Source organism: Pinus tabuliformis, chromosome 1_2 (assembly GCF_031772625.1).
Source record: "Pinus tabuliformis cultivar Carrire ecotype Pingquan chromosome 1_2, CPIR1, whole genome shotgun sequence".
NCBI lineage: Eukaryota > Viridiplantae > Streptophyta > Pinopsida > Pinales > Pinaceae > Pinus > Pinus tabuliformis.
This window is the reverse complement of record NC_142298.1, coordinates 119,870,822-119,942,910: the sequence shown is the minus strand read 5'-3', so window position 1 is coordinate 119,942,910 and position 72,089 is coordinate 119,870,822. Positions and strand designations below refer to the sequence as shown.

General features: G+C 38.3%; 2 pseudogenes; one reads left to right on the top strand and one right to left on the bottom strand.

The window, feature by feature from the left end:
- Window positions 1–17,630: 17,630 nt before the first annotated feature.
- Window positions 17,631–23,480, bottom strand: LOC149204802 (putative polyamine transporter At3g13620 pseudogene; annotated as a pseudogene).
- Window positions 23,481–55,035: 31,555 nt separating this feature from the next.
- Window positions 55,036–55,536, top strand: LOC149204801 (putative polyamine transporter At1g31830 pseudogene; annotated as a pseudogene).
- Window positions 55,537–72,089: the final 16,553 nt, after the last annotated feature.

Sequence of the window (72,089 nt, the reverse complement as noted above, 5' to 3'; positions counted from 1 at the left end):
CAGTCAAAACTATGGAATTTTCAGAGGAAGAGTAGGGCAGGCCAGCAAGGGGCCTGCCAGTCAAATCTGTGTTATTCCTTGCAACATTGCACTAAGAGGAAGTAGGGGCCCAACTCACATTAGTACGCATTTTGTACAGAAAATGGAGGGAAGGCAGTTGGGAAACATTTGTGCAGTTTCGGGGAGTAGTGTAGCCCCGAGTCACAATGTAGTTCATGTTCTTTGGTAGACCAAAGGGAGGCTTGATGAGTGATGCTACAGGAAGTGCAAAGTGGATCGGACATTGGGATATCTTTTTCATAGTTTTGGGGGACATTTGGTTGGCTCACTTCCAGGATTGTGCAGTGTAGACTACCCTAGAGGACAACCTCAATCTCTGTCTAGTTCGGGGCAGCAGATAAGGGTAACTGAGAGCTAAGACTATGCAGTGTAGCTCAATCAGGGCCGGTTTGAAGGACGATTCTTCGATCGACAGATTTTCAGGAAAAATGGGTAAGTGTGAGATATACTGAAGCTTTGAATAGATGACATTGTGATCACACACTTAACATGACTCGATGACAGGACACCTCAAACCAACAAGGCAAACATGTCTTCAGTGAGACTCCCTTAAAGGTTAAGAGCGATAAGTGTGAAACTTGAGATAGATCTTTGAATGACCATGACAACACTTGCACGATGGTGCATGCAACTTTGTGTGTGATTATGACCGATATGCACAAAGTGAAAATAGCTCATGCACACAAAGTCAAAACTTTAGAATCACGAGAACAAACTCGCAAGCATGACATAGCAATCAACATGTCAAAAGACGACTAGTGGTTGATTAAGAAAAAATGGTGTAAAAAATTGACAAGAGCTCATGGATAGAGCCCAACTGTTTGCAACCATCAAGGAAAAAGCCAAGGAGGGCTTCAAAATTTGGATGTAGGCCAAAAGTTTGGAGGTTGTTGCAGCCCCTACAACACTTGGAAACACACTTGTTCAATACCAACCTCTTTATTTCGATTCATTTTCAACACAGGGCCTTGGCCTTTCGGGGAGCATTCATTCATTACACGGGTTAATTTGACTTCCCAACTTACCCCATGGATAGACATGTTTCACCTTGTACCAACTCAATCAAACACAACAAACTTTTCATCTAGATCATATTGTTTCAAAATCGGGAAGGGTAGTTTGGATTGCAAGCTTAATATTTTCAGAGTATAAGTTTTCATCCCTGGTGTTGCTCCACTACCAGTAGGCCTGGACAACACCCCGTCAGAGTCACACAGGAACAGAGGCATTTCTCCACTGCCAGTGAGCCTGGTCAGTACCTCGGTGGAATTTCTTGCTTCACCTCTCTGCGTAGGAAGCCATTCTCGTCTTTCGCCTTTGCATTTTTTTTCAAAGAGGACTATGCATATGCACTTATTTATTTTCGGGGTTGAAGAGGGATCTTGAATTATTTAGAGTAGAAGAGGTTGTTCCTTTAAAGAAGCATGTAAAACCTTTGATTTAGGTTTTCTTGTTTAGATTTCTCTTGTTCGTCGTTTCTACTAGTTGGATAAGCTTGAATACACAAAGAAGTAGAATGAGTATAACCGTGGGGTTTCCCAGTTTGGACATAGGTTCATGGTTTGAATAGAGCTTCCCTTACAAGTGAATCATATTTTATGTCCAGACTTCATTGGCCAAAAGTTGCAACCAGTCACAGAGAAGATGGACACATGACTGGCCAAGTGCTGCAATGTCACAAAACTCTTAGACTTCAGGAACATACTTATTCAAAAGCCAGAATACAGCATATGAAAACACTTATTTACAAAACAAAAATGACAAGGCATAAAATCAAAGCAAAGAAAACTAAAAAAAATGAATTAAAAAAACAAAATAAACAATGAAAACACTATGTACATAGTGCGAGGTGCGGCCCTAGATCATTGAAAATAACATTTTAAATATTAGCCATTGACAAGAAGGTTGTAAATCCTCCTATCAAGTGATTGTAGATGATACATGTGTTGGCCAAGTTTTTCGTGAACTGTGAAAGGACCAATTCACAGGGATTGGAACTTTGTGTGTTTTCCTTTGTCTTCGTGGGGTTTATCCCACTTTAAGACTAAGTCACCCATAACGAAGTTGGTATTCCCTACAGACTTTTGGTTGAATCATCTCTTCTTTCTTTTGCTGAAGCAAGAGTGGGTCCCTTTACATTAATAATTTACAAAATTTACAACTAACCACATGTAAAGGTGACCGAAGGGAGAGACCCCCCAAGAGGACGCAAGATTGGGCCCGAGGCAAAAGTCTCTGCCCCAAAAATCTAGCCTTTCAACAACTAAAAGCTATACAAGAAAAAGACAAAAGCTAAACCTTAGTAGCGGACAAAACAAAGATAAAGACCAAAGGGCCCCACCAACCCTCCAAAAAGTGGAGTGAACCGTGCCCAAAAGAAGTCTGCTAACAAAAAAGGCCAAACGCTCTTCCAACCAACAAAACAACTTGTCTCCTTAATCTATATCGTTGATCCGTCGGGCCCTATCCAATGGCCATGGACAATATCGTGGAGAAAAGAAGCATGACTCATAACCAACACTACCTCCAACTGCTCAACCCGTCTCAACCATAAATCTGCTTCAATTGATCTGATGGTCATGGATCATATTGTAGGAATTTACAGGGTAAGTTCCTTAGACAGAACACCAAAGGACACCGCTCACAAACAGATCACAGATCAATACACCAGTATTTTGACGTGGTTAAAAACCTCAAAGAGGGAAACAATCCATAGCCTGAGCCAACGTGGCCACTTCAGGCAATTTATTAATAAAAGAATGAAAATTTACATATGATTCTCTCATAGACAGATTACCCTCCAAATGACCCTCCATGCGCTTTAAATAGAAATCATGGACCAATTGGGTGTCAAGCCACAGATCAAGTGTTGGTAATACCGAGGAGAGAATGAACCGTCAGATCACTACATATCGTGAACGTCGGATTGTAAGTTACAAAATGTACATAGTAAAGAAACACACTTTACCTAACTCTATACTAGACAAAGTTATACTTAACTATTTCCTATGTGTCAGAATATCCTAACATCCCCCCTTAAGAACAACTTGGGATAGGATTGAAGGATTTACAAATATGACACGATAGGAGAAGGAAGGAGGCACTAGAGCCTATCCCCCCTTAGTGACAACTTCCTGAACTCCAACCATAAATCGAAGTTTAGCGAACTTCGCCTCTGTGAGAGCCTTTGTAAAGATGTCTGCAACTTGATCATCTGTTGAACAATATTGCACTTCAAGAACATGGTCGTGAATGAGCTTTTTGATGAAGTGCATGTGTATTTCAATGTGTTTGCTGCGCTGATGTTGGACTGGATCTTTGCATAGCTGAATGGCACTTTGATTATCACACCAAAGTGTAGTCGGATGCTGCTGCTGAAAGCCAAACTCTGACAGGATCTGACAAAGCCACAAGGCTTCCTTACTAGATTCTATGACACCATGATATTCTGCTTCTGCTGAAGAAAGAGAAATGAAACCTTGTTTCTTGCAAGCCCATGTAATAGGTCTTGAACCAAGAGTGAACACATAACCTGCAATAGACTTCCGATCATCAGGGTCACCAGCCCAATCGGAATCAGTGAAACTAACCAATAGAGAAGATGCTTCGGCACTGTAATGAATCCCAAACTGAACTGTACCTCCAACATAACGAAGTATTCTTTTAGCTGCTTTCCAATGAATTTCACATGGGTTTTGCATAAACCGAGCAACAAGGCCAACAACAAAGGAAAGGTCAGGACGAGTATGGGTTAGATACAAAAGTTTTCCTACAAGTTGACGGTATAAGGTAGCATCAACTTCAGGAGAAGTACAAGTGACTGAAAGTTTGACTCCAGACTGAAAGGGAGAAGGGGCTGGCTTACAGTCTTCCATGTGAAAATGGCGTAGAATATCATAGGCATACTTGGACTGAGAAAGGGAAATACCTTCGTTGGATTGCCAGACTTGAAGACCGAGAAAATAATGTAAGTGTCCTAAGTCTGTCATTTCAAACTTCCTTTAAGGCTAGACTTCACATGGTTTATAAGGTTGGGATCACTACCAGTTAGGATAAGATCATCAACATAAAGAACAAGAATGATAAGAGACTTTCCCACTTTCTTGGTGTAGACAGTATTGTCAGAATGACATCTAGAGAAGCGAGATTCTAAAAGAAAGTTATCCATTTTGGCATACCAAGCTTGAGGAGCTTGCTTGAGACCATAAAGGGATTTCTTAAGCCGACATACAAGGTTGGAGTCTGTTTGTATAAAGCCAATAGGTTGTTCCATATAGATTTCTTCATGCAAGTCCCCATGCAAGAAGGCGGATTTAACATCCATCTGATGGACTTCCCATTTGAAACAAGTAGCAAGGAAAGAACAAGGCAGATAGAGTTCATTTTGGCAACAGGGGAGAAGGTTTCAGTATAGTCAATTACTTCAACTTGTGAAAAACCCTTAGCAAAAAGACGAGCTTTATGTTTATCAACTTTCCCATCTGTTCCATACTTGGTTCTGTAAACCCATTTGCATCTAACAAGTTTTCATCCCTTTGGTAGAGGAACAAGATCCCATGTATCATTTACCAATAATGAATGATATTCTTCATCCATAGCTGCTTCCCAATTTGGATGGTCTGAAGCTTCTGCAAAGGTGTCAGGATCATAATTCACTGAAGCTTGAGCCAGTAAAGAAGAGGCTCTCTCGAACTAAGAATGTGTACATCGCTGATCTGTAGGATCACCGACAAGATCACCTGTTGCATCCCGAGTAGCACGGACCCATTTTGGAAGCTGAGGAGCTGAAGGAGGATCCTGAGAAGGTGGGGGAGGATTTTCATCCTCGCTTTCCTCATCTGAAGAAGAAATATTTTCAAAAGTAGAAGAGATAGGGAGAGGTGGCACATCCGCCGAACTAGGCTCGCAGGCCGATATATTTTCATCAAACTTTACATCTCTTCTAATGATAACATTTTTGGACTTAAGTGGAATAACTCTATATCCTTTGAAATCTTTATAATATCCAACAAAAATACATTTTTCACTCTTAGGTTCTAAAGCTTTATGTTTCTCATCTGGAATGTGGGCCCATGCTTCACTTCCAAAAACACGAAAGTGACTTACATCTGGTTTGATTGTGTTCCATGCTTCTTCTGGAGTGATATTCTTTAAAACCTTAGTAGGAGTACGATTTATTATGTAATTTGCACAGTTAATTGCTTCTGCCCAATAATTAAGACTAAGTCCTTTAGATTGAAGCATACAATTAGCCATTTCCTTTAAGGTGCGATTCTTCCTTTCAGCTACACCATTTTGTTGTGGAGTATATGGAACAATATGTTGCATTTGAATTCCATTCTCAGTGCAAAAGTTGATGGATGTGTTTTTAACATATTCTCTGCCATTATCAGATCTTAGCTTAAGAATTTGATGTCCAACTTGTTTTCAACAAAGGCCTTAAAGGCCAAGAACATGTTAAATACTTCACTCTTGAGTTTTAAGAAGTATACCCAGGTGCGTATGGAGAAATCATCAATGAAAGTTAAGAAATACTTGTAGCCAGAGAATGAAGCAACTGGAAGTGGACCACATAAATCACTATGCATGAGCTGTAAAGGGGCTGAGGCGTGCCAAGAGGCACGTTTTTCAAAACTGTCCCGATGATGTTTTCCGAGTACACATCTGGAACAAACACCATCTCTGCAAGATACCATTGGAAGACCTGTCACCATATTTTCTTTACATAGATTTTGAAGAGAGCGATAGTTTAAGTGAAAAAATCGCTCATGCCAAAGTTTGCTCACTTCATCATTATGAGCAACAAATACTGAGGGAAGATTTGATGACCCAAAGTTGTGAAACTTATACAACCTTGTAGAATCATCAGCAATGCCAGTAGCTAAAATCTGTCTAGGATCTCTTAGGTCCTTAATTACAACACCGTGAGGTGAAAATTCAACGATTTTACCTTCACCTGAATGGGTTATCTGATATACAGATAGAAGGTTGCAGGATAAGGTTGGAACACATAACACATCATTAAACTGACCATTGTCTAGATGAACAGTTCCTGTACCTACAACACTAAGAGATCTATTATCACCAACATATATATTTTTGGTGTTACAATCATTTAAAGAAGAAAACATGGCTTTGTTTTTGGCCATGTGATAAGAAGCTCCAGAATCAATGAGCCACTCATGAGAATGGGAGGAATAAGATACATTTAGTGCATAGCCGACCCGAGATGCTTGATAACCACATGCAGAAAGTGCCATTCCTGAAGATGAAGTTGAAGTTGAATATTGCTCCAAATGGATGTTATGCTTCTTCATTGCTGCTTCCAAGGCTTCCATCTTCTTAAAGAATTGGGATTCTAAGTGGCCATCTCGATTACAAAAGTTGCAATGTCTATCAGTATTCTTCCCTTTGTTTTTATTTGTCTTATCATTTTGTTGAAATGATTTTTCATTTTGAGGCTGAAATTGCTTAGGACCCTTGTTTGATTTAGGACCATTCTTTTTAGGATACAAATTATTAGGATTCTTTGGATTTGGTTGCTGCTGGGCGGCTAACACTTTCCTAGAAGAGTTTCCAAGATGAAGAAGACCAAGGTGTAAGAGTTTTTCTTGTTCTCTTATTAAAGAATCACAAAAGGAATCAATGGAAGGGGACTTGTAGGTTTGTCCTTGAGAAATGAAGGCTTCTCTTGTAGAATGGAAGGTGGAAACAAACACAGAATAGGTTGGTCCCAACTTAGTAAGAATGGAGTAGATAAGGCTACTACCTTCTTTCTTAACCTTAACACCTTCCAAGAGAAGTCTAAGGGTCTTGAACTTGGACAAAAAATCTTCAATGCATGAAAAATTATTGGGGTCCAATGTAAGCAATTCATTTTCAAGTTGATGGGCTTTAAGTTCATTTTTAATTCCAAAGACTTTAGTAATTTGTTGCAGTGCTTCATCAGGAGTATCAAGTTCTGCAATATGGAATCTAATATCTGGAGAAATAGACATCCCTATCAACCCACGTGCTTGGTCTTGCATATTTTCACATTTAGCTGCCTTATCTTCATCTTTTGGTTTGGTCTCTTAGCCTGTGGCTATTCTGTAAAGACCTTTACTTCTAAGTAAATCCACAATGTAGGACCACCATTGGAAGTAGTTAGTGCTATCAAGAATGACTTGGCATGGACTTTTACTTTTTAACAGAAAATGAAGCTATAGATGCTGAAACTAAGTGTACCAATGGAAAGATCGCGAAAAATTAGGCTGTTTAAAAAAAAGGTTTTGAAAATGGCTTCCAGATGAAGAAGTTATGGATTTTTGAAAAAAAATTGACGAAGTCGCCGACGAAGTGCGGGAATGTGCGGAAATGAAAAAATATGCCCCCACAAAATTGAGGCTTGAACCCAAGACCTCTACTCTCATAAATTAGCTTTGCACCAAGTGAGCTATACAAAAAGTTTGAGAGAGAGAGGGGGGGGGGGGTTAATGCTTTGGGTTGCGTGCTTGCTTTGAGAAAGCTCTTTTTCCCTACAAAACAAAAAACACAAAACCAACACGGACATACAAAAAAAAACGAACCTTACGGCTCGAAGTTAGCTTTAGCTAGAAAATAAATATTTTCCTCAATGTTTCTGATTTTCCGAGATCACACTAAGCCGCAGCGGAAAAGAGCATACGCATGAGAAAAATCCTTCCTTTATGTTTCTGATTTGCCCAGATCGCACAGAGTCGTAGGGCAAAGAGCATACGCAGAAATGAAAGGTATAGATCTGGTAATAAAAAAGGCTAAATAAACTGAAACCGAAATAAACAGAGAGAAAATAATTGTAAACTGTAAATAAACACTGTATACCTCCAGACCTTAAAAATGACGCAACTAGGGCTACCAGAAACCTTTTCGCGTGAAACGAAAGGGGTTCCTCACTGGAACAGACGCTCCCAACACAACAGAGCATTCCTCTCGGCCTGAAAGCAGTCAGAAACAATAGATCTAGGAAACGACAGTCGGATGCAGTTCTATCGGCTTCATATTTGGATCACCAACGGACGCGGCCCTCAAATAGCTCTGATACCATGTAGGAATTTACAGGGTAAGTTCCTCAGATAGAACACCAAAGGACACTGCTCACAAACAGATCACATATCAATACACCAGTATTTTGACGTGGTTAAAACCCTCAAAGAGGGAAACATTCCATGGCCTGAGCCAACGCGGCCACTTCAGGCAATTTATTAATAAAAGAATGAAAATTTACATATGCTTCTCTCATAGACGGATTACCCTACAAATGACCCTCCATGCGCTTTAAATAGAAATCATGGACCAATCGGGTGTTAAGCCATAGATCAAGTGTCGGTAATACCGAGGAGAGAATGAACCGTCGAATCACTACATATCGTGACAGATTGTAAGTTACAAAATGTACATAGTAAAGAAACACACTTTACCTAACTCTATACTAGACCAAGTTGTACTTAACTATTTCCTATGTGTCGGAATATCCTAACACATATTGCACCCACTGCCATGGGGGCAGTATTCGAACTGGCCCCACCGCCATGTGCACCCCTCTGAATGGAATCGCTGCCAAAACGAAAATACTGCTTTCCGCCTGCGAGGCATGTGATCACCAAAAAGCCACTCCCAAGTCAGTTTGCTGATTCTAGAAGAAAAACTCCTGGTAATGTGGCCGCCGAGAGTGCCTGTCGAGACACCATTCCTTCCCGAGCTAAGGAAAGAGGATCCATTCACCAAAAAGCTAGTCTGATAGGAATCAAAGTCAATTGATAGAGAACCATTTGCAATGGTCGAATCAACTTGATTCCAAGGCCATCGCTCTGCCACAAAACACCAACCTATCATCTTATGCCTGTTCATGTAAAATCGCTTTTAACCTGCTCTGAGGCAACTCATGCCATTTTGACACCACTCTATTCTCTGTATTGATCACACCTTGGTTGGCTAGCTGATCTGCCAATTTGTTCGCCGATCTTTGAACATGCTTAAAGCTAATTGTACGAAGGCTCCGTAGGTGATGTTGAATCCTTTGAAAGCCCTAAATCAGCCTCCAATTCTTTGTGACTTTTTATGCCTTTGTTCCCCTGTTGATTTTCTTGACCGAATTGATAATAAGCTAAGAGTCAGCCTCCACTATCATATTTTGTTGGTTTTCTTGATTCAGGAAATCCAAACATTGCTCCATAGCCATCAATTACACCATGTTATTAGTAGCTTGTCCCAAATGTCAGTGAAAGAGGAAAATGATAATTCCATTCCCATCCCTTAACACAACTCGATAACCAGCGGTGCCTGGGTTGCCTTTTGAAGCTCCATCAATGTTGAATTTCAGAAAACCCTTAGGAGGAGGATGCCATAAATCATTCTCATACTTCAGGAAGATAACAATTATATCTAGACCCTGAGGAGAAAAATCCTGCAAGCCCAGCTCACACAGAATTCTTAGCTCAACATTTGGAGGGTTCTTAGGGAGATTTCGCACTATGGTACCGACCGTTTCCTTCAGTTGTTTTAAGATCAACTCAAAAATGCATTGGGAAGTCCTCTTTTCATCTTTGAAGATTTTTTTGTTCCTTTCTTTCCATAAATTTCATAAAATGGAGCTTGGAAAGATGGTCCATGCAGTAGCAAGAACTTCATTATCTAAAAAATTTCTTCTCTAGTTGGTTAGGGTATTGTAGATATTCCTTTTATCCCTATCCATCTGATGGAAAATGTGGGCAAAGGATTCCCACAGACTAGAGGAGAACATATAATTGTTAAGAAGGTGCTCCATACTTTCCTCTTGAGCTTCACAAAGCTGACATCTAGAGGACCCCAGAATGCCCCTCTTCCTAATATTATCCCAGGGCAGAATTTTCCTATGCTGGACCAGCCACATGAATAGTTTAATTTTCATCCAGCCTTGATGTCTCCAAAGGTTAAGCCAGATCTTATCCGGAGTTTGAGAGTTAAGGTCAAGGAGAATGAGTTTTGCTTCCTTGAGATTAAAAACCCCCTCATTATTGTTGCCCCATCTTAGTTGATCGTGGCCCTCAGATTTCAGAATCTTCCTCTGATCTAACATATCTTTTAGAGTTTCTGCTTTAGCCTTCAGGGTGTTATTATCCCTAAAATCAAAATTTCTCCAGGTTCTCCATTTTCCATTGCTATTGGTTTGATCCCAAAAGTCTTTCACCTTAGAAAGTCCTTTGCTATCTGTTTCTTCCTTGAGATCCCTTAAGTCTTCGTTTATTAAAATAGATTCTTGTTGCCATCTATCCTCCCAAAACAGGCTAAGATTTCCTTCTCTGATTTCCCAGAAGCTATTTCCTTGGACCAAGCTCAGGTTATCCCAGGCCTTATTCGAAATGTGCGAGCCCTTTTTGTTTCCTGACATTCTTATTAGATCATTGTTATGCCAAGAGCTGGCATATTTCTCTCTCCAAATTGTTTCCCACTGCGCCTCTAGCTCTTTAACCCATCGCCACCATAATTTAGCTCCTAAAACCTTGCTAAGTATCTCAGGATCATCCAAACCCAGCCCACCAAAGTTCTTAGGTTTGGAGATTTTTTCCCAAGCTACCAAGGCCCATTTCTTATGATCCTCCCCCTTACCCCAAAGGAAGTCTCTTTGAATTGATCTGAGCTGATGCAGGACACCTTGTGGAGCTGGGAGAGCAGATTGCATAAAGACTTGGATAGATTGAAGGATAGCTTTGGTTAGCACTAACCTACCAGCCAAATTTAGAGATCTAATAGTCCATTTCCTGACTTTGTCTTGCATTTTGTTAGTTAGTGGCTCCCATATGCTCTTGTGTAATGGTTTGGTTGTAAGAGGAACTCCCAAATATTTTACGGGGAGGATCTCCCTTTGAAAGCCCAAAATTCTGGCTATATTTCTCTGAATAGCAATGTGAGTATTGAAGAAAAAAATCTTATATTTTGAGAGATTTACTTCCATAACTGAAGCCATGACAAAGTCTCTCAGGATTTGCTTATAGGCTAGAGCTTCTTTGATCGTGGGGATTCCCTGCTGCATGGTATCATCAACAAATTATTGATTTGTTAAAGCCCAACAATCTTCAGAAAGTTGGAGACCTTTGAATTTACCCACTACTTTAGCATGTATGATCATTCGACCCAGCCCTTCCAGCATTAGTATAAAGAGAAAGGGAGAGAGCGGATCTCCCTGCATTAAGCCTCTTGAAGGAGTAAAAGTCTTCGAGGGTGAGCCATTAACCAGGATTGAAAAATTGGGAGAAGTAACTAGGGCCATAACCCATCTGATCCAGTTATGATCAAACCCAAAAGCAGTGAGAACTTTTCTGATGTATGTCCAATTTAGCTTATCATAGGCTTTGGCTATGTCCAGTTGCATGATCATACTGGCTTTCTTATTGCTTGTCAATGAGTGAACCACCTCATGAGCTTGAATGATGTTGTCAAGGATTTGTCTGCCTTCCACATATCCTAATTGTTCCTCTGGCACCAGGGTAGGAATAAGAGGTTTGAGTCTATTGGCCACAACTTTGGAGATAATTTTAAATACCACATTGCACAAGGCAATGGGTCTAAACCTATCAGGAGTTAGAGCCAAATCCTGTCTAGGGATCAGGGAGATAAAGGTGGTGTTAAGTGCCTTCAAGATGGTTTTATCCCTTCTGGAGTCTTCTACTACATTTAGGATGTCCTGTTTTACTATATTCCAGTAGGCTTTGAAGCAGTCTACATTGAAACCATCCGAACCTAGAGCCTTACCATTTTGCATTTCTTTTAGGACCTTACTAACCTCCTCTTCTGACACTGGTCTGTTGAGGTTGAGATTGTCCTCTCTCAAAACCAGCTTAGGTATATGTCTAGAAATTGCCCTGATAGATTGTTTTCTATCAGAGTAGGTTTCCTGTGCTATGCCATGAAAGTGCTAAACCAGTACCGCTTTGATTTCTTCATGCATGATGAGCATGTTACCTCCCTTCTCCTTGATTGAAGAAATCCTGTTGTGAGCTTTGTTCGCCATAGTGGATCTGTGGAAGAATCTAGTGTTGCGTTCTCCTTCTTTTAGCCATTGCACTCTAGATTTTAGCCTCCAAAAAACCTCCTCTTGTTTACATAAGTTTTCCCAGTATTGATGATATTTAGTTGCTAGTTCATTTTATCTTTATCAAAACTCTCTATAATCAGGGTTTGGTTGAGTTTCTGCATTTTTCCCTCCACATTTTCTTATGCTCCAAAAATATTGTCATATTCCTTCTTTTTCCACTCCTTGAGCCAATGTCTGATATGTTTGAGTCTTTTTTGAAGAAGGAACATTCTTGTGCCCTCAATTTCCAAATATTCTGCCCACCAGATAGCTATGTTATTGTGGAAGTCTGGGTGGGAGAGCCAGATGTTATCAAATCTAAAAGGTCTATTCCTAGGTTTTCCCATGCTCCAAATGTCCAGTTGTACCAGCCAGTGATCCGAGCCCCCAAAGGGTAGAACTCTAGCAACTATGTCCTTGTCCCCGATCATAAGATCTTCAGAAATAATAAATCTATCCAATTTCGAGGCTACTTGAGACTCTCCTCCTCTTTTATTGTTCCAAGTAAAAGTACCATTATTCATAACAATATCCACGAGCTTCATATTGTCTATGAAGCTTTTAAAAGCACAAGAATCTTTGTGTAGGATTATGGTTCCTCCTTTTTTCTCCGACAACGATTTAATCATATCGAAATCACCCCCTAAGATCTAAGGGATTTTTGCATGGCGTTCCCTAAGCTTCTATAGGAAATCAAGAAACATGAGTTTACCATTCATTCTTTGGAGGCAATACACGTTCATGACCAGGTACAATTCCTTATCTCCCACTCGTTGAATGACCATTGAAAGATAATCCCTAGATGCTTCAGCATATATATTGTCAATCTTTTTGGGGGTTTGAAAGCGTGAGAATTCCTCCTGCTGTATTCTCTACTTTGAATTCTAGAAACTCAAATCTATTGAGCCATTTACTGTGAATCTCTTTTAATTTTTGAATGGAACATTTAGTTTCCTTAATGAAGATCACATGGCTACTTGTTTCATTCTGTTACTTAGTAATCTTTGTTTTCTTTTACTACCTAGACCTCTTATATTCCAAGAAGTTAACTTCATTATCAAAGATTCGTAAAGGAGTATCTGGATAGGCCTTTCACCTTACCTGAATCTATCATTAGCTTTCCACATTCCATCAACAATTCGTTCTGTTTATTCCGGTCCCTTTTCTTTCCTAGGATTATTGGTGCTAATCTTGGTGTGGTTTTCATAGCTTTCCCTCCTTCGTTACCTTGTTTTTAATTTTTCTTTTTCTTTTCTTATCCTTTGTTTTGAGTTTTCCAGATGAACAACTGCTGCACTCTGTGGAACTCCTCTTGAGGTAACGAATCCACTGCCTCTTTGGTTCCTTTTTTCAAGAAACCTTCTAGATCTAGATTCTCTTTCTCAATAATTTCTTGTAGTTTGTGATCCTCCATCTCCATATCACTCTGGGTCATTTCCTGGCCATTTCCAGCGCTGTGTCACTCATCATGTCTTCTTTCTATTTATTGTTGTTTCATGTTTGCTCAATGTTATCTTCTTTCTCTTCCTCCACTGGACTGCCTCCCTTAACCTGATCTACTCGCATCGTCACTTCTTCCTCTTCTAGGGCTTGAAACCTATTTTGACTGGCCTGATGCTTGTCTGTATGAGGTAGATTCGGTCCCTGTTTGCTCCATTTTCCTTTCTGGACCACCTTATGAAAGCTTTCAGTATCTTTCATGGTGTTAGTCTTACTTTTGTTTTCTATTTTACTGAGAGGGAAATCTCTGAATATGTGCCCATGCTCATGGAATTTACGACGTATGAAAGGGATGTGTTCGTAATCCACTATTTGCACCCATTCAACATCAAACACTTCCAATATTACCTCATTTGGCAGAGCTCCAGAGAGTTCCATCTGCATGCATATCCTTGCAAAGGATGTGTATTTTCCTTTTCTAGTGGCCTCAGGGGCTTTGACAAAAATCCCTAGCTTATTTCCTATGGCAGATAAGGATTCCAGTTGCCAATAATCCAAAGGCAAAGAGTAGAGTCTTACCAAAACAGGAACCGAGGTGAAAGTTTCACGTTCTGGGACAAAATTCATCACCCATGGTCGCATATACAGGCCTGCAGCTGCGTAAAAATAGGGCCCTCCTTCAAACACTTTGTCCTTGTCTTTAGTATTAGCAAAGACTATAATAAAGAATCCTTTTGACCCTAGATTAAGTTCTATGCTTCCTTTTGGTTTCTAGTTGTATTTAATCCACGTTTGTAAAGATTTTTCAGTGGGCCATAAGCCCATGAATTTACAAATTATTGCATACGTTTGCATGTAGTCCCTATGCACCTGAAGCGCAGGGTCATTCAACACTACTCTAGGCGCGATTGAGGTTTTGGGCTTGCATGGTCCCTTTTGTGCTTTGCCTTTTATATTCTATTCCTTGTCTTCTTCCTCATTGTCTTTAGTGTTGTTGCTTTCCATGGTTTTAAAGCCATTCTACTCCTCTTCTTTATTTCTTTGCCTTACATCATCAGAAGGACCTTTGTCCCCCTCAATTGGTTTTTTACCTCTGCTTGCCACTTCCTACTTATAGGAGGGAGAGGATCTCCCTCCTTTACGACCCTCCATGTAGAAGTAGCTCTGAAAGCCCGTACCCCTAGCTCACAAGTCTGCGCGCGTTCCTTCAGTTAAAAAATGAAACTAGTACCTCGTGGTTGAATCATCTCTTACAGTTGCGATGGAGTGAATAATTTTCTTTTTCTTTCATTCATTCTTCCTATAACTTGTGTAGTGTGCCCATCCAATGTTGAACCAATAGACACAGTCTACCTCAGGATTCTTGGGATAACTGAAGAGCATGCAAGTAGATATTTTGAGGGAGGATGGCTTATTTTTCATGTACAAGTATGGAGATGTGTCCAGAGAGGGCTTGGGTGTAACTCAATCAGCCCAAAGTGCATTCAATAGAGCGAAATTCCAGTTTTTTGTATTTATAGTAAATGGTATTTTTTATGATGCAAATGAGATTCTTGTTTATAGATTTGGCAAGACCATTTCCCTGCGGGTAGTAGTTAGCTGAATGTTTAAGAACAATACCATATTGCAATGCAAAATCATAAAGTTTCAACGTAGAGAAGTAAGATGCATTGTGAAAAACAAGTGATACAAGAATGCCAAAACATGAAATGATGTTCTGCTGAAGGAAGTTGATGACTTCCTGGTCATTCACTTGTTTAAGAGAAACTTCTTCTATCCATTGCATGAAGTAATTTTAGCAGTCAGGATGTAGTAGTGCTACTTTGATGAATGTGGGAATATTTCCCCAATAATGTCTAAGCACCACTATTGGAATGGTTCATCCACTACAATAGGCTGCGGCGGGGTTGCTGATCTTCGAGTTCTATCAGCGCATTGCTAACAGATCAAGCACTTGTGGGCATAATAGTGTGCATATTTAAATAATGTGGGCCAGTAGAAACCAACCCTCGTGACTTTATGTGTAGCTATGTTACCCATGAAGTAATCTCCGTCTGGCCCGCCATGCAAATCACATAACACTGTCTCTCAATCTTGTGCCTCCAGGCACCTAAGAAAAATTCCATTGTTGTGCTTTCTGTAGAGTACTCCATAAACCAAAAGGTAAGGTAATGCTTTGAGTTGAAGTTCCCTCTTCTTCCGCATGGAAAAGTGAAAGACCATGGTGCCATGCTCAAGGTATTGGTGCATTTATACATAATAATAGTTACCGTACGAAGTGGGGGGTGCTCACTCTACATTGTACATGTTGATTTCTTCCTCCCAATCAGCAAGCTCTTCTTCTTCCTCTTTTGCGTGTACTTCTTCAGTTGCTAGTCTACAAAGACCATGACCCTTAACAGTGTGAACTAGCTTGATGTCAAGATCATATTCGTGTAGTCCTGTCATCTGGTTCTCACGTCTTTCACTCAGGTCTTCTTGAACGAGCAACAATCTGACTGTTGGGTGTGGCACAAAGACTATGCAATGATTTTTCACCAGGTAGGGTCTGAAGTGTTTCACCACCTTGTATACTACATATCATTGTTTATTGATGGTGGAATAGTTGAGCTCGGGTCCATGGATGTTCACACTTATGAAGGAGATGGGACATTCATTATTCAGCTCATCCTTCCAAGTGAGCACTACAATGAGTGAATTGTCGGAAGCAAACGTGTAAAGCAAGAAATATTTGTTGAAATATGGGTTATACAATGCAGGTTCTTCTTCTATGGCTTGCTTGATATAGGTGAACACATCCTTTTCCTTCTTTCCCCATCTGTAGAATGCATCCTTCTTGATCATATCTTGAATAGGTTTGACAATCTACGCATAATCTGGGATGAACTTCCAGAGGAAGTTGATCTTCCCCAAGAAGGACTACATAGCTTTCTTACTTATTGGCTAAGGAATTTGCGTGATAGTCCGAACTCGGTCTAGACCAACGTTCATCCCACTCTTGGTGATGATATGCCCAAGGAGGTTCCCCTCAGACGCTGCAAAGATTCTCCTCTTGGGATTCAAGGATATCCTCTACTTTCGACATCATTCAAAGATATTTTTAAGAATTCGCAAGTGGTCTAACCATTTTCTGGAAAATACTATCACGTCGTCAAGGTAGACCACCATTATCTGCCTGATGAGCCCACGAAAGGTGATGTCCATAGTGCACTGAAAATTAGTGCCTACTTTTATGAGACCAAATGGCATTCTTCGATAAGCCAACATACCCCACTTGGTACTAAATGTAGTTTTAAGTCTGTCAGGCTTTGCTAACAACACCTGGTTATATCCGGAAAAACCATCAAGAAGAGAAAACCATTCTGCTCTAGATATTATTTGCAAGATGTGCTCCATAGACGGAACATGGTAATTATCTTTTTCCAATGCACGATTCAGATTTCGGAAATCAATGCACAAGAAGATCTCTCTGGACTTCTTTCTGGTAGGAACTACTTTTGAAACCCATATAGAATTATGAAATTTAAACAACTTAGTAATCTATTTCTGTATAAGGGGTTCAAGTGACAGATGGACTTTTCTGAGCTTCTGCGGAAATGGCTTGACCCCTTCTTTTATCTCAATGATGTGTTGGATTATTCGCATGTCATTTTCGTTTAAGTCAGGATATGTCCACATGAATAGATCACGGTACTATCTGAACATGCTAACAAAGACTCGCCACTCTTCTCGTGTGCAACACATACCAAGATTCACGAACTTCAGATCTTTGTCTGTTCCCAGATTAATTTGTTCATGCATCAGTGTGGAACTATGGGTTCTAGTGTTCATGGGCCATTTGAAATGGTTTTGCAAGTCATATAGCTTGTGCATCATTTCCTCGGCTAACAGTTTCCGATTAATAGAAAAATTTGTGCATCATTCATCAACCATGGCTTATGATGCCACATGATCCACCATGGGCATGATGGATCCTAGAAATTGGGTTGACAGTACCATGGGGTACACAATGCGTTTGGAGGTTATGGCATGGAGTATACATAATAGTATGCTCAAGCTTTTAAATTGTGCGTTGGCGAATGAAATTCAAATTTGAAACCGCATAGGAAATCCCCAGTGTCACGCAGGCGGAGATAAGGATGCCCCAAGTGGCCGTATTGAAGGTCGGCGACCTCGTGGCCATGATGGAGGGGAGGATGCCCATGTCCGCCATGCCCAACATCTAGAATGAAACGTTGCTCAACTGGGCTTCAAAGAGCCGTGAGACGGACAGCGCTGCACCGACCTCGACCCAGTACTTGAGCCATGCAGCGCCAATCAACTCTGTGGCTTCGGCTAGGTAGCCACTGCCCCAGAAGTCCCGGTCTAGCTTCAGCACAACTAATATCGAAAGTAAGGGCACGATGTATCCCAAGACGATCATGACCGCAACCCAGAGCAGTGCCTGGAGTATGTCCGCTGCGACTTCTCCACCTCCCCAGCTAGAGTGCTAGTGTTGTCCCAGAAATTCAAGTTACAGAACAATGTATTGAAATACAAGGACCGGTCCATGTTACCCTGGTTTCCCACGAGCCAACGGGATGGCTTAATTCAAGGAATCTAAATCAGGGCCACTAGGATAAACTGGAACAATGACATCGCTCCTAGAATGACTGCTGTCTAGCCCAGCCCACAATCGAGAGCCCCGGGAAGTACAAGTAGCTTAGGACAATCATGAAAATTATATTCCCCACGTCTTTGACCCGACCATGGCCAAAGGCTGGCAAGTAATTGAAACAGAGAACCGGAATGGCAGCATTGCTGGTAACGCTGATGATCCACCTCCACCAGCCCACTAGGAATCCCCAAAAGGGTCTAAAGGCCATTTCCACCCATAACACGAAGCCGCCGTCGCCCAGGTACGTTGTGGCTAGCTCTGCCGTCACTAGGGCCTCCGGTGTAATGTCCTCGAGTTTGTTGACTCAACAGGGCACCCGTGAGCGCACACGACAGGCGTGTGGGTGGGCGCACAGGTGAACGCACACGACGGGCGCATGAGTGGGCAAGCATGTGAACGCACACGGCGGACGCGCGGGTAGACATGTGGGAGGGCACACACGGCGGGCACACGGACGGGCGCGCGGGTGAGCACACACGACAGGTGCGCAGGCGGGCAGAGCTTCACGTGGATGCGACAAAAGGTCGAGTTAAGTGCGACGAAAGGCAGACTTGGCGAAATGAAGAGCGATGGTTTATACCATGACTTGGAGAGCTGTGTGATGGGTTGGCCGACCTATGGAAGAGGCCAAGGCCGACTTAAACATGGCGTGTGAGAGGGGTGTGTGGGCGGTCGGCTGGACAACCCACCCATGCACAAGGCAGCATATATATTGGAGCGTTGGAGCTCATTTGTATCAACTCATTCGACTTGGACATCTTCGTAAGAGCTCAAGGAGGAAGGACAAGTGCGCAGTTTTGGAGGGATATGCGCATAGCTCATGCGCACTTCATGAAGGCGCTCACTTGGTGACACTTGGAGTTGGTCGATGGTTGGGCAAGGTGTGCTCGGGGTCGTTTTGAAGTGCCAGTTTGTGCCAGGACTTGGCGTGGGTGTCTTGGTGGCTCGGGTGAGCACCCGCCCATCGTGCAAGGTGTGCACAATGTTGTAAAAGGCAGGGTTGCCTCTGATTGTAAAATTGGCTAATTATGAGACTTGGTCTTGCCAAGACATACTTGAATATTGTAAATTGATGTTCTTAATATATTATCGGGCAGACTCATATTACAGGGAGTTGCCCCTTCCTTTATACTGTGCAATTGTTGTTCTCTTTTATAATTGCTGATGATAATGAATGAGTATGGGTGTTCATTAGTATAAAGGATAAACATAATATTACTTGGTTGCGAAACACAAACTAAGTAAGGAAAAGGTGTAATAGGCGTAGTCCACGAACATTAGTATTGGTGAAAAGAAAGAGTTCGGTGGTGTCGCACCTCGCTATAAGCGGTTGGAAGATTACCGCAGGTGTAGGGGTGTGACAGGTGGTATTAGAGTAGCTGATTCAGGGTATTGAAGGTGTAAGCTGCTACACACCTTCACCGAAGTGAAGGTGGTATCAGAGCTTTGGTTTGAAGCCGGTGAGCAGGGTTGCTCATGACAAATACTTGCAGGTGAAGGAAGCTGTTTCACACACAAGTGGAACAAGGGCTGGTTCGCGGCTACAGGGACTTGGTGAACATGGAGAAGGCTGAAAAAGTAGGAACGGTAGATGAACCTACGATAGGTGAGTCTAGCCATAGTGCAGTTGAAGCTTTCCAGTACAAAGTGTTGGAATAGATGAGTCAATGGAGTTTTGACTGGGTTTCGATGAAAGCTAAGAACATGAAGATTCAGGAGAGTTGTTCGGAACTAAGGAGAGAACTTGAAGAATTCAACAGCCAATGCGAAAGTACGACAGATGTTGAACTCAAGGAACTTGATGAGGAGATCCAACAAAGTGGTCTTGATCTTCAAGATCTCTTTGATGAAAGAGCTTGGTTGAGGAAGGAAAGTGCCAGGGTGGAGGCCGAAATCAAGCAAGTTGAAGAAGAGATAAAGAAGAAGCTTCTTGGTAAGAAGGTTGTTGTGATTGAGCAGGAAGAGCTCGACTACATTGACAGGTTGGGAACTCACTACTGAGACAATCCAGAGGACGTTCGGAAGTATAGTTCTATGAACTTAGTCAGTGGACACTTGGTTGGTGCACTTGAGCAGAATGCGATGAAGGGCAATCTTGAAGGGAATCAAGCTAGACCAGGATCGGGTTGCTTAGAGGAGCCAAACAAGGAGGTGAAGTACCTTAGGGGGAATGTCAAGATGGAACATGAGCCAATTGACACTTCTGAGGCCGAATTCTTGAAGAAGGTTGCTGATATAAGGCGCAAGACAAAGTCAATAGAGGGAGGTGATTCCTTGAAGCTAAGTTTTATGCAGGTAACCGTGATGGGCAAGAGATTTGCAGCTTTGGTGGATACGGGAGCTACTCAAAGCCTCTTAAGCAGGAAGGCAGCAAAGTCTTTTGGGAAGAAAGCAAAGATGGAGAGGGAATGAAGTGCTTTCAAAGCAGTCAACTCTACCATTAGAGCTGTTGATGGTGTATTAAAGGACACTCAGGTGAAAGTAGGATCGTGGTTTGGAAAGTTGGACTTGAAGGTTGTGGACATGGATGATCATTCTCTGGTGTTGGGGCTGGACTTTATTGAGCTTGCACAAGCCATACCAATGGTGGACCGGGACATTCTCTTGATCACAACTAAAGGAAGAACCATGATGGTACCGATGAATAGAAGGAGTTGCTTGGTGTATAGACCAAGGATGACTTCTATGGTTTTGTATCCCAAAGATCCGAATGTGAAGTATGAGGATGTGGAGCAAAGAGGACTTGGGAGCGTGACTCAAACAGTGAAGGAAAGGAAGTTGGTTGACTTCGTTGCAAGTGTCAGGAAGAAGAATGAAGGAAGTGAGAAAGCAACCTCACGAACATGGAGACACTTGATGGGAGCATCTTCTACTGATGATCTTCATAATGGAGTTGCAAATGAAGGGACTCCGAGTACTACCTCAGAGGCAGTGGTTGATGAGGATTATGGAGGTAGAGATCCTGCTAAGATAGTGGACTTTTGCAGGTATGCTATGGGCATATATGACTTTCAGTTCACGAAAGACAAGCTAAGTGAGCTTGGATGTACATGTGAGGAGATTGAAGATGTGCATAGATACTTGAGGACACAACATCAATCTAACACATGGGTGGATGAGAGACAGGGAGGAAACTTCCTGGCCCTCCTTTCTCTATAAACAACCTTGGAAGAAGGTTGGTGTGGAGGCCTTGATAAGGAGGAACCACACCAACTTTGCAAGGGGCCTTGAAGGAGGCTTCTTTATGACTGATGATGCAGGGATGGCTTGGCATCAATCATCATGACATGTTGCATATGGGATGGAGTTTCCATGGACCTGAGCATGGATTGATAGATTCTTGATGAGTCTGAGGTGTAGCAAAAGTCAGGAAAAGTCTTGTGGTGGCATTAGGGTGTGCATTCTTACGATTTGGGCGTATGGTTTGACTAATCACCTGACTAGTTCGAGTCATGAGGGGTACCAATGTGCAGAGATATGTTGACATTAGTCGAGACATGATGACACATGATACAAATGTGTTGGCATCTGATGAAAGACTACATGGGAAAGGACACATGATGAGGTCAACACGAAATGCTGCAGTGGAGATTGTGGCAGAGGGGTCGATGATCATGGATCAAGATGATATCTGATGGAGGACATACCGTTGAGGTGTATACCTTGGTATGGAGTACTTGGTGACAGTTGGTCACTAAGGTGAGACATGATGGAGATGGAGCTCTACATATGTTGCAGGGATGTTTGCCTTATGTGGAGGAGTTGACATCATGGATAGTGATGATCTTGGTGGATGGCTACCAGGATGGTATGTTGTTGAGGACGACAACGATTTCAGGTGGAGGAGGATGTAAGGTCCTCGAGTTTGTTGAATCGTCTGGGCGTGGGTGAGCGCACACAACGGGCGCGCGGGTGAACGCACATGGCGAGCCCACAGGTGGGCGAGCGAGCGAATGCACACGGAGGGCGCGCGGGTAGACATGTGGGCGGTTGCACACGGTGGGATTGCGGGCGGGCACGCGGATGAGCGCACACGACAGGCGCGTGGGCGGGAAGAGCTGCAAACGGATAAGACGAAAGGCCGAGTTAAGTGCGACGAAAGGCAGACTTAGAAAAATGAAGAGCGATGGTTTATACCATGACTTGGAGAGCTGTGTGATGGGTTGGCCGACCTATGGAAGAGGCCAATGCCGACTTAAACATGGCGTGTGAGAGGGGTGTGTGGGCGGTTGGCTGGACAGCCCACCCACGGACAAGGCAGCATATATATTGGAGCATTGGAGCTCATTTGTATCAACTCATTCGACTTGGACATCTTCACAAGAGCTGAAGAAGGAAGGACAAGTGTGCAGTTTTGGAGGGATATGTGCATAGCTCGTGCGCACTTCATGAAGGCGCTCACTTGGTGACACTTGGAGTTGATCGAAGGTTGGGCAAGGTGTGCCTGGGGTCGTTTTGAAGTGCGGGTTTGTGCCAGGACTTGGCGTGGGTGTCTTGGCAGCTCGGGTGAGCACCTGCCCATCGTGCAAGGTGTGCACAAGGTTGTAAAAGGCAGGGTTGCCTCTGATTGTAAAATTGGCTAAGTATGAGACTTGGTCTTGCCAAGACATGCTTGTATATTGTAAATTGATGTTCTTAATATATTATCGGGTAGACTCATATTACATGGAGATGCCCCTCTCTTTATACTGTGGAATTGTTGTTCTCTTTTATAATTGCTCATGATAATGAATGAGTATGGGCAGACTCATATTACATGGAGATGCCCCTCTCTTTATACTGTGGAATTGTTGTTCTCTTTTATAATTGCTCATGATAATGAATGAGTATGGGTGTATGTTAGTATAAAGAATAAACATAATATTGTTTGGTTGTGAAACACAAACTAAGTAAGGAAAAAGTGTAATAGGCGTAGTCCACAAACATTAGTATTGGTGAAAAGAAAGTGTTTGGTGGTGCCCCACCTCACTATAATCGGTTGGAAGACTACCGCAGGTGTAGGGGCGTGACATCCGCGATGTTCCATATGACCAGGAAGATGAGGAACCGCGCTATGGCCCATAGGGGACCGGCCGCTTGCACCGGCGGCTCTTCGCCGAACAGCCCCCTTGCGAGTTCAAAATATATCAAAAATATCAGCGGAATGAGCTTCAGCTTCTTCGCTTTTGATGCTGGAGGAGGTTCGATCAGTTGGACACCGGCTTCAATCATATCATTTTCTTGATCTCCACAGCCGTTTGAAGACCCGCCCATTACACTTCTGTTTTTGGAATCCCGAAGCTCAGATTCAGATCCAGAGCCAATCGGGACTTAATGGGAGGCCAATACAAGAAATAAAAGAAGAAGAAAAAAAGTCTTTGTATTGGAGAGATTGCCTTATAAACTTCTGTCCTTATAAGCTTCCGTCCGTATTCGAGCTACCCTAAGAAAAACCAATCAACCATCTGGAAGCACCTACCAGTCAAGAACCTACTTCCTCTGCAAAAATATTGTCTTCAGCATGTATTTTGCGTTATTTTGATGGGCAAAAAATATTGACCTTCCGTTCTGGCGAGAATGCAATACAAGCGCAAAATACTTGGAAGACAATGTTAAAACGCAACTGAAAATAATATTTAAAACAACAGGTTTATATTATATGAAAACTAGTTTACATGTGCTCATATTCTAAATTCAATATGCACAGCCAGGTCCATAGAACTACATCACTTATACATCATTGTGAAAGAACGCCTTCTGGTAAAAATATCCAGAATACGTGAACAATATGTCAAAAAAAGGATCCATGTGAAATAATATACCAAAGACAATTGCACCTATTTAAGGTCTGTAATAAAATAATATCCTCTGCCATGAATTGTCCAGTGTTTTGACAAGCAAAGAACATTGACCTTTCAATATTATGGGAATGCACGACAACTGCAAAATACTTCCAACACAATATATAGACAGTGGGAAAAGATCGGTTAATTTCTTTTTATCATTATCCTTTTTGGGTGGGATGTATATAGCTTAGAATAAGGTATAAAATTATGAATTTGAATTGAATTGGGAAAAGAAGAGTAACAATTATTTTCCTCAAATTTTCATTGTCCTGATAATGATATTGCAATGTAAAGAAATAAAAAATAAAAAATAATTACTAAATATCAAAATAAGTAAATTTTGTATTGGAAAGTAATTGATAAATTTAAAATGTAAAATAATTACTGAGCTATATCAAAATAAAAGTAAAAAGAAAAACTAAGAGTTAATAAAAAAATAAGTTAAATAGTTATAAATATTTAAAATGGTAATATGATATTTTATTTTTTTAATAGAAATATATATTTTTAAATGTTAAAAATATATTATAGAATAATGGATATTTTTGTATTTTAAAATTGTATGGATATATATATATATATATATATATATATATATATATATATATATGTCATTAATTTTAATCTTAAAGAAAATGGTGATATTATTCTTATATTTATAATGATTACCCATAATTCAAGTAATGGGATATTAGAAATTGAAAAGGAGACCAATTGAAACTAAAGGTGTTAGTTTCAGGAGGACAAGAGGTATCTTTTCAGTTTATATATATATATATATATATATATATGTCTATTGCCAATTATCCTATTATAATAAGATAGGGTTCTTCAAACAACACTTTTGAACAAGTCATATTAACTTTTTTGAATTTGTAGTTTGCTTATTTTCATTATCCTTTTTCTCCTTTTTAGTATACAAAAAGCGCCGAACTATTTTATTTAGATTTTGTCATTTTCCCCTTATAATACTAACCAGTGAGAAAGAACAAGAATCATGTAGATGTCACAAAATGTGACAACTCCTACACCAAAACATTGTATTCTCATAAATCTAATATTTGAGTTCATCTCCTCCTTTACCATTTGAGAATTGCTAAGATCCTTATATCAATATTAAGATAAAAACAGGCATATGTGCATCATTCTATTATAGCTCTCTCTAAATGTGTTTTCATGTAAGTGCCCAAAATATTTTGCATATCCTCCATCGTTGTGATATAAAATTGTAAAAAAAGAAATATGAAAGATAAAACTACACTCGGATCTATATCAATAACATTGAATTTGATACCATGAAAATTAAAGAGATAAAAAAAACTTACACTTCTTCAAGAAAACTAATAATCTTCCTTATATATTTATTCATAATCAAAATATCCAAAAATTAAACTAATAAACATTAAATCTATAACAACCATATTAATTTTATAATTTTGATATACTTAAACTAAAAATAACATCAAACTCCACCAGTAACTCATATTCCACTTTATCCGCATATTTACAAGAAACCAGGAAAAATTTCAAAATAATTATATTTATATATATCTGAATAAGTAGTACTTAACAAGTAAAGAAAGCGTAGAATAACGTTCTTCCCACCAAAAAAGAAAGCGTAGAATAACGTTCTTCCCACCAAAAAAGAGGCATGAATGTTAACTTTATGTTTTGTGCAAAAGACACTACAAAAAAAAGTCGCATGAAATCTGCAGCTATAATTGTCACCATCTGCTATGTGGAATTCACAGCCATCTCAAGGCAATTGAGTGAAGAAACGATATTTTATAAACACTGCAAATATATTTTAAATATTATTTCAGTAAAACCAATTTATGTAAAACATCGATGATTCGGACTTTTAATAAATATATATAATTATAAAGAATAAAATAACTATATTTTTATTATGAGACAATGCAGATTATTCGTATAAATAAATAAATACAGAGAGTGATGGCGACTGCGTTCTATCATATGCATATCCGTGTTCAATTGAATGGGAGATAGTTCACCAATTCAAGTGCCCAAAAAATGGTTCGAATTACGTTTGTGGAAACGTAAAAAGACAAGATAGCGATCATTCCGCCACCGTGCAATGCATTGTGAAATTATTATAATTGCATTTCATGTCAATGACAACAATAACGATCTCAAAGTTTGACAGACCTATTTTCATTGGAATTATTTTCAGGCATCTAATGTATACCAATCTTGGTAGGAATGGTGGCTGTAAGTTCCAACCGCAACATTGTTAAAAATGGAATTGCCATGATATTTAAGAAATTATGGTTGTTTGTGTTTATAAAATTAGCATAATATATTAATTTTACTAATTTTACTAAGTGTAGTTGACTATGTGATTGTTAATAATGATATAACAAATACCATATATATAAAAATAATCATACATATAAAAATAATCATTTAATGCTAAGACGAAAATGAAAATTAAGAAGATAAAAACTAATTCTCAAGAGCTTCACACTGAAACGTATTGTTGTTCTATTCCCAAAACATGTTCTATTCCCAAAACACCATAGGACGAAAGAGTATGTTCTATTCCAAAAACACCCTAGGACGAAAGAGTTTGTCACCTTTGTGACGCTAAGATGGTTGAAGATGAAAAACAATTTTTCACATCTGTTCTAATCAATTTTTCACATCTGTTCTAATTTCCAAAATCTTTGCGAGACTATCAACCCTCTTGACTAGTAAGTTAACAAATTTAAGGTAATCTAAGAATGTTCTTCTCTCTTCTTTTCAATCATAGAAATAAAATGTTAAAGAGTTTCAATTAATTTCTTATTTTTTTAAGGTTTGATAAACTATATTGATCTTAATAAATGTGAATCATCTTCCTATACATAATATTATATGTATATATAAAATTATAAACAAAATATATATATATTTTAGAATAGTAATACATATCCAATTTTAGTAGGAATGGTGGTGGTAAGTTAATGTTAGTATACCAATTTTGGTAGGAATGGTGGTAGTAAGTTTATGTTAAAATTGGAAGTCCCATGATATTTAACAAATATGTTTTATTATTATTTACTATAACTGAAATTGTTCAAGGATTTAACTTTTTAAAAATATAAAATAAAAGATCAAATCAACTTTAATATAAAATAACATATATAAAATAATCATTATATAGCATCCTTACCATAGCATTGGAAAATAGCCACTTAAAGAATATTCAATGAATATAATAAAAGCAACGAGATGCTCACTTACATTGAAACACTAACGAAACTATACCCTAGAAACACTCCAACCAAAAATTTCAAATCAAGAGAATTTGTGCTTATGTTTTAAGCATTCACAAAGTCCATGAAGAGCTAGGATAGAATGCGATGAAGGGTTACCCAAAATGTTGCTTGAACTAAATCAGATATGATGGCCATTCCCATGAATCCATGTAAGTTATTTTTGGAGTACTAAAAATGTTTATTTAAGTAAATTTTAGATGAGAGAATTAAGAAGTTGAGATGGAGGAGTCTCTAGACATTGAAGACAATATGCTAACAAGTAATTTCCATGTATGACCTATTTCCACCCAACTTTGTTGGTTGAAATTATTCTCTATAACAATTTGGCCCTTATTGTTAGATACATGTAGGTTGAATCCTTAATCATGATTTCTCCATTACAATTAGGGAAAAAATTGTGTTCTAGTTAATTAAATGAAATCATTAGTTTGATATTTTCCTCCCTGTCATAAGAATTTTCTAAGGGCTTGAGAGATACTATGTGGAACTCCTTTGTAGCGCTAAAAGTGCTAAAAACTAGAACACTAGAATTGTTGATAAAAATGACTTAAGGAGAACAAGTTGTCCTGCAACGTTAAACCAATGCCTGCTCCATCGATTAAATGTTATTTTAGTACTTATTTTGTTGGGAATGTTTTGTAGTGGATGTTACTGTTGTTTCATCCTTGTATACTTTTCTGTTGGATACTAGACAAACCTTTATTTTCTTATCGGTTATAAAAATCGTCACATCCATTGTGGACTATTCTGTTCGATATTAGGCAGATCTTCCCTTGTTCATTTGTTGTAACGAATGTCGCGTCCGTTGTAGAATATTCCATTGGATGTTGAACAACTCCTTTTGGTTAATGTGTGTCTCTTCCCAAGTGGTACTATTACCTCTCACTTAGAGGCTCACCCCACCTTTTTGCAGTAAGAGAACCTAGACACAGTTGCACTGCACACTCACCAGGCACACTCACCTTGATTTTCGAAGATACCATTGCATCACTCTCTTGTGCTCACAGATGGAGCTGAGGAAAATCTGTAAGTATTTGCAAACCAGGCCTTTATACTAGATGGGACTTGTTGGTTGCTAAATTTTCCTACTTTTTACCACCTTTTTACCCCTTTCCTTCACCTATTTCATGACCTTGCAAGAGTAATTTGTATCTCAAGCAATGGAGGTATATCTATTTGTCATGTCTTTGTGAATTATTAATCAATGAAGCGTAGTCCTAGGGGGTGTTACTTATGCAACTTAATAACCCATGTTTCTTTACATATTTGAAAGGATGATGATCAGCAAACTCCAATTCAGCATATGGTTGTGAATGAGTTGGCATCGCTAGCATAGGATGTTGGTTGTAACATTGATTCCACCCAAGAGATTTAATTGGACCAATACATTTGATATCTTCATATTTTTTTGTGTCTCAATGATCGTTGTATACTCTTAGGCAGATAGTTCCCGTAATTTCGTGAAATCATTGATACTATCTTTGTAACATTGAATGTATAAGTAAGGTTACGGGGTTGGAAAATCTAGCAACCACTAAAGAGAGATATGAGAGTTATGAGCATGTAACAACAGACTTTTGTAATTTTATTTCGATTAATAAAATCTTGATCTTCTGAGTATTTATTAGTATTTGATATTTTACCATAGCCTTAATCAGGGAGTTTGGCCCACTCTCATAACGAGGTGTTGTTGGGTTAGTGGTGTGCGTAGATTTATCTTCTGTTATGTCTATTTCTTTATTTTTGTAACGGTTCATTAAGTTGTGTTGTTGTGAATTTTTAACTTGTTGTTACTCTGATTGTTGATATTGTTATTTCTTGTTGTACATATTGTTATGTTGTTGATTGAATGCTCAATGTTGGGTAGGGAAATTGCAGCCTTCATAGAACTTGCATGGTAGCCTTGAAATAACCAATAGAGTCTCGGGTTGACAATTAATGTGGGAAAATGGTGAATTCCATAATTCATATCTTAACACCAAAATCCAGGCGTGTTCATTTTAGGTTAGGTTAGGTCGTGTACGAAACAAACACAATGTGATGTCCCCGGAAATACTGTAAATATTTTATTTCAGTAACAAACAAACTGGATCATTATGATCGTTATTGTTTGAATTAAACAATGTTGTTAATTATTGAAATAGAAAAATGATTTGAATATAGAAAATTGTATAACTTCTCAGGATGGGAAGTTGGAAAAAGGTAGTTGCTTGAAAAACCCTAACTACCTCCCCTAACTGGGTTATGCTCCAAAGAAAAGGAGTGTAGGGGAGGAAAAACTGTGCTGATAGGTCAGGCGGTAAGGGGGAGAACTGCTAAGTCTGGTGATGACCAGATAGCATAAGCACTGTGTGCAAGCAACTTGCAGAAGACTATGGTCTTGTGAGTAAGCTTGGGGGGAGATTTGGTCCCGAAAGACAAATCTCATGGACGGGAGGCTGACAGGCAGTAGAAAACAGAGGTGACCACTTCCATTGGAGTTCTTTCCTTTGAAGCACAACACAGGTAAGTGGTACCACTGGAAATTAATTGTTGCGTAAATTAAATTAAGTGTCTTATTCTGAGATTGGAAAAGATGTTGAAAAGGTACCTAACAAGTTAACAGTAGGTTAATTAATTGCATTTAAATCTATATAGAAGCAGGAAAGGTAGAGTTGGAACTGACCGGTCACCTTAGATACCAACAATGTTTTAAAGTAAAGTTAATATGTTTAGAACTAGAAAAACCCCTATTTTCGGGGTAGCACAAGCTGTGGAATTAAGACCTGTACGAGTCTTTAAATGTTTGGAAAATATTTATGATAGAATTACTGTTGTAGTAAATCTGGTAAGCATTTCTTTGGTTGTCTGTGTAAAGTTTAGTAACGCAAACTAGAAGAATTAACCATGAAACCAAAGAACAGAAAGAAAGATTTGCAAGAAAAGAAAATTAAAAATAATGCTAGAACCCTTAAGTGGAAAGCAATCATTATCGTAGGCTCGGTAATCAGGGTTAGAACCCCGAGAGCCAAAGTATGATACAAATTGGAAGGGTCGATGTAGCAGGGTGTTATAAGGGTATGTACCCTAGAGTCACATTGGACTAGCCCTCTAATGTAACTGTCTAATAAATAAATTTAAACTCGTAAGATCTTTTAAACCCTGCGCAGAGATGAAACCCCTTAGGGTTAGCACCGACAGGGTCAACCTCGAGCAATTTAACTAAGAATATCAGATATTGAAACAAACAGAAGAAAAAAGTAGGCATTCTAATTCCACAAGGCAAGGTTAAAGTTATTTAACACAAAGTCGCAAGACTCCAAGAAACAACATAATAAGTGGAACCCTGAATTCGAGTTTCCATAACAAGATTACCATATCATTACTGTACAGAAACTGTCAAAGAGATTATCATGTAAATGTACAAGAAAACAAATTTGGGGATTTCCTATTTCCAAACGGAAGTTGAATTACGTTTTGTATCAAAAATATCATGTAAAATGTACAGGAAAACAAAATTCAAGAAATTTTCATATTTCAAGAAGAAGTCGTATTGCATTTCGTATCAAGGATAACTTGTATAATGAACAGTAAAACAGTTTAAATATTTCTTACTTCAACCAGGAGCTCGAATTTACATTTCGTATGGAACTGTATCCATTAACCCAAATGACCTCATATACCAAGAAGTCTGTCAAACTAAGTTAACAGGACTTGAGCCCCTTCCCAATAAACTAAATAATGAAAACCTCGCCGGTGCGGCCATGGCCTCAAGACTCGCAGCCGGGTAGGCAACTCCCCAAAGGGGTAATGTCTGTGCATATAATTTAAAACTATTATGGGTTTCGCCTGAAAACTATTACAAACCCTGGAACAATAAGATTCCATCTTTCTTCAAATCTGGAAAGAGTCCAGTTGCACTCTTGAGAGCTGAACCTCTAACTCAGAAACAACTAGCATATTTCTTCTCTGTCAAATAAGTTTTAAGTCGAAGATAACTCTTACCTAGAAACACTTGGGAAATATGTAAGGAAACCACTGGGAAATAGTAGCTTGTGGACAACAAACCCATAGTTGTGACTCCTACAGAAGCAGTGCATCAGGAGCAATGTTAGCATCAAAGCTATTAAAGCAGGAAATTATTAATTGACTATAAACAAAACATCGAATGTAAACAAAAGCATATCAAAATGCAACTGCAAACATATTTACCTGGGATACCCTCTGCGGAGGAAAAGCCATGTCCCTATTTCCGGAAAAACTGCCATCTTGAACGAAGCCCTGATTCGGTAGACAGTGCTAGTGCACAATGCAGAGAAGGGAAAATGGACCAGGCGATGAAGAAAGAAAGTGTAAAATGAGGTGAAGCACCCGAGAGAAGGGTTGTGTAAACCTCGAGGATGAACTCATCCGTAGGATCGCGTAACCAGGATCTCCACCGTTGATGCATCAAGGAACCCGAGATGTGCTGCTGTGGAGTGATAGGTCTGCCTATGCCGCGTACCAGGATGAAGCAGTAAATTTATTTCCATAACAATAAACAACACCACAATTAAGTTCAGCAAGTGGACAACTGATATGAGCTTGACAATTTGAGCGCATAAGCATTGAGACTGACATCAAGCGGGATGGTCGAAATCACCAAGGTACTGGTGATATTAATAAATCCATTAAACGATGGCATTTAATCAAAAGCCGATAAACCAAGATTAAGAACTATAATCACATCAATTAAATTTGACTGTAACCACACCTTTAATATTAATGTATTATAATATGGTATTTGAAAACCTTGAGTTATGTATAAAAAAAATTATGTTTATTTTTACCATATGCACGTATCACCTAGAGATATGACACACAAAGAAACAGTTGAGATAAGTAAGAATTATAATTTGTATTTTTTTTTTACTAAAAAATGTGAATATATATTTTTAATTAAAATATTCATTAAAAACAATTGAACACTTTTATATTAAGATAAAAAAATGTTTACTATGGTTTATTTAATTATCTTTTGGATATATTAAAATGTTTTAAAACATAAATATTTCCAAATCAAAATTGTAATATTTGAAAATATTAATTTTGTTATCATGTTATGTAAAAAACATCTAGTATTAATATTAAAACCTTGAGAAATCAAATGTTTTGAAATACAATGTTTTTTTAACTATGAAAAGAGATTTAATATTTTTCTGTTATTAATAAATCCAAATTCAAAATAAATTTAAACTAATTAATATAACATCAATTTTGAAATAAAAATTATTTACAACATAGATGTCACAAATTTCCAGCGTTTAATCTATATCTTTTTATTATAAAAAAATAATAATTTTTTCTACCATTAATAAATCCAAAATTAAAATAAATCTAAACTAATTAATATAACATCTATTTCAAAATAAAAAATTATTTACAACACACATGTGATGGATTTCCAGTGTCTCGTATTTTTACTTATTTATATATTTTTAGGGAGTCATTTACCGAGGTGGAAGAATTGCCCAGACGCCCAAAAGTTGCTGGAATTCGGGCAAAAAATTTTCAAAAAATCTTGCAGAGGTAGTGTTTGAATCTTCTTTTTGATGGTAGAAATGGATTCAATACCATAAAAAATGTCTTGGACACTTAAAATTTTGATGTTTAACAACTATAACTTGGATTTACAAGAATCCTTGCGAGATTTTCTCTAAATATGCCCAGAATTTCCATAACTTTCCGGGCAATTCCTCTGGCTAGTTAGACTATGTGTATTTTCAACATTACGATTAAAGGAGACCATGCCCTAAGAGTAACCAAATCATACAATGGGGTCAGAGGAGGGCCCACGGTCCGTGGTCGGGGTTTCTGATGATCCCAAGGTATGATTAAGTTAGGCAACGCCTATTTCCACCCCTATTGGTTTATTAATTCACTGTAAGGATAGTTTTGGGAAGGACTTCGAAATCTGTTTTCACAGTCATTCCATGGAATGGATGGTAGTACAAGCACGCTGACACACCTCGAATATTTCTCAACAAGTGCTTTTTGGTTAAAGGTTTTGCAACTTTCATCATGCATCCATCCATCCATGGCATGGCTGATGGCACATGTATACACGATAGTTCCGATATGGTTCATACATTTGGTGATAAGACAGTGGCCAGCTATATACATTCAATGTTTCTCGTTTGAAACTCAGCCACGAATCGAGATTTTGCACACTATTGGATTGGATTCATGTGATGGCGTGCTCCAAATTTGAAATTTGAACTTTGAAATGATGTAGGCTTCCCGCGTGGAAATTTAAATGGGATAAATTTTAAGATCACATTATAATGAACGAGACTCCGAGTGTGTTTAGGATTAGCAGGCAAGCGGTTCACCAGAAAACAAATGGAATCATGGCACGCTAAAGATCATACAAATGGCGTAGATTATTACTGGTTTTTACGAGTAATTATTATGTTACATTGTTTTTATGTTATTCTGAATTATCGTTTTGGACATGTTGATTGGTTCTTAAATTGGTGATGACAACTTTATGCCTTAAAAAGCGTTGCAGAAACTAAGAACAACCGTAAAGCAAATAAGACAGAGTTGATGCGATATGGTTGATCTCGTGTGATACAAAGAAGTTTGTGACAGGAAATATATCGAGTCTAATGGGTGGAGGTTAAAGCTCGTAGAGTTTTGGGATGTGATTATTGAAAATGGAAGAGTCATGAGTTACCAAGTGATATCTAATTCCAAAAGCTATGGATAAATGCTGATACTATATATGGAAGACTTTTATATCCTTTGGATATTGGATATCATTATCACACCGAGGGTAGCATCAAATATCTTCCAGATGAAAAACCCAATCATCAAAAAATTCTTAAGAAATGGATTGAAAAGGCCATGAAAGACCTGGTGTTGCATATGTAGAAGAGGTCGGGAAAGACCTGGATTATCTCAGTATAACATCACATTCTACAGAATTGGGAGTCCTGGGCACATGTTACCGTCTGGGAGCAATGATACTCCTAGCTGAAGTAGTCAGTTTCGAATCGAATTTACCTACAAGCACAGTGGAATCACATGAATCCGTGAAATTTCGATTTTCTTTTCCCCGATGCAACCATGTTAACCGTGCTCTAAAGCTTTCCCTGAGGCTTTTATTTTTGCCTTCCAAATTTGTATAACGGGAATAGTTTTTTGGCTTCCATGTTTATATAGGAAAAATAGGCTACTCCAAATCTATCTATATAAATGGTTATTGTTAATATATATGGGGTTTAAGGTTAGTTATTTTTGATAATAAAGAATAAATTAAATTGTTTTTTTTTTAAGTTAATAAAATGAAAATTTATTTTAAAATTTGTATAGTAATTATTAATAAAGTTATTAGGATAATCACTTACATTTAAATATTTTAACATTTAAACTTAAAATGGGTGAAATATTAAAAATAAAATAAAAAATTATTTTTTAATTTCTAATTTTTTATGATTTTTTAAAGTAAAGATAATAGATATTTCTAAGGGTTGTTAACTGGTCGAATTCTTGCTAGTAAGTACCTTTCCAATTAGGAAGTCACACAGGGTCAATTCTCCTGGATGCTCTTAGAATTAGGCCTTGCTTGGATGCCTTGGGATTAGGCCCTGCTTGTTTGGTCACTCACGTCAATCCAAAAACCCTTAAACAATAGATGTTTTCATTTCATATTGTTTTAGAAATTAAATATTAAATTTCATTTTATTTTAACCATATTAATTTTTATCTATTTCAATTAAAATAAAAATATATTTTTAATTTTAAAATTAAAAAAAAATCATCATAAATACAATGTAATCATATTTAAAAAAACGATCATATAATTCAGTAAATAAAAAAATTATCTATACATACACTTTGAGTTCAGTGACCAAAACTCTTTACAATCATTTTATAATACATCTAGATTATCTATTTACAGTTGATTTTTTTAATAGAATGGGCCTAACTAGCTTTAGTGTGAAAGATCATTTTATCTTTTTACGTTGTCTTTGTTGGTTTTTTTTGTTGGGTAGGGTTTTTTTTATTTATTTGGTTTTCTTAAAATATTTATAATTTATGAAACATTTATAATCTATAAGAATTAATTTTTGTTTTTAATAATTTAGAAAAAGTAAAGTTAATTTTACAAAACTACATGTATTAGATTGATTACCATTTACTTTCAATCTTTTTATTAAAAATTAATTCTCTAAATAATTTTTTATTTCAAATAACTTCCAAAATAACATATTATGTACATTTTTTTTTCTATGTTAAGACTAAACTAAGTACCCACGGGGAATTGAACCGGTGACCTATCGCAAGGAGTGCCTTAACAGCGCACCCATTCACCGTCAATCCAAAGCCCCGTGGGCAACATATTATGTACATTAAGCTTTGCTTCATCACACATTTCTTTATAACTTAAAATATTAACATGTTTTTCCAAAACAATAACTTTAAATTGAAAAACCTCTTTCTTCTCAAATTATATATATATATATATATTCAGTTCTATAAATTAATTTTATTTTTATTAAATATTAAATTTAAATAAATTAAATTGATTTTAAAGATATATTAAAAATAAATTATACGTAACTCTTTACATTAATATTTATATATGAAAATGTAAAACAATTGTGATATGAAAAAGTAAGAGATCTATCAAGAAAGTTCCTTTTTTTTGTAACCTTGATTAAAAAGATGTTTTTATTTACATTAATATTTATATATGAAAATGTAAAATAGTTGTGATATGAAAAAGTAAGAGATCTATCAAGAAAGTTCATGTTTTTTTTGTAACCTTGATTAAAAAGATGTTTTTATATATAATAAATAACTAAGATGTTTTTATATCAAATAAATAAATGAATTTTTAGTATCACGAACTCCAAATTCACTTTAAGTATACTCCTCACATGTAATTAATTTACATATTGTCACTATTGCACCTTCCTATGGGACTGCAACTTGCACTTGATTTACAATGTGCCTTCATTCTTCCATAAACATCTAATCCACAATGTGTTTTTGAGAAATTAACATTCAACTACCCATAAAATTTTAGTTTCAATTTTTACATCCACGTGGGAAAAATATTCTTGTTGTCAAAATTGACATGCTCATCATTCATTTAGGGAATAAGAGCAAATAAAGTCAACATCATCATCAATAGACTTAATTGCTTGATTTATAGGAATAATGAGATTTAGTTTGCTCATTTGTTGTGAATAAGGTTAACTTTGAAATTAACTCATTAATTACATTTGATCATTTTAGCATATATATATATATATATATATATATTGAGTTGTCATTGTTCTTTTCATAATATTCAACTCTACACAATGCTCTTACAACTTCAAACACAATTATTTTTTATAATGTCATTTTATTTTTATGTAGAAATGGACATATAGTACAACAACATTTGTGTATTCTAGTTCTTGATTTGATTTTAAATTATTCGTTATTAAAAAAATTATGATATGTATGCTTTTCTATCAATGATTACACAGCTAATTCCTTAAATCATTTGTGAACTACTTATTTGGGTTAAATTATGCAACATACACATAAGTCCATGCATTCGAATATTTGGTTTGATGTGGGATAAATGAAATTCCATTTACAGAGCAACTTACCTACCCATATCGAGGGGAAATGATATACTTGACTTCTATTTTAAGTAAATGATACTACTATTAGTTGGAGGTAGTTCAAGTGGCCGTGAGAAAAATGTTGTTACCCTCTGCACCCAAGTTCAAATGTGATGAAGGAAAAATCACACGAAGGTAATTTCCCTTTCATTTACAATCTATCTATCCTGGACCTGTGGGTTATGAGCCCACAAATCTATCGAAAGTGTTTAATTAGCGCTTTTGCCTTAAAAACCATGACAACACAAATTATCAGAATACACTAGAAATACATGGAAACCTGACCATGAACGCCTAAGGCCAGATCTCAAATAGAATAAACCTGCCTCCATAAACTTCTCGGGTCCGCTCTTTCCCAAGCCTTTTCATTGTTCTTCAATCTCCACCGTCCATTTCATTCTCTGATCCAATGGTTGACGCTTCATCGCATTCTCGGTTAATCACAATATCACATATTTGGCTCATCGCAATATCGCAATCTCGCTTCATCGCATATCGCAGTGTTTCCACACCCTTCAGCCCTTGACTTCTGCGAAATGCGATTAGCGATCAAATCTTGACCGTCGATCTGGTTCTCGATCCGACGATTGTCGCATCATCGCATGAGAACTTGCACGATGTTACCGCCCATCGGAGCCGATAGGATTCTAGGTTGCGGTTTATAATTTTTCAGGTCCGACTTTCTGGATTTACTTTTGCGCCTATTCCAACCCGATATCCATTGGATGACGAAGGCCTTAGAACATACGGTCTATGTACTTCAACTCGCGCACAGGTTAATGGCAGTCCTAACCCCGCAGTTGACTATAATTCCAAAATTTGACTATGAGATCAATAGTTTTATGGAGTGTTGGACTTCAGCTGGGATTAAGAACATAGTACACCCCTACCCCCGCTGCTCATCTCAGTCATTGATCTTACCTTTCCATCGACAGCTGCGATGGTTCTCCCGTCATTCTTCCTTCGCCATTAATGGAACTATGCTACACATGGGTTTCCAGCCATACTCTGCATCCACACTATCATCAACCCATACGACAATTAACTATGATATCTTTGGATCACCATAACATGAGAATTAAATCTATCTTATAAACAATAAGTAAACATTACTCAGACACATAGAAATCCACATAACACATGTATATTCATTATCGAGAATTAGATTACAATCTAAGGAATTTCAGCCTTGGTCACACTTCCCCTCTCGACTACATTGATTATACAATCTAGTTACACGAATTTCTATATATTACTATATATCCCTCTATATCCTTAGAACGCACAGGTTCATCATTTATAAGAAAACATTGGATTGGATCACTCCAATGATGCGATCAAATTCTCTCCATGATTTCCTTTCACAAATCACTCAAGAACCCGTAAATCTCTCTATATGCATACATATGGCAGATTACATTAAATAAGTCTTCTAGAGACTTTATCCATTCCATCATTTTGCTCGGTTTTAAGAGAATTTGTCCCCTGTTTTGCTCATTTATCCACGTCTCCTCCTTTCTTTACTTTGGATTCCTCCTTTAATGATGAATGATCCGATGCTCCTGCATCATACTCCCGAGGCACAAAATTTATGACCTCCTGGCCATATGCTTCTCCTTAATCCCATAGCAATTCTACCCACTTCCTTAGTGGAACCACTTTCATGATTTTCTATGAGGTGCAATCAATCTTCTGCAGTAACAGTCTTCTCTGCTACATGATACCTCACCAAGATTTCTCCTCTGAGCTTAGTCTTTTGGCATCCTTCTAGTGCTCTCCTCTAGAACCAATTGAACACTCCTTGCTCTAGCTTTGTTGCAAGTCTTCTCACTTTTTGCTGCCACTATCTATATGATAGTAAATACCATAAACTCACCATGCTTTAACACAACTATACCTCCTTCTCTTTTTGCTTGCACTCCTTTTTTTACACGAAATCTCCTTTACGCAGGAAAAAATTTCCCTGCTCTGATAACACTTTGATGAAGGAAAAATCACACGAAGGCAATATCTCTTTCATTTACAATCTATCAATCCTGGACCTGTAGGTTATGGGCCCACAAATCTATCGGAAGCATTTAATTGGCTCTTTTTCCTAAAAACCCAGGAGAATACAAATTATTAGATTACACTGGAAATACTGGAAACCTGACCATGAACGCCTAAGGCCAGATCTCAAATAGAATAAACCCGCCTCCATAAACTTCTCGGGTCCACTCTTTCCCAAGCCTTTTTTCTATTCTTCAATATCCACTATCCATTTCATCCTGCAATCCAACGGTCGACACCTCATCGCATTCTCGGTTAATCACAATATCACATATTTGGCTCATTGTAATATCACAATCTCACTTCATCGCACATACATAAAAAAGGTACATATATGGAAGATATTCACATATAAGAAAGTTACACATGTACAAAAGATATGTGAATATCTTCTGTATATGCACAATTTTTGTATATGGAAGTTGCGCATATACGATAGATGCACATATAAGAAATTTACGCATATACAGAATATATGCGAATAAACGAAAGTTACGCATATACAGTAGATGCATATATATAAAAGATCGACATATACGAAAAATATGCACATATATTGTGTATATGCACAATTTCCATATATGCACAATTTTTGTATATGGAATTTCCGTATATACGGTAGATGCACATACATAAAAAACATGCATATACAGAAGATATGCACATATAAGAATGTTATGTATATACAAAAGATATGCACATATCATTCGTATATGCACAATTTCCATATATGCACAATTTCTGGATATGAAATTTGTGCATATACGAAATTTATATATATACGAAACATATGCTATATCTTCCGTATATGTGCAATTTTTGTATATGGAATTTACGCATATACGATGCAGATACATAAACGATGTGCATAAACGGAAAATATGCACACATAAGAAAATTACGAATATACCGAAGATATGCGCATATCTTTCGTATATGAACAATTTCCATATATGCGCAATTAATGTATATGAAATTTCCGCATATATAATGCAGATACATAAAAAATGTGTATATACGGAAGATATGCGCATATAATAAAGTGACAAATATATAGAAGATATGTGCATATCTTCTATATATGCACAAAAGCGCAGCTTCTATATACGCGCAACCTCTGTAAATATGGAAGTTGTACATGTACAGTAGATGCACATACATAAAAGATGTAGATATACAAAAGATAAGCATATATAAGAAAGTTACGCATGTACGGAAGATATCCACATATCTTCCGTATATGCACAATTTTCGTATATAAGCAATCTTTGTATATGGAAGTTGTGCATATATAGTAGATGCACATATATAAAAGACGTGCATATATGGAAGATATGCACATATAATAAATTTATGCATATATGGAAGATATGCGCATATACAAAAGTTGCACATATACAAAAGATGCACATATACGGAAGATGTGCGCAATTTTTGTATACAAAATTTGCACATATACCGAATTTATATATATAATATGTGTATATCTTCCATATATGTCTAATTTCTATCTATGCACAATTTTTTTATATGGAATTTGCGCATATACGATGCAGATACATAAATGACGTGCATATACAGAAGATATGCACATATAAGAAAATTACCGATAAACCAAAGATATGCACATATCTTCCGTATATACACAATTTCCGTATATGTGAAAATTTTGTATACGAAATTTGTGCATATTCGATGCAGATACATAAAAAATGTGTATATAGGGAAGATATGCACATATAGGAAAGTGACAGATATATAAAATATAAAAGATATGCGCATATCTTCCGTATATGTACAGTTTCCATATATGCACAAAAATGCAGCCTCTATATAGGCGCAACTTCTGTATATATTGAAGTTGCACATATATGGTAGATGCACATATATTAAAGATAGGCATATATAAGAAAGTTATGCATATATGAAAGATATGCACATATCTTCCGTATATACACAATTTCCGTATATGCGTAATTTTTGTATATGGAAGTTGCGCATATATGGTAGTTGAACATATATAAAAGACGTACATATATGGAAGATATGCACATATACGGAAATCGCACATATACGAAAAATATCCGCATATATTGCGTATATCTTTAATTTCTGTATATGCGCAATTTTTGTATATGGAATTTTACATATACAAAATTTATGTATATACGAAAGATATGTGTATATCTTCCGTATATGCACAATTTTTATATATGCACAATTTCTGTATATAGTATTTGTGCATATACGATGCAGAGATATAAACGACGTCCATATACGGAAGATATGCACAAGAAAGTTACGGATATACCAAAGATATCCGCATATCTTCCGTATATGCATAATTTCGATATATGAAATTTGCGTATATAAGATGCAGATACAGAAAAAATGTATATATACCCAAGATATGTACATATAAGAAATTGACAGATATATAGAAAATATGCACATATCTTCCTTATATGCACAGTTTCCATATATGTAAAAAAATGTAGCCTCTATACAGGCGCAACCTCTGTATATATGGAATTTGCACATGTACGGTAGATGCACATACATAAAATATGTACATATATGAAAGATAGGCATATATAACAAAGTTACACATATATGGTAAATATGCACATATCTTCCGTATATGCACAATTTCCGTATACGAGCAATTTTTGCATATGAAAGTCGTGCATATATGGTGTATGCACACATATAAAAGACATACATATACGGAAGATATGCACATATAAAAAATTTACACATATACGGAACATATGCACATATATTGCGTATATGCACAATCTCCGTATATGCGCAATTTCTATATATGGAATTTGCATATATACAAAATTTATGTATATACAGAAGATATAAGCATATCTTTTATATATGCACAATTTCCATATATGCACAATTTTTTTATACAGAATTTGCACATATACGATGCAGATACATAAATGATGTGCATATACAGAAGATATGACACATATAAGAAAGTTACGGATATACCAAAAATATGTGAATATCTTTCGTATATGTACAATTTCCATATATGCACAATTTCTATATATGGAATTTGCGTATATGTGATGCAGATACATAAAATATGTGTATATACAAAACATATGCACATATAAAAAAGTGACACATATATAGAAGATATGTGCATATCTTCCGTATATGCACAGTCTCCATATATACACAAAATTGTAGCCTCTATATAGGCGCAACCTCTGTATATATTGAAGTTGCACATGTACGGTAGATGCACATACATAAAAGATGTACATATATGAAAAATAGCAATATATAAGAAAGTTAAGCATATATGGAAGATATGCACATATCTTCTGTATGTGCACAATTTCCATGTATGAGCAATTTTATATATGGAAGTTGCGCATATACGGTAAACACACATATATAAAGGACATGCATATATAGAATACATGCACATATAAGAAATTTAGGCATATACGGAAGTTGCACATATATGAAAGATATGCGCATTTTTGCGTATATGTACAATTTCTGTATATGCGCAATTTCTGTATATGCAATTGGCACATATATGAAATTTATGTATATACGGAAGATATGCACATATCTTCCTTATATGCGCAATTTTTGTATACAGAATTTGCACATATATGGTGCAGATACATAAACAACGTACATATACGAATGATATTTACGTATAAAAAAGTTCCAGATATATTGAAGATATGCTCATATCTTCCGTATATGCACAATTTATGTATATGCGCAAAATCTGTATATGGAATTTGTGTATATACGATGCAGATACATAAAAGATGTGTATATACAGAAGCTATGCACATATAAGAAAGTGACAGATATATAGAATATATGCGCATATCTTCTGTATATTCACAGCTTCCATATATGCACAAAAATGCAACCTCTATATAGGCACAACCTCTGTATATATTGAAGTTGCACATGTACGGTAGATGCACATACTTAAATGGTGTATATATATGAAAGATAGGCATACATAAAAAATTTACGCTTATAAAGAAATATGCACATATCTTCCATATATGTACAATTTCCGTATATGCGTAATTTTTGTATATCGAAGTTGCAGATATGTGGTAGATATGCACATATATTGTATACATGCACAATTTTCGTATATGCGCAATTGTTGTATGTGAAATTTGCACATATACGAAATTTATGTATATACAAAAGGTATGCGCATATTTTCCATATATGCACAATTTTTATATAGAATTTGCATATATATGATGCAGATACATAAACGACGTGCATATACAAAAAATATGCACATATAAAAAAGTTACGGATATACCGATGATATGCACATATCTCCGTTTATGCACAATTTTTGTATATGCGCATTTTCTGTACATGGAATTTGCGCATATACGATGCAGATACATAAAAGATGTGTATATACGGAAGATATGCACATATGAGAAAGTGACAGATATATGGAAGATATGCATATATCTTTCATATATGCACAGTTTCCATATATGCACAAAAATGCAACCTCTATATAGGCGCAACCTATGTATATATGGAAGTAGCACATGTACGGTAGATGCACATACATAAAAGATGTACATATATGAAAGATAGACACATATAAAAAAGTTACCAATATACAGAAGATATGTACATATCTTCTGTAGATGCACAATTTATGTATATGTGCAATTTTTGTATATGGAAGTTGCGCATATACGATAGATGCACATATCTAAAAGACGTGCATATATGGAAGATATGCGAATATAAGAAATTTACGCATATACGCAGGATATGCGCATATACGAAAGTTGCACATATACGGAAGATATGCGGATGTATTGCATATATGCACAATTTCCGTATATGCGTAATTTATGTATATGGAATTGCACATATACGAAATTTATGTATATATGGAAGATATTCACATATGTTCCATATATGCACGATTTTTATATATGCAAAATTTTCGCATATGGAATTTGCACATATATAATACAGATACATAAACGACGTGCATATATGGAAAATATGCACATATAAGAAATTTATGAATATATCAAAGATATGCGCATATCTTCCGTGTATGCACAATTTCCGTATATGCACAATTTTTGTAAATGGATTTTGCGCATTTATGATGTAGAAACATAAAAGATGTGTATATACGCAAGATATGAACATATAAGAAAGTGATAGATATATAAAAGATATGTGCATATCTTCCGTATAGGCACAGTTTCCATACATGAAAAAAATGTAGCCCCTATATAGGCGCAACCTCTGTATATATGGAAGTTGCACATTTATGGTAGATGCACATACATAAAAGATGTACATATATGCAAGATAGGCATATATAATAAAATTATACATATACGGAGGATATGCACATATCTTCCGTATATGCACAATTTCTGTATATGTAAAATTTTTGTATATGGAAGTTGCGCATATACGGTAGATACACATATATAAAAGACATGCATATACGGAAGATATGCACATATATGAAATTCACGCATATATGGAAGATATGCGCATATAAAGTTGCACATATACGAATGAGGCACATATATGAAAGATATGCGCATATATTGCGTATATGCACAATTTTTCGTATATGTCCTTCTTCGATGCCTTTGATGAAGAAGCATCTCTCACCTTCTTGTTTTTGTACAATTCTCCCAATTTTTGCTGCATAATTAAGAATGCATGTTGAAACTGTTCTTCACTCATCTTAGTTTCAGTGTTTTCACCTACATCAAGCCTTGACATGGTCGATTTCTGAATGACTCGTCGCTTTCCAATATCTCGATCGATCTCCTCAAGGATTCCTTCTCATCGTTGCAATTTTGACCCGGTTAACATTCAATGACACATTCTACAAACACAACCTACTCTGATACCAAATTATATCATCTGAAATGACCATATACTTAAAAATAATGTAGAATTGATTAGCCATTAATGAGTGCAAATTTTAATTGAAAGCATGGAAATCAGGGAAAACTGCTTGAATTGATCACTTTACGACATCTGATAAACCATAATTAAAATGCAAAACAGAAGTGAAAACAGAAAATACACAGATATACCAGACTTCAATATTGATTACGAAGTTCGTCCCTAATGGACTACATCTTCAGGTATACTTTCAAGATGAGCGACCATTTTTATTAAGAATGAGAAGAAGGTGTTAATTACACAATGAATTAGATAGACTGAACTTGCACACAGACAATTCTAACCTTTGTTGTCAGATAGCCCTCTAATCCAGATTTCTAATGCCGCTTATGATTTCATATTCCGACTCTCGATGCTCTCGAAACCCTGAAAACAAAATCCCCTCTATCCCTCTAGAACCTGCATACAAAAGTTGAAAACCATACTCCCTTTCTTCAAAGGAAAAATCCGCCTTTTATAGGCCTGTGGATACATTTTAACTTCTTTGGGCTAAACATAGCATGAATGAGCTGCATTCTAGGTTTGAGGGGCTTGACCTTATCTTGGTTGAACACCTAAGGGTCATAGTCATGGTCCTTGTATTAGTTTATAACCAAATTAACAACATAAAAACCCAAAATAACCAAAGTCTAAACAAAACTGCATATGGTTTGCTGGCTGGGCGGGATTTGCTTAACTATCCGCATGTGAACAGTTATCCATGTGTAAATCCTCTTTCTGCACAATCTTAAAGATTTCCTTCTTAATATCTAGGATTTGGAGTAGTCCTGATATTTTTCAAGGAAAATTGTCTTCATTTCATCCCATGTTGTAATAGACTTTTCCCCATAAACCCATAAACCACCTCAGATTTCTTCGCTTCAGATTAGCAGGGAATACCTTCAATTTTTGAGCATTCGAAATATAATGATATCCCCGACAAACAACGTAGAATTCGAAAAGGAATGTATACGGATCTTCAAAATAAATACCATGGAAATTAGTTAATGTTGTCAAAGGAATAAGCTTCATAGGCGCATCACCTCTAATATCTCCAATTGAAAATTTGATCGTGGAAGTTGGACGAGCGAGGCATATTTTCCAATATTCACTTTAAATCTCAAGAGGTGTTGGTTTTTCGTTAGTGCGACGTTGAGTCTATCTAATAACACTCACTCAATCAAATGATGGAGTGAATTCCCCCAAGCCCTCTTATTCTTCTGAACTGGAAATTCTGAATTCTTCTGATCCTGCACTTCCTATTTCTTCTTCCCTGAATTTTACTTCGCTTATTAGGGGAGGTTCTGGTTGTGACACTGACCACCTTCCAGATCTCGTATGATATCTAACCCTCACAACAGCTTGTGTCATTTCTCCTCGCTCAGCTCTTGAAATGATTTTTTGGATGTAAGTAACTCTGCCTAGATCTTTCCTTCTTTTTGGGGGTCTTCCTAGATTACTTTAATTTTGTTAACTTACAAGTCAAGAGGGTTGATAGTCTGGAAATGATTTTGGAAATTAGAACAGATGTGAAAAAATGTTTTTCATCTTCAACCATCTTAGTGTCACAAAGGTGACAAACTCTTTCGTCCTAGGGTGTTTTGGGAATAGAACAACAATACGTTCAAGTGTAAAGCTCATGAGAATCGGTTTTTATCTCTGCAATTTTCATTTTCGTCTTAGCATTATATGATTATTTTTATATATATGGTTATTATTATATTATTATTAACAATCACATAGTCAACTACACTTAATAAAATTAATATATTATGCTAATTTTATAAACACAAACAACCATAATTTCTTAAATATCATGGCAATTCCATTTTTAACAATGTTGTGGTTGGAACTTACGGCCACCATTCCTAGCAAGATTGGTATACGTTAGATGCCTGAAAATATTTCCAATGAAAACAGGTCTGTCAAACTTTGAGATCGTTATTGTTGTCATTGACATGAAATGCAATTATAATAAAGAGTCATTGCATTGCACGGTGGCAGAATGATCGCTATCTTGTCTTTTTACGTCTCCACAAACGTAAATGGAACCATTTTTTGGGCACTTGAATTGGTGAACTATCTCTCATTCAATTGAACACGGATATGCATATAATAGAACGCAGTCACCATCACTCGCTGTATTTATTTATTTATACGAAAAATCTGCATTGTCCCATAATAAAAATATAGTTATTTTATTCTTTATAATTATATATATTTATTAGAAGTCTGAATCATTGATGTTTTACATAAATTGGTTTTACTGAAATATTATTTAAAATATATTCGCAGTGTTTATAAAATATCATTTCTTCGCTCAATTGCTTTGAGATGGCTGTGAATTCCACATAGCGGATGGTGACAGTTATAACTGGAGATTTCATGCGACGTTTTTTCGTAGTGTCTTTTGCACAAAACTTAAAGCTAACCTTCATGCTTTTCTTTGGTGGTAAGATCGTTATTCTATGCTTTCTTTACTTGCTAAGTACTACTTATTCATATATATGAATGTAATTATTATGATTTTTTTCCTGGTTTCATGTAAAGATGTGGATAAAGTGGAAAATGAGTTACAAGTGGAGTTTGATGTTATTTTTAGTTTAAGTATATCAAAATTATAAAATTAATATGGTTGTTATAGATTTAATGTTTATTACTTTATTTTATTGAATTTATATCAATAATATGTAATGGATATTTCCTCAAAAATTATAGTTTATTTTTTTGGATATTTTGATTATGAACAAATATTTAAGGAAGATTATTAGTTTTCTTGAAGAAGTGTAAGTGTTTTTTATCTCTTTAATTTTCATAGTATCAAATTCTATGTTATTGATATAGATTCCAGCATAGTTTTATCTTTCGTATTTTTTTTTTACAATTTTATATCACAACGATGGAGGATATGCAAAATATTTTGGGCACTTACATGAAAACATATTTAGAGAGAGCTATAATAGAATGATTCACATATGCTTGTTTTTATCTTAATATTGATATAAGTAAGGATCTTAGCAATTCTCAAATGGTAAAGGAGGAGATGAACTCAAATATTAGTTTTATGAGAATACAATGTTTTGGTGTAGGAGTTGTCATATTTTGTGACATCTACATGATTCTTGTTCTTACTCACAAGTTAGTATTATAAGCGGAAAATGACAAAATCTAAATAAAATAGTTGGGCGCTTTTTGTATACTAAAAAGGAAAAAAAGGATAATGAAAACAAGAAAACTACAAATTCAAAAAAAGTTAATATGACTTGCTCAAAAGTGTTGTTTAAAGAACCCTATATTAGTATAATACAATAATTGGCAATAGACATATATATCAAAACTGAAGTGATACCTCTTATCCTCATGAAACTAACACCTTTAATTTCAATTGGTCTCCTTTTCAATTTCTAATATCCCATTACTTGAATTATGGGTAATTATTATAAATATAAGCATAATATCATTTTTTTAAGATTAAAATTCATGACTATAATATATTTTTAGCATTTAAACAATATATTTCTATTAAAAAGATAAAATATCATATTACCATTTTAAATATTTACAACTATTTAACTTATTTTTTTATTAACTTTTAGTTTTTCTTTTTACTTTTATTTTGATATAGCTCAGTGATTATTTTACATTTTAAATTTGTCAATTATTTTACAATACAAAATTTACTCATTTTGATATTTAATAATTATTTTTTATTTTTTATTTCGTTACATTGCATTATCATTATCACGACAATGAAAATTTGAGGAAAATAATTGTTACTCTTCTTATCCCAATTCAATTCAAATTCATAATTTTATACCATATTCTAAGCTATATACCTCCCACCCAAAAAGGATAATAATAAAAAGATATTAACCGATCTTTTCCCACTGTCTTTATATTGTGTTGGAAGTATTTTGCAGTTGTCGTGCATTCCCATAATGTTGAAAGGTCAATGTTCTTTGCTTGTCAAAACACTGGACAATACATGGCAGAGGATATTATTTTATGACAGACCTTAAATAGGTGCAATTGTCTTTGGTATATTATTTCACATGGATCCTTTTCTTGTCATATGGTTGACGTATTCTGGATATTTTTACCAGAATGTGTTCTTTCACAATGATGTATAAGTGACGTAGTTCTATGAACCTCGTTGTGCATATTGAATTTAGAAAATGAGCACATGTAAATTGCTTTTTATATAATATAAACTTGTATTGCATTCTCGCCAGAACGGAAGGTAAGTGTTTTTTGCCCATCAAAATAATGCGAAATACATGCTGAAGACGATGTTTTTGCAGAGGAAGTAGGTTCGTGACTGGCATATGCTTATATATGGTTGATATGTTTTTCTCACGGTAGCTCAAATACAGACGGAAGCTTATAAGGCAAACACGAACGGAAGTTTATAAGGCAATCTCTCCAATACAGAGATTCTTTTTCCTTTTCTTTTATTTCCTGTATTGGCCTCCCATTAAGTCCCAATTAGCTCTGGATTTGAAACTGAGCTTCGAGATTCCAAAAACAGGAGTGCAATGGGCGAGTCTTCAAACAACTGTGGAGATCAAGAAAATGATATGATTGAAGCCGGTGTCCAGCTAACCGAACTTCGTCCAACATCGAAAGCGAAGAAGCTGAAGCTCATCCTGCTCATATTTTTGATATATTTTGTAGTTGCAGGGGGGCTGTTCGGCAAAGAGCTGGAGGTGCAAGCGGTCGGTCCCCTATGGGCCATAGCGCAGTTCCTCATCTTCTTGGTCATATGGAACATCCCGGACGCCCTAGTTGTTGGAATTTAATTCCAACTTCAACATAAACAGTTGGAAAGAAATCTGATTTGCTGTAGATATTCCAGATTGTTGGATGACTCAAAGTCATCGTTGATATTTTCCACATTAATGTGCATTAAATTTTCAGCATTAAATTCCCCTGCAACACCCGACTTCATTTCTTCAAAAGGCATCACCGTTTGATGCATTCAATGCGCAGATAAGCTTTAGAAGATATTTTTATTATCATATTGTTTAAAGTCAGATATGTTTTAACATATAAATGTAATGAACAACAATTCTCTTTCAGGTTAGAAGAATGATAGAGAGTTTTTTTTGAAATGCAGAGCAGTGCTGAAACTGTGGAACTGAAGCGTTGCTGCCGTAATCCCTCTGTCAAGAGGAAGATGCTCTTCAGCATAATATTTTGTGAAAATCTCTCTATATGAGGAAGGCGAATTTGTATCAGTTGGTTTACTGTTTATAAATAGAAGTTTTATTTGCACGTTGTTGTTACACCGTAACCAGAAAATAGTCTTGACGTCAAAACAGAGTGTTGCTCATACACGAGTTTCAACATTGTTGAAACACTGGTGCTGTTACACTGCAAATAGCAACTGACGAAACTGCGTTGCTGAAACACCAGTTTCTGCATTGCTGAAACACCGTATTCCTCAAACGATTTTTATTTCTGCTGTGTTAAAACAAAGTATTGTTCTGTTTTTCAGTTTTGTTTAAAATTATAAGAAATTCCAACATGGTATCAGAGCTGGTCTAGGCACTGAGTGAGTCAAAAAACAGAGTTCGTTTTTTCACTGTAGGAGCTATAAGAAGCTTATTGAGCAGATTTTATCCAGCAAAGAAAGTTTTTTTCTTGTTTTTATTTATACAGTTAATATCTCTTCTTTATCTATACAGGTTAAGATGGCAGATGCTGGAGCAGGTTTGAAAAATTCCCAACTGCCACAGTTTAATGGGAAAACTCACAGTTACTGGTCCATAACAATGAAAGCATTGTTTGTTTCTCAAGGAATATGGGAGCTGGTTGAGACTTGCTATGCTGAACCTGCAGATGCAACAACATTGACTGCTTTGACAATAGAAGAAAGAGACCAGTTGAAGAGCGACAGAAAGAAGGATGCCAAAGCTCTCTTTTTTCTCTTCCAAACAGTACATGAAAGTGTTTTTCTACGGATTGCAGCAGCAACAAAATCCAAGGAAGCATGGGATATTCTCAAAACTGCCTATCAAGGCATGGAGAAGGTGAATACTACAAAGTTGCAGATGTTGAGGAGAGACTTTGAAACACTCAGCATGAAGGAATCTGATACAATAGATTCATTCTTCACTCAGGTTATTGGGTTGATAACCCAAATAAGATCTCATGGTGAGATTCTTGAAGAAAGAAGGATTGTAGAGAAGATGTTGAGAATTTTACCCTCAAGGTTTGAATCTATTGTGGTAGCAATAGAAGAAACAAAGGATCTCTCATAGTTCACAGTAGATGAACTGAGTGCTCCTCTTATGTCTCATGAACACATATTGAGTAGAGGAACAGATTCCTCTTTGAGCAAGCATTCAAGACTCAGATGTCTTTTGTCCAAGGAAGAGGTCGAGGGAGAGAAAATAGTAGAGGTCATGGAAAAAGCGAAAAAAAAGCAGAAAAAATCCTTCAAGCACAAGCGGAAGGAGCTGTAATCAGAACCAAAATGAAGGTTCAAGCAAACAGCATGCTCATGGACAAAGGTATGAAAAATGCCAAGTCCAATGTCATTATTGTAAGAAATATGGGCACTACGCCAACGAATGTAGGAAAAAACAAAATGGCATGAATAGTAGCCAGAATGCTAATTTTTCAAATGAAGAAGATAAGAATCCAAAGATTGTGCTGTTAGCATGTAACATTGCACAAGACAAACAATAAGATTTTTGGTTCTTAGACTCAGGTTGTAGTAACCACATGACTAGAAATATTGAAATGTTTGCCAATCTGGATGAAAATGTGAAATCTGAGGTAACAACAGTAACTGATAGTAAGATATCTGTTAAGGGTAAGGGCAGAGTCAGTATCTGAGCAAGAAATGGAGAACAGATGATTGTGCGAGAGGTATACTATGTACCTGGTCTGAAATGTAATCGTTTGAGCATTGGAAAGCTCATTAACAAAAGTTACAATGTGTTCTTCAAAGATGATATGTGTACAATCAGAGACATACCTCCAAGTAAGAATATCATTGCACATGTGCAGATGACCAGCAATAGAATGTTTCCTCTCAAACTCAGGGCAGATTTGAAGGAAGGAAGAACTATTGTAGCTGTTACACAAGAAGTCTTTCAGGAACAAGTGAAAGATGAGAATTGGTTGTGGCACTTGAGATTTGGACATCTCAATTTCGGAGGCTTGAATCTATTGCACAGAAAGGGAATGGTAAAGGGATTGCCATTGATCGAGAAACCGGACAGCCTTTGTGAAGGCTGCATCTTGGGCAAGCAACACAGAAATTTTTCCATCAGGAAAGAGTATAAGGGCAAAATCACCCTTGGAAATTGTTCACTCTGATGTGTGTGGACCGATGCAAATACCATCATTTGCTGGAAATAAATATGTTTTAACTATCATTGATGATTACACCAGAAAGACATGGGTGTATATGCTGAAACAAAAGAGTGAAGTGTTTGAGAAATTCCGCCACTTCAAAACTCTTGTTGAGAAATAGTGTGGTCATTATATCAAAGTGCTCAGAACAGATAGAGGAGGAAAGTACATCTCAAAAAACTTTCTGCGTTTTTGCAGAGAGAATGGCATACAAAAGCAATTCACCACGAGGTATACACCTCAGCAAAATGGTGTCGCCGAAAGGAAGAATAGGACCATTCTTGACATGGTTAGAAGTATGTTGAAGGCAAAACACTTACCGCATGAGTATTGGGCAGAAGTTGTCATTTGCACAGTTTACATTTTGAATAGATGCCCAACTAAAGCTGTCATGAACAAAATACCAGAAGAAGCATGGAGTGGTCAAACGCAAACTGTCACTCACATGAGAGTATTCGGTTTTGTAGCATATGCACATGTACCTGATCAGTTAAGGAAGAAGCTTGACAGTAAGGGGGAGAAGTGTGTCTTTATTAGCTATTGTGATGAGTCAAAAGCATACAAACTCTATAATCCATCCACCAAGAAATTGATAGTAAGCAAAGATGTGGAGTTCATTGAAGATGAAACTTGGGATGAAAGCTTAGAGAAGACAGTGAATGTGAAGACAATTGTGTCTCACGAAGAAGAAGAGGAAGGGACAACAGCAAATAATCCTTCCTTGGTGGCTCCTCCTCCACCACAGCAAGTAGAACAAACCACACCACAAGCTGGAATTCGAACAGCCTTGAGAAGTCAAGGAAGTGCTTCTCCAAGCACACCACAGGGATCAAAAATACCCTCAAGTTCGGATGGAACTCCAAGCACACCAAGAAGACCAAGATTCAGAAATTTGAATGAGATTTATGAACAAGGAGAGGTAAGTAACAATACCAGTATGAATTCATTATTCGCTTTGTATTGTCATGTTGATGACCCAGTTCATTTTGAAGATGCTGTAAATGAAGATAAACGGATTGAAGCAATGAATGAAGAAATTGGTACAATTGAGAAGAGTAAAACATGGGAGTTAGTGGACCTCCCTAAAGGCAAAGATGCCATTGGAGTTAAGTGGGTCTATAAGACCAAAAGCAAAAGCAAGGCAGTTGTGACTCCAACTGTAATAGGGTTGAAATTGACCAAAGAAGACAGTAACGAGGATTTTGATCCAAAACTGTACAAGAGCATAGTTGGCAGCCTTATGTACTTCACTGCAACTAGGCCGGACATTATAGATGTTGTGAGTTTAATCTCCAGATTTATGGAAAGACCGAAAGAGATTCGTTGGTAGGCAGCCAAGAGGATTCTAAGGTATGTAAATGGAACGAAGGGGTTTGGTATTTTATACTCCTCTTCTGAAAGTTTCATGTTGACAGGTTACACTGACAGTGATGGAGCTGGAAGTGTTGATGATAGGAAAAGCACATCGGGATATGTGTTTCATATGGGATTGGGAGCCATCTCATGGGCTTCAAAGAAGCAACCAGTTGTGTCTTTGTCAACAGCAAAGGCAGAGTATGTGGCAGCAACAGCAACAGCATGCCAAGCAGTGTGGCTAAGAAGAGTTCTCAGAGATTTGTGTCATGAACAAGAAAAGGGCACAACCATTTACTGTGAAAATAGCTCAGCAATAGCATTGCCTAAAAACTCTTTTTTTCATAAAAGGACAAAGCACATAGACACCAAATTTCACTTCATACGTGAATTGGTTAACAATGGTGAGATTGTTTTGCAGCACTACAGAACAGAGGATTAGTTCTCCGACATCTTGACAAAACCATTGGGAAAGAAAAGTTTTGATCATTTCAGGAAATGCCTGGGTATACAGAAAAACCCGGCAGTTGAAATTAAGGGGGATTGTTGTATTTTAATTCCATCTGCAACATAAACAGCTAGACAAAAATCTGATTTGTTGTAGATATTCCACACTGTTGGATGCCTCAAAGTCATGCTTGATATTTTCCATGTTAATGTGCATTACATTTTCAGCATTAAATTCCCCTGCAACAGCGGACTTCATTTCTTCAAAAGGCATCACCACTTGCTGCATTCAATATGCAGATAAGCTTTAGAAGATATTTTTATTATCTTATTGTTTAAAGTCAGATATGTTTTAACATATAAATGTAATGAACGGAAGTTTTTTTTTCAGGTTAGAAGAATGATAGAGAGTCTTTTTTGAAACGCACAGCAGTGTTGAAACTGTAATTTTCAGATAGGGAAAAATCGGTTTGTGGGACTGAAGTGTTCCTGCTGTAATCCCTTTGTCAAGAGGAAGATGCTGTTCAGCATAATCTTTTGTGAAAATCCCTCTATGTGAGGAAGACAAATTTGTATCAGTTGGTTTATTGCTTATAAATAGAAGTTTTATTTGCGCGTTGTTGTTACACCGTAACCAGAAAATAGTCTTGACGTCAAAATAGAGTGTTGTTGATACACGAGTTTCAACATTGATGAAACACCGATGTTGTTACACTGCAAACAGAAACTGACAAAACTGCGTTGCTGAAACACAAGTTTTCGCGTTGCTGAAACACCGTATTCCGCAAACGATTTTTATTTCCGCTGTGTTAAAATAGTGTATTGTTCTATTTTTCAGTTTTGTTTAGAATTATCAGAAATTCCAACACTAGTGATGGCGAAGCTAGCCACGACGTACTCGGGCGACAACGACAGCTTCATGGTATGGGCGGAAATGGCCTTTGGACCCTTTTGGGGATTCCTAGTGGGCTGGTGGAGGTGGATCAGCGGCGTTATCAGCAATGCTGCCATCCCGGTTCTCTGTTTCAATTACCTCCCGGCCTTTGGCCACGGTCGGGTCAGAGACGTGGGGAATCTAATTTCCACGATTGTCCTAAGCTACTTGAACTTCACGGGGCTCTCGATCGTGGGCTGGACAGCGGTCATTCTCGGAGTGATGTCGTTGTTCCCGTTTATCCTAGTGGCCCTGATTTCGATTCCTCTGATTAAGCCCTCGCGCTGGCTCGTGGGAAACCAGGGTAACATGGACCGGTCCTTGTATTTCAATACGTTGTTCTGGAACTTGAATTTCTGGGACAACGCTAGCACTCTCGCTAGGGAGGTGGAGAAGCCGCAACGGACATACCCCGGGCATTGCTCTGGGCTGTGGTCATGACTGTCTTGGGATACATCGTGCCCTTACTTTCGATCTTAGGTGCGCTAGAGCTGGACCAGGACTTCTGGGGTAATGGCTACCTAGCTGAAGCCGCAGGGCTCATTCGCGGTGTGTTGCTCAAGTACTAGGATGAGGTCGGCGCCGCACTGTCCACCTGTTGTTGGGAAAAGTATCCAATTCGGAATGCCCCTATCCCACTCTAAGAGGTTGTAGTGCCTTAGCAACAAACATGTAAACTTATTTGAGTATTCTTCTTTATGAAATGTAAGTGAGGAAGAAGGATCTAACTGACCTGTATCTTCCGCTAGTTTGTCAATCCAGATCGCTCCTCTCTTTAGTAGCTCCCAGCTTCTTGCTCCTTCATCGGCCCAGCTTCACCGAATTCTTGCAAGATCACAAGAGAGAGAAACTACACAAAGATACAGATATACATTCATAAAAAGATCAAGATCAGATTAAGCTAAACATGTAAGCATAACAAAACATCATTGGTATACAACATGTAGGAGAAACTCAAATAGTTTATTGATATGATAATAAAGTCCAAGAGGAGATACAACCAAGTGAGTTCCGATCCAGCATCTACCTCCCAGCAAAGGAATCCCTTCCTCTCCTCCAACAAAGCATAAATCACCCAATGTGCTAATCTCAATTTCAAACCAACAGCAATTCTTTGCAAAGTACAAAATTCCAGTCTCCTGAAACTCTGGGTGAGAGATCCATATATAGATATTAGCAGAGATGATGAGTCAGCTTATGTTTTGACTTGTGGCTTCTCTGTGTCAGTTCTTGCTTCCACTTGGAGGTTGAGGACCTCTTACTCATCACTAGTCGAATTCATTGAGGCAAGTGTCATTGGAGAAGATTCTGGAAGCTTCCAGGGTCTTTCCACCTCGTTGAATGAGCTTGCCATTTGTCATTTCCCGCTCAGCGCACCCTGGTAGTGCTTCCACCTACGTTGCAGTGCACCTAGCCAGTGCAGACTTTGCATTTCAACGCAGGCAGCTAGTGGAGCATCTGAATTGATCCTGAATTGACTGTTTCTGAGTGGTTTTTGGTGGAGAACTTCTGGGAGAAGCTGTCATTGGTTGACCTTGTTCCTTTAGGAGCTGTAGCAACATCATTAGGGACTTTGGATCCCTTGAATTATGTACATTTCATGCTTGTAGCTGTAAGGCACAAAAATGTCTATAACAGTTGCCCCTAAAGTATGAGTCCGTTTATCGGGTGAAATGCTTTATTAGGAGGATCCGAAGTTCTTCCAATGCTGGGAGGAGACCTGTAATAAGATACAATACAATACATTATTTTTCATACTGCTTTCATGATCTAGCTGAGGCGGGCATTCCCATGCTCAGCTTTATAAATTCATTTTTCTGTACATAGAACAGACAATCGTCTGATGGTAGACTGATAATTTTGATGAAATCATCATCCTTTTGGTAGGATGATTATCTGCTGCAATGATGTACATGTCAATGTCTTTATCTTTCCTGAATATATATCGCAGCCCGGATGGATGAAATTAGATCCAGGGTCTTCAATCTCATCCGATCTTCACTCTAGGTACAAGTCGATCCATGTGAGGAATGTTCTGAAGTCGAACATGGAAAGACATCGCTTGATTACCAGTTAATGATGTAAACTGTTAACAAGCGCGAGAAGAATCACCGATAATGATAATGACCCTCAAGGTACTGCAGTACAATTCACGTGGTGTGAATAAAGGACTTGGCGTCGAACACCACCCAAAATCTTTCGGTCGAAGGTCATTGATGTATACCTGTCGCCGGAAGTGAGAAACTTGCCATTGAGGCATGCAAGCTTCAAAGTACTGAAGGGGTTGTTCCTAGATCAACTTCTTGGATAATGAGCTGATGTCGACAAGAAGCGATCCGTCAAAGGAGGGCCTTAATGTATCCCACATCAGTGACACAGAACGGAGCAAATGATTTTGATGGAGGTGAAAACGATCTGATGATATATGGTTCAGGGTGGAGGTCATGAAAGGATGAAGGATAATGTATGGTAGTGGATGGGACACGGTTGACTTCTCTGGATGACTTCTCTTGAACATATCGGCGACACTTATGTGATGGATTGGTAGAATTTACCCCAAAGGTGGATGGTATGGCGAGACTATGGCGATGTGACTGGTGAATGAAACAACCCAACCCGACTGAGGCACGGAGTGGAAGTGTCATGTTCAAGAGCGACTTGCTACCAAAAAAAGTTCTTTGAGTTTCTTCCCAATTTTTCCCCAGTCATTTCTGACCAGTACCTCTTTATTTTTGTCAAGCTTGAGGAGGATAACATATGCTTGTTCTATAATTTGCCCTTCGGGCAAACCCATCGCTATGTTTTAACGAGCCTAGCGATAGTGAAACTCGTTCTCGTCTAAGGACAAGTTTGTCACTATTTAATGTTTTTAACGAGTCTAACGGCAAAGATAACTCGGTCCTTTTCATTTTTAGAGAGTCTAAAAAGGTACGTAAAGTCAACTCCGAAAGTCCTTTTTCGTCATTTAATCTCTTAAGTCCGAAAAAGTATAAAACAATACAGAAGGGATGAGTTTTCGATAGTTTTAACGAGCCGAACAAAATAAGCGCTCGATCTTTTTGTGGAATAATCCCTCAGGTCCAAAAAGATTAAAATCTAGAGGAGGGACAACACTTCCGGTCGCTTTAACGAGCTGGAAGGCCAAAACTCGGCAATCTTTTCATATTTTACGAGTCAGATGAAAAGAGCTTAAAGAAGACTCGTCTTTTGAGGAACGAGTGATGAAACGGGTTAGCAGCTGATTCCAGGTAAAGGTTGGAATTTTCCAATCACGGCAGTGTCACAAGGATGGCTAGTGAAATCACTCTTTGCAGTTGTTCCTCAAAATGGGTAAACAATCATATGGAGGTGAATGATCAGCCAATGGAAAGGTGGAGGTGACAGTGCAAACACGACCAAGGCTTTAATGGCTGATAATGTTACATTCACGGTGGTTATTTACTGGAAGATAGTTCATTTTTTAACGAGCTTAAACACAGAAAAACACTGCTCAGTCTTATGTTTATTTTTTAACGAGCATGAACTATGTGCTAAAACTGCTCGATCTTATGTTTATTTTTTAACGAGCATGAACTATGTGCTAAAATTGCTCGATAATATGGTCTAGTTTTGATTTTTTACCATAGATAGCTTTGCCTTTTCAAAGGTAGTACTATACTCTCAATTGCTGCATCAAACTAGTTAGAAATGAATAACATTTGCATGAAAGTGAGATTAAAACACTAATATTTCACTTTGAACTACGTAAAAAGCTATTAAAAAGTGTCTTTACCTCTCATTTTACCATTTCATTTGAACTTGGTTTGTTGGAGCTTTGGAGGTGCCTCTTCCCCCTTGATTTTCATCAGCTGATTTCGGGATATTCTGTGGACGATTCTCGGCGCCGTATGGACCAGGTAGGAGCTAAACCTGAGCTCTTTCTTTTCATGGTTTCCTTTCTGCATTCTGTGCTTGATTTCGTGTTTTTCTGAGCCCCTGGGGTTTTATGGGGTCACTCTGCCATTAGCGCACCTTGTGCACTCGAAATCTACGCTGAATGTAAAGTGGCATGAAGGCAGTTTGACCTTCAACGCAGGTGGAAGACTGTGTAAGTGCATTGAGCGAAAAAAAGGATTTTATTGCACAGTTTTTTGATGAAAATTTTTGCCTGTTTCTCATCAAAACCAGCATCTAACTCATCTCATGTTTGTTTTTCAGAGATATTGGAGCAAAATGACCCTTACATGGCGAGAACGAGAACATGAAGAAGAGGACATGATTTCTCTACATGATCCTGTCATGGTGAACGCGCTGCCGAACTGTGGCCTGCTGAAGTTCTTCCGCATCTCTAGCATGAGACAACAGATTGCCCTACTACAGTATTTGCTTGATGCTTGGGATCCTATCAACTAAGTATTCCAAATTAGGGGCAAATCTATCCCCTTGACCGCAGTAGACATTTACTTCTTGACTGGCTTGTCGAGGTGGGGTGCCCCCATCTCTTTGTCAGGTTCGGCCCGAGGGAGTGACTCTGTCAGAGACTATGTCTGCCAGTATTTGAGGGAAGGATCTCAGCCGAGTAAAGACGACAAGATCGTTATCCGTAAGGTTGCTGACAGGTCCCGTAGGTCTATCCTATACACTATTGGTAGGATGGCCGGTAGTGCGTCTCTTCATGTGGCCAACAGATCTTATATGCAGCATGCCTTGGAGTGCCTCCAACCGAAAGTATTCAACTGGTGTGATGCAGTACTTCTTCAGATGAAAAGTCAGTTGACCAAGGTAAAGGACGGGAAACTGAAGAACTTTGGGTTTGGTTCTATTTTGACCGCCTTTGCTTTGGAGAAGATACCACTGATGCAGCCACAGCACATTGCACTCGACTTGCCTTCTCCTATTGAACCACGCATGCAGAGAAGGGTTGACCACATGTCTAGGCATGCCGGTCAATCTCAGATTTCTTTTTCTGATACCTTCTTCAGGTGGTTTGAGCGTCAGGAGATGGTCTATTCTGAGTATCCATATGTCGGCATGGACTTCCGGGGTGATCCGGATTTAGTACTGCCGGACGGCGAGCAGTGGGGCACTATTGGTAAAATCTTCGACCATATCATTGTTTATTGTTTTTATTCATAATGTCCTTGTGCTTTATTCTATCAAGAATTTAATCAAACTCATGTGTGCATGTAGATGTTGGTACTGTTCGTCCAGCAGTTCGCCCGAGAGCGCCAGCCGCTGCCCCAGCAAGGGAGGCTGCCGGGAGGGTTATTCTTCGTGACCTTGACGTGGCCGAGAACCTTACAGCTGTGCAGGAGCAGGTTGAGAGCCTTACTCTCGGCATTCCAGACGTGAGGATCGACGAGTTACATCTACAGTTGCAGCGGCATACTACTGGTGTGCCTAGACGATGAACTCGTCTCTTACGCATGATCGCACAGGCCGTGACGTGCTATCATGAGCATCACTAGACTAGGGTGCCCCCTAGCATTTTGAGTTTTTGGGTCATGTGACCGATTTTGTCTTGGTTACAGAACATTATATGTAAACCATAAACAGCTTATATATATATATATATATATATATATTTTGATTTTCGGGGTTTTATTCTGGTTGAGTTATATGATCCATATGTACAACATTGATGATGTGTTTCTTTTTATAAATGTCGCAAATGTCTATCTAACACATAGTTTGCTAATGAGTCGGTTAATGTGTTTAAGTTTCTGGAAATATGTTGCTATTGAATTAAATCAAACTGTCTTTCCAAAATCTTAACCCTTAGAAACATGCGATAAATGGCTGGATTTCGGACGGAATATATACCATTGAGTTGTAGTATTACGAGTTGTGAGTCTAGCCTGACGATTAGTCGGCGTATACCATGGGTGATGGCATTAGAGAGCAGTTCTATCAACGCGCTATACTCAGCGATGTTATTCGTTGATTTCCCAATACATACACCTCTGAAACTTAATAACTCGCCGCTTGGATAAAAAATGGCCCAGGCTACGGAGGACAGGTGTTATAAACATTTTTGTGCCTTACAGCATGAAGCATGAAATGTCAATAATCTAAGGGATCCAAAGTCCCTAAACATGTTGTTCCTACCCCTAGAGGAACAAGGTCAGCAAACCACAGCACTGAATATCAGTTCTCCACCTGAAAACACTCAAAAACAAGCTAATTCTGGATCATGTCAACTGCTCCACTGAGCATCTGCGCTGAATGTCAAGAGCTCCACTGTCTACCTGTGCTGAATGTCAACTGGAAATAAGGCTACCTGCGTTGGGCGAGTTGGGACATGTGGCACAGTCATTCCACAAGGTGTCAATGCCCAGGAAGCTTCCAAAATGACACTTGGATCAGGGAATTCGACTTGTGATGAGTAAGAGGGTCTAGATCTCCAAGTGGAAGCAAGAACCTCCAAGTGGACTCAAGAACTGAAGAATAACTAAAGTGGGAGAGGACACTAGTCAGCTTCATGCCAGCTACAAGCTGACTCATCCTTTCTCCAAATCTCCTATATATAGAGCTCTCTCATGAGGTCTAAGGAGGCTGGAATCTGGTGAATGTAAGGAAGTGCTGTTGGTTTGAGTATAGAACTATTGGGTGATTTGCTTGAAGGAGGTGAAGAGGAGATTTCTTTCTGCTGGGAGGTGATGCTGGATTGGGCCTTTTATGGTTGTATCACTTCCTGAACTTTACTTCTTCCATTAATAAAGCATTTGAAGTTCTTCTATATGCATGTGTCTCAATGTCGTATTGATACTTGTATATTTGATTTATTCTAATCCTTGAATCAATTATGAATGTATGCTTCTTGTAGTTTCCCTCTCTTGTCATTTTGCAGGATCTTGGTGTAGCTGGGCCAGTGAAAGAGCAAGGAGCTGGGAGCAAGCAACAAAGAGAGAAGATTGGATCAATCATTAGCGGAAGACAACGGTTAGTGGATCTCTTTCTCCCCTCTCTTACATCTCATAAATAAGTAATCTCGAATAGCTTTGCTTTGATTGTTGCTGAGGTACTATCACCCTTAGAGTGGGATAGGGTCATTCTGTATTGGATACTTTTCCCAACAACAATAGGTTCCGCGAACTACGACTCGCTCCGTCGGCATATCCAACACATGTCTCCAAAAGGTTTGACATCTGCAATAAATGTAAAAGGGTGGATTACTCGACCAAAATAAACACTTTAGCGAAAACAAAATACAACAAAAGCATACTGGTTACTATTTAAGCATAGTAATGTTTGAGGTACAACCCATTACGGGGTTGCGCCATTGGAATTATGTCATAATCCATTAACTCGTAGGCTCCTTTTGCTAACACTCGTTTAACAATATAGGATCCCATCCATAAAGAATTAAATTTACCCGCTCCCAATTTATTGGATTCTTGGTCGTAAGGCAAGACCAAGTCACCTTCTGAGAAGACACGGGGTTTGACATTTTTGTCGAACTGCGCCTTGACTCGTTTCTTATGGGCTTCGTTAGCCAACGCGGCATCACGACGGGTTTCATCCAATTGGATTAATTCTAAGAAACGGGCCTCTTCTTCTGAAGTTCTGGGGAGGAGATCAATTGCGAGTTTAAGAGACGAGATTTCACACTGGATTGGTAAGACTGCTTCGAGGCCATATACCAGTTGGAAAGGCGTGAACCCGGTCGCATTCCTTACCACTATTCAGTAAGCCCACAAGGCTGAGTATAGGATTAGGTGCCACCTTCTTTTGTGAACCCCGATCATCCTTTGCAACATACGCTTCAGGACCTTGTTGATCGCTTCAACTTGTCCGTTGGCTTGCAGATAATACGGGGTAGAGCTGTCGTGAGATAGCCCTAGCTTGTCAGCTAATTCAACCATCATGTGATTGCGAAAATGTGATCCATGATCCGTAACTATAGCCTGTGGTATGCCGAATCTGGTGACTACATGATTGAAAAAGAAAAGGGTAGCTGTTTCACCAGTGTTATCTAATGTAGGCATCGCCTCTGCCCATTTGGTAAAATAGTCAACGACGACTATAATATACCCATGCCCCCCGGTCGAGGTGGGGTTACATGTCATGAAATCGATGCCCCATTTGGCGAAAGGCCCAACAACAACTATTGGCTGTAAAGGTGTGGGTGTTCTTCTGGTTTTTCTATCAAAAATTTGACAAGCATGGCAACTTCTGACTGCGGTTATGCAATCTTTGAACATGGTTGGCCAGAAGTATCCTGCTCGTAAGATTTTTTGTGCTGTAGCATATCCAGATTGATGCCCCCCACACGCGCCTGAATGACGCTCATTCAGGGCTTTTTGGCCTCCTCATGGGTGAGGCACCTTCTCAGAACTGTATCGATACCACGACGGTAAAGCGTATCACCGACAATCATGTAGTCTTTTGCTTGGTATCATATACGTTTCTGTTCTGAGTGGGAGGTGTTAAGCCTAAACTTTTGGGTTTGGAGATAAATTATTATATCTCCATACCACTCATTGTTTGTAGATATCAGAAACAAATTCTCGTCCACGATTGATTCTTCGGATGTTTCATCGTTGGACGACGATGGGAGATCGCACAATAATTCTGCGAAAACTAGAGCTTTCTTTGATTTGGATTTTACAAATTCCAGATCAAACTCTTGAAGGATTGCTATCCATTTTGAATATTTGCCCCCCAGCAGCTGTCGCGACAATATATAAGTCATGGGGTTGCAATCAGACAAAATGGTTGTTTTTCGAAAGAGGACATAGTGTCGAAACCTTTGTATCGCTTGAACAGCTGCAAGCGCTAGTTTTTCAACATAAGAATATTTTCTTTCTGTATCATTTAAGTTTCTACTTAAATAATATATAGGGTGTTCGATTCCATTGACTTCTTGTACTAAAACCATTGCGATGGTCGTATCTGCTGCAGCCAGATACAGGTTAAAGTGTCTTTGATAATCGGGTGCGTATATTAATGATGCTTTTATTAAGGAATCCTTTAAAGCCTCAAAGGAAGCTTGCGCAACCTGATCCCAGACGAAGGGTACCTCCTTTTTCAAAAGACGTGTATAACCTTTAGCAAGTTCGGCGTAATTTGGAATGAACCTCCTCAGAAAGTTTGCTTTCCCTTGGAGTTTCTGAATCTGAAGCAAATTTGAAGGTGGAGGCAAATTGATGATTGCCTGGACCTTGCAAGGGTCGAGACGAATCCCATCCTTTGAGACTACAAAGCCAAGTAAATGACCAGAACTGACGCAAAATACACATTTGTGCGGATTGAGTCGTATCTTGTAGTGTCGGCAATGTAGAAATATCGCTCTTAAATGCTGCGGATGATCAGTCTGCTTTCGCGAATAAGCCGAAAGGTCGTTGAGGTATGGTTGAACGATGTTCTGGATGTCATGGAAGGCATAATTCATTGCCCTCTGAAACGTCGCCCCTGTGTTCTTTAAACCAAAGGGTAATTTTCGATATGCGAATGTGCCCCACGGACAAATGAATGCAGTCTTTGACTGGTCCTGTGGGCGGATATTTATTTGATTATACCCGGAAAATCCATCCATGAATGAAAAGATTTCGCATCCGGCGCATTCATCAATTATCTGGTCGATGAAGGGTGTAGGGTAGTTTTCTTTCGGACAAGCTTGGTTTACATCCCTATAATCGACACACACTCTAATTGTCCCTTGTTTCTTCATAACAGGGACAATATTCCATACCTAATTGGTTAGAGGAACCGGGTAGATGAAACCAGCATGGAGAAGTTTTTCAACTTCTGCCTTAATGGCAGCGACTTTCTTGGGGTGCACCTGCTTGAGCCGTTGTCGTACCGGTTTGACATCTGGATACATCTTAATTTCGTGTTCAACGATACTTGAGTCAATTCCTGGCATTTCATCATATGACCAAGCAAAGACGTCTCTGAACTCACGAAAAAGAGCGTTATATATTTCCAGTTCTGAAGGAGAACAACCTTTTCCGACATAAATATTCTCTACTACATTTTTTTTAGTCGAGATGTTCATGGCTATAGTCTCTTCAATATTAGATACGTTTCACTTGGAATCCACCGTATTTACAGTATTTGATAGGAATTCAAAAACTGTAGGGTGATAAAGGTCATCTTGAGTATCTTCTTCATAATCCGGAAGAAGGGAACGATGGTGGCAATCATTCCATGGTGCCCCCTCAATGAACATTGATTGCAAAATTCCTTCGTCGGTTCCATGCACTCGCGACCAAGGATCTAAAGGGGTACCATATTCTCTAGACCTATCTACCCAAACGCTTGATGAGCGCTGATTTGGGTTCGCCTCCCATGCCAGAAACATTGATTGCTACAATATTTCCATTGGGCTTGGGGGTAAAACCATTGCATGATCCATGTCGATATCGTCTTTTGAGATCTTCGTGGAAGATCTCATATTGCAGGTACCTATCGATGCTACTTCCGCCAAGTTGATTGGAGGTGGAAGAGCGAAAGTTCCCATTAGTATAGGATCTTTTAGTAGGCCTACTCTGATATTCTGAAGCGAATGTGGGCTTCCATGGATCATGGGAATGCTTCCTGTAACTTGCGAACCATTAGGGAGGAAGTTTTGTTGGTCGACGATCGTAATCCCCCCTTGAAAGGGGAATGCAATCTTTCTAAAATAGGTCGACACAACAGCTGCCATGGTGTAGATCCACGGTCTTCCTAGTAGGATGTTATAATCAAGATTCCCATCGATGACTTCAACATCTATTTCTACTATTTTTCCCCCTAGTTCAACCTTCAAGTTATTTAGGATACCATATGGGGTATATGTCCTTCCGTCGAATGCTTTTAATGTTGTCGAGGATCGCGACAAGGTTGGAGATCCTAAAGTTTTCCAGCAACTCATCGACATAATACATGTAGATGCCCCCTCATCAATAATTGTTCGATGAACAGTTTTGTTGAGGGATTTCACTTGGATAAGGAAAGCTAGTTGAGCTGGTAACTGAGGATCGTATCCTTTGTGGTCAAAGGATACAAGATTGGAATCCTTAGGATCAACCCCACCAATGGCTGATAACAAAGCCTGACTTTGGGATGGGCAATTTTGTAGTACTTCAAGAGTCGACATAGCGGATGGCGATTGGGCCAAATCTTCACTATGTTATAATGCTGCGCTGCTCTGGCGAGGATTAAATGTCGACTTGTGTACTACTCCCTTTGGCGGTTTTATTGCTAATTCAGGAATGATGGGTGGTACAACTTCTGTTGAAGTTGTTGTCGAACTGCTTAGTTGATCTTTTTCCTTGCCGTTCGACAGCTGCGGATTCCCGTAATCTTTGTTCCTTGTTGAAATCAAAGCATCATTTTGTTTCTTGGAAATCGACAACATAAGCACTTGCGACGGGGAAGCATTTCCACTATCAACCAGATTTTGTCCTGGATTTGGAAACAGATCAGTTAACACAGCTGAGGTTTGCAAACTCTTGAAGAACCTTTTAAGCTTAGCTTTGTATGGACAGTCTTTCGTCCAATGATCCTCATCACATATCTGACACCCTGAGGGGGGAGGTTTCCTATTTCCAGGAGGGTTTGAAGAAGTTTTTTCAGGGGATGATTCACCCTGTTTCTTCTTCTTCCCTTTGCTTTGCTTTTTCTTGCTTCCTGGTTGTTTGGTTTCTTTGCCCTTATCTGCTGATACGGCATTTACTTCCGAAGCAAGAATTTCGTCTTTTGCATTTTGATCCGAAATCTTACGGGCCTTCTTGTAGTTGGCCTTTGTCGATTTCTCGTTTGTCGTGCCAATCATGCCATCACCGGCATGAGAGTCACTGTTTGATTTAGGAGGAGGAGGAATTGAGAATTCCGGTCTAGGGGCGTCAGGTATTTTGTCGTAGTGCGTGCCAGACTGAGTATAGACCAAGTCTAGATATTGCGCACGAGCGATGACTTGCTCTTCCATTACGACTCCCCCCTTTGCCACATCTTCCGTTATAGCAGGAAGTAACGACTTGATAAACCATTCAGCTAACAGTTGATCAGGAACGTACGTTTTTACCATCCTACGACGACGTCGCCACTCATGTATATGATCAGATATGTGAGTGGCCGTTGTCTTTTTGAGGTTGATTAAGATTTCCGTTCCCGTTTCATACCTTATTGGTAATTGAAAATGGGTTAAGAAGGTCGTGGCTAAGGTGTTGAAATTGTCGAACGAAGCTCTAGGCAATTCAATATACCATTTTTCCGCTGGACCTGTTAACGTCCTTTGAAAAAGGCGAAACCTTATCGAATCATCATTTAGGGTGTTTGATGAACACCATAGATGAAATGTCATCACGTGATTCGATGGGTCCTCACCTGGATTTCCATTAAATTTAGGAATGTCTGAAGGAAGTTTGTGAGGAATCGCTGGCCACCAAGGGGCGTAAGCAATTGGATTGTTTGTTAGACGGTGTAAATCGGGTAGCTCTAAAGTTGCCACGAATGGTAACTGTCGATTCAGGTTAGGTGAAGCATACCCAGGATATGATGGAATTGCCTAAGCAGCTGGTCTTTGCATACCTGCATAATGTAATTGATGCTGGTATGACTGATACGGTTGGTGGACATGACCACCGTAAAGTGGTTGATTTTGACCGTTTTGAATGTACGGTTGTCCACTGTTCGCAAAGATCTGTTGCTCAGAACCTTGGTATACTTGTTGGAATTGTGGTTGTTGATATTGCACCAGCCATGGTTGCGAAGCCATGCTCTGTTGCGCTATACTAACTGTTGGACCAAGGTGTGGGGTAATTGTACCCATTTGGACCTGTGTCGCCCCACTAGTAGGCGATTGTGGTTGAGTCACAGGGTCAAGGGGCTGTTGCATTACAACCTGAGAAATCTGAGGTTGACGTACAACAGGCAACGTTTGAACTTGCGACACTGTCACAATAGCTGGTGTAGTCGGGATGTTCGACATAGGTACACATTGTTGCATAGAATACACAACCCTTGGTTGTTGGGGTAGTATAGGTACCCAACCACTTGATGTAACTCTAGTATAACCTGAATACTGTTGTGAACTCCCGTATGGATACCCTCCCAGAGGGGGTAATGAAAGGGCATACTGCCCCCCATACGGTGGCAATCCGGAACTCAAGGGGATTGTCTGCCCTTGGGGGCTGGATTGCCCAAATTGACCTCCAAATGGATCAATTTGGCGAGTCTCAACATAAGAGTTGCCGGATATTATTCCGGAGGAATAAACAGGAACGGACAACACTGTCGAAATAGTCCCTGGGTGGACTCCTTCTAGCGGTTGTGAGCTAGTCGGGACAGATGGTATGCCGGCAAACATTGTCGGAGTGACGACAGGGAGTTCTGCTGTCGCTGTGTCATTCGACACAGTCCTAGATGTTGACGGTTGTTCAGACATTTTGAGTCTATCCAAAAGATTACCTAGCGATTCTACAGGAACTTCCACTGGTGGTAGACTAACTTCTGATGTCGAAGGAAATAGAGTGACCCCGACTCCAAAATGTGTTGGAGTACTTGCTTGCGGATCTTCTACAATTTCCTCTATCGCAATCAAACCAGGTGGAAGGGGAAGACCGTCAGGTCCGTAAAATATTTCTGGTGCCGAAGAAGGGGTTGAATCAACAGCGACAGATGTTTGAGGAACAAGACTCTCTGAACCGGTTACAGATGGAACTGGTTTAGTAACACAAGTGTTTGTTCTCAGACTAGGATCAGTATCACTGTCCCTCTGTGGCTGTTGAACTTCTTCTGTAGAGGCAGGGTTTCCAGAAATGTTTGGAGTAACCGGAATCTCAGATGTTGTTGGAACACTTGTTCTAACTTTGATAGGAGATTTCGAATCGGCTAAACGAGTTCTCTTTGTCCGTACTGTTTTCGATTCCGGAGACAAAGACGGTTGACTCGTAAGTCTCCTCGAACGACGGGGTTTTCAATTGACTTTCTTCCACGATTGCGGATTACTCGATCAACCAAAATACAAAAAGGGGAAAGTGTGTTTCCGAGTTAAATGAATTTTTAGACGCTTTAGACACAACTTGCTTTTTCAATTTTAAAGAGTCGAGAAAAAGCTAAAGATGACTCTAGTCTCCTTCGTTATTTTAACGAGCCCTAAGTGACAAATGCTCGGATGGACTTTTTCCATTATAGAGTCTGAAAAAGGCCAAAAGGAACTGCTCTGGAGTTCTAGGTAGAGGGTGTGCCAAACTTTTCGCAAAACCACAGAATACTTTTTAAGGTACGGGTGGTCAATCTTCCCGAATGTTGTGTTCAGTGTATTGCGATCAGTAGGGCGGCTGACACGGCTTCCTAAGGATAAAGGTTTTATGCCTATAGGGGTCTCCCAATATATACTCGACGGTACGTGGGAGCACAATCCGTACTGGCGCTATCGTCCCTCAGGAGGAATCACCCAACCATCAGCGAGATCGACAGTCACCAGGTTTTACAACGCCGGAACACGTCTCTAGCCTAGACCTCTATGTTGTGCGTTAAGTTATAAAGCGTTGTTAAGTTCATTCAATTTATTTTAGGTTGATCTTTCTTAGAAGTTTGCCTTTCTGGATCACCACGAGATGTATGATACAATTCCTAAATGCAGTCTAAAGATGATAAGCAAGCTTTTATATCTTTTCAACAATGAAAATCCTAGCTACAAGGGGAAAAGGAAGATACAAACTTTTCTCAAAGAGCATAGAGCACACTGTAATGCACTTTTCCCTAAATCAAAGCATGCAAACTATCAAAATGCAAATGCACAAATGCTTGTATTTGTTTTCGCTTCCTTAATATTCATGCCTAAAAAGAAAGCTGTTGTACAAATTTGAATTCGATTTCAAGTGAAAACATAAACAAGTTCCTTTTTCAAAATCAAAAAGACGATTACGACACTTTATGATTTACTTGTTTTGACACTAGAAATTCATAAATTCAAACCAAACGACAAAAGTAAAAGCTCAATCAACTGTGAACAGCAAACAAACTCACTCCTAAGATCAAAACGACACTTACGACAGGTCTAGATCTAAGGGCGACAGTATGCCTAGTTTACTTTTGTAATGGGAAACTGCAAATGATGTAACAAATACACAAAGAACAAATACAGTTTCTTTATACAACTGAGGTGGAATTGAGGCAAAGAAAAGGGGTTTCAGATAGGTACACTGACTGATAACAGGCTGCAAAAAACAGAGATGAAACTGAGCAAAATGAAGCACGGAACCACAGCTGCACAAGGCAAAGACTGATCAGCGCACTCCCAACACAGAGGATTTGACATTCAGCGCAGGTAGCCTTCACGGGACCTGCGTTGAAATGCAAAACCTCTTCACAGAGTCTGCGCTGAAGCAGAAATGAGAGTTGTTTCTGGGTTCTGGGTTACGGTTTGCAGTTTGATCTACAGTTTTTGGCCGGATAAAAGCTATCAATTAGGTACAATTAGGAGGATGATTTAAAGGAGGACTAAGATCTATCACAAAGGGCTATTAGAGCACTTGTGGATCAGTTTGTTCAGATCATAAAAATAGGCCCAGTGAGTGGACTAGAGTGGCAGATCTCTACTTTGCATTTGAAAATGGCAAATGCATTTCGATTCGGCACTCGTGAGTTTATGAGAAGAACAACACCAGAAACACAAATAAACTAACAAGATACTCTCCCCAGTGGAGTCGCCAATTTTTGGTTGGGAAAAGTATCCAATTCGGAATGCCCCTATCCCACTCTAAGAGGTGATAGTGCCCTAGCAATAAACAGGTAAACTTATTTGAGTATTCTTCTTTATGAAATGTAAGTGAGGAAGAAGGATCTAACTTACCTGTATCTTCCGCTAGTTTGTCGATCCAGATCGCTCCTCTCTTTAGTAGCTCCCAGCTTCTTGCTCCTTCACCGGCCTAGCTTCACCGAATTCTGCAAGATCACAAGAGAGAGAAACTACACAAAGATACAAATATACATTCATAAAAAGCTCAAGATCAGATTAAGCTAAACATGTAAGCATAAAAAAACATCATTGGTATACAACATGTAGGATAAACTCAAATAGTTTATTGATATGATAATAAAGTCCAAGAGGAGATACAACAAAGTGAGTTCCGATCCAGCATCTACCTCCCAGCAAAGGAATCCCTTCCTCTCCTCCAACAAAGCATAAATCACCCAATGTGCTAATCTCAATCTCAAACCAACACAATTCTTTACAAAGTACAAAATTCCAGCCTCCTGAACCTTTGGGTGAGAGATCCATATATAGATATAAGCAGAGAGGATGAGTCAGCTTATGTTTTGACTTGTGGCTTCTCTCTGTCAGTTCTTGCTTCCACTTGGAGGTTGAGGACCTCTTACTCATCACTAGTCGAACTCATTGAGCCAAGTGTCATTGGAGAAGATTCTGGAAGCTTCCAGGGTCTTTCCACCTCGTTGAATGAGCTTGCCATTTGTCATTTCTCGCTCAGCGCACCCTGGTAGTGCTTCCACCTGCGTTGCAGTGCACCTAGCCAGTGCAGACTTTGCATTTCAACGCAGGCAGCTAGTGGAGCATCTGAATTGATCCTGAATTGAATGTTTCTGAGTGGTTTTTGGTGGAGAACTTCTGGGAGAAGCTGTCATTGGTTGACCTTGTTCCTTTAGGAGCTGTAACAACATCACTAGGGACTTTGGATCCCTTGAATTATGGACATTTCATGCTTGTAGCTGTAAGGCACAAAAATGTCTATAACACCACCGTGGGGCTCTTCGAAGCCCAGTTGAGCAGCGTTTCATTCAAGTTGTTGGGCATGGCGGAAATGGGCATCCTCCCCTCCATCATGGCCACGAGGTCACCAACCTTCAATACGCCCACTTGCGGCATCCTTATCTCCACCTGCATGATGCTGGGGATTTCCTACGCGGTTTCAAATTTGAATTTCATTAGCCCGCCCACAATTTAAAAACTTGAGCATACTATCATGTATGCTCCATGCCATAACCTCCAAACGCATTGCCTACCCCATGGTACTGTCAACTCAATTTATGGGATCCATCATTGCCACGGTGGATCCTGTGGCATC